The sequence below is a fragment of the Nansenia antarctica genome (genome assembly GCF_963989245.1).
Source record: "Nansenia antarctica genome assembly, chromosome: 15".
Taxonomy (NCBI): Eukaryota; Metazoa; Chordata; class Actinopteri; order Argentiniformes; family Microstomatidae; genus Nansenia; species Nansenia antarctica.
Window position 1 is genome coordinate 7,859,817 of NC_137685.1, and position 66,815 is coordinate 7,926,631.

The 66,815-nt window shown below is 46.3% G+C and overlaps 7 protein-coding genes across 7 annotated transcripts; 5 read left to right on the forward strand and 2 right to left on the reverse strand.

Moving 5' to 3' along the window:
* Positions 1-2,717: 2,717 nt before the first annotated feature.
* Positions 2,718-8,542, forward strand: LOC308170963 (deoxyribonuclease-1-like; the record flags this gene model as incomplete). The annotated part of the gene is made up of 9 exons (XM_080545817.1): positions 2,718-2,798; positions 2,924-3,012; positions 3,139-3,225; positions 4,186-4,298; positions 5,090-5,202; positions 6,272-6,429; positions 6,862-6,958; positions 7,977-8,043; positions 8,213-8,542. The coding sequence occupies 9 exons, from the start codon at positions 2,718-2,720 to the stop codon at positions 8,377-8,379; spliced, it is 972 nt and encodes a 323-aa protein (XP_080401943.1). The 3' UTR covers positions 8,380-8,542.
* Positions 8,470-10,880, reverse strand: tma7 (translation machinery associated 7 homolog). Its single transcript, XM_080545852.1, has 4 exons — positions 10,809-10,880; positions 10,138-10,193; positions 9,388-9,475; positions 8,470-8,662 (listed from the first exon to the last, which is right to left on the reverse strand). Exons 1-4 carry the CDS (start codon positions 10,822-10,824, stop codon positions 8,628-8,630), a joined length of 195 nt encoding a protein of 64 aa, XP_080401978.1. The 5' UTR covers positions 10,825-10,880; the 3' UTR covers positions 8,470-8,627.
* A 322-nt stretch (positions 10,881-11,202) lies between these two features.
* ccdc51 (coiled-coil domain containing 51) lies at positions 11,203-14,605 on the forward strand. The gene is made up of 4 exons (XM_080545847.1): positions 11,203-11,299; positions 11,780-12,165; positions 12,485-12,649; positions 13,571-14,605. Exons 2-4 carry the CDS (start codon positions 11,830-11,832, stop codon positions 14,384-14,386), a joined length of 1,317 nt encoding a protein of 438 aa, XP_080401973.1. The 5' UTR covers positions 11,203-11,299; positions 11,780-11,829; the 3' UTR covers positions 14,387-14,605.
* A 678-nt stretch (positions 14,606-15,283) lies between these two features.
* Positions 15,284-24,496, forward strand: mcm2 (minichromosome maintenance complex component 2; the record flags this gene model as incomplete). Its single annotated transcript, XM_080545818.1, has 16 exons — positions 15,284-15,289; positions 16,256-16,449; positions 16,980-17,149; positions 17,311-17,583; positions 17,760-17,979; positions 18,716-18,923; positions 19,406-19,540; positions 19,663-19,854; positions 19,977-20,070; positions 20,352-20,602; positions 21,486-21,612; positions 22,105-22,217; positions 22,586-22,828; positions 23,041-23,223; positions 23,721-23,876; positions 24,386-24,496. 16 exons carry the CDS (start codon positions 15,284-15,286, stop codon positions 24,494-24,496), a joined length of 2,676 nt encoding a protein of 891 aa, XP_080401944.1.
* A 7,387-nt stretch (positions 24,497-31,883) lies between these two features.
* podxl2 (podocalyxin-like 2) lies at positions 31,884-44,186 on the forward strand (the record flags this gene model as incomplete). The annotated part of the gene is made up of 7 exons (XM_080545819.1): positions 31,884-32,331; positions 37,801-38,546; positions 39,288-39,362; positions 42,179-42,335; positions 42,728-42,789; positions 43,258-43,437; positions 43,965-44,186. The coding sequence occupies 7 exons, from the start codon at positions 31,884-31,886 to the stop codon at positions 44,184-44,186; spliced, it is 1,890 nt and encodes a 629-aa protein (XP_080401945.1).
* Positions 44,187-47,499: 3,313 nt separating this feature from the next.
* On the reverse strand, positions 47,500-53,285 carry LOC308170966 (gamma-glutamyl hydrolase; the record flags this gene model as incomplete). The annotated part of the gene is made up of 9 exons (XM_080545820.1): positions 47,500-47,621; positions 48,348-48,485; positions 49,208-49,298; positions 49,817-49,923; positions 50,626-50,764; positions 51,195-51,279; positions 51,404-51,454; positions 52,248-52,362; positions 53,183-53,285. The coding sequence occupies 9 exons, from the start codon at positions 53,283-53,285 to the stop codon at positions 47,500-47,502; spliced, it is 951 nt and encodes a 316-aa protein (XP_080401946.1).
* Positions 53,286-54,891: 1,606 nt separating this feature from the next.
* Positions 54,892-59,320, forward strand: lsm3 (LSM3 homolog, U6 small nuclear RNA and mRNA degradation associated). The gene is made up of 4 exons (XM_080545850.1): positions 54,892-54,938; positions 55,719-55,829; positions 58,461-58,556; positions 58,669-59,320. Exons 1-4 carry the CDS (start codon positions 54,918-54,920, stop codon positions 58,747-58,749), a joined length of 309 nt encoding a protein of 102 aa, XP_080401976.1. The 5' UTR covers positions 54,892-54,917; the 3' UTR covers positions 58,750-59,320.
* The last annotated feature ends 7,495 nt before the right edge of the window (positions 59,321-66,815 follow it).

Consider the following 66,815-nt stretch of genomic DNA (forward strand, 5'->3'; position numbering starts at 1 on the left):
AACACTATCCCATCCTTTCCAGGTCTTTCATGTATTCCATGCCTGTCAATCAATAGCATACCAAATTACAACTGTCTGAAACACTGACTAACTTATAGGTGTGAAAGTGTGTCAGTGTGGAATTAATGTTTTATATCTGCCTATCAATAATTCTGTATATTCTGTATATTTTTATTGTACTGTATATACTGTTCTTATTACGTTATTTACTGTTACTTTTTGGGGGGGGACTTTTACATTTATTTAGGTTGTAACATAGTTTACATGTTCTACTTATTACAATGTGTTGTTGATGTTGGTTGATGTTGTAGACTAGAGCTTCTCTGCCTCAAACAGTTCATTACAGTGTATACTTATACACTTATATATGATGTCATGACCCATAAACTTGAACTGTGAAGTGAAAGCAGAGGGAGGTGTTGTGGTGTCCCAGGTGTGTGATCTGCCAGGAATGTGGCTTCAGCTGGGGCTGGTGTCATGTTCATGTAACTGTCCTGCTGTGGCTGCTAGCCTGCATGGGCTTGGCTCACACACAAGTTTCAGCCAATCGGTTACCAGGTGGTCTTGACGAGAGAGTGCCATGCCCCTGGTGAAGGGAGAGAGGCGCTTCACTGTTAAGAACTGTTAAGGCATCACAATAGTCTCCTGGGCAGAGTACGGAGACACACTTTGGTAAGTCAAATCAAACTGCCATTTTGGTACTACCAAAATGCACTTGTTTTATTATTATGTTATTATTGTTGGTATGGTGATGATGGAAGTGTTCACAACACACTTCAGAATATTTCAATTGTTTTAAATGTGTCTGTTTTTGCTTTACAAAACAGACTTGTAGAAGATGTTGGAAATCAGTAAATCATGATTTTTGTTCTCTTTAGAGAATGATCTCTTCTGTGAAAGAAACTTCTGAATTTACCATTATGTAAGACCTTTGGACCAGTGGAAAGTTCACTGCACAAACCAGATGTGGCGCCACTATGGAGCCTTTAAACTTGAGCGTTTCAGTGTCTGAACATGTCAGGTAATTCGCATCTGGACATGTCTAAACTTGAGAAATATTTTTATTTGTTGACTAAAAATGGATTTGCTGAAAGGTACAGCATGGGGGGGTACAAGCCATGTCCTTACAGGACACAGTTGTGCTATAGTTGTCCATGGGCTCCTGAAGACGTGAGTGGCTCCATGTGTGTGTTCCTTCCTGCATGGAATTCCTACATCTGGACTGAATTACACTTCTTAAGGCCATTAGACTACAAAGATACCAACATACCATACAGAAAGAACATATATAACCTACAGTGCTGTGAAAAAGTATTTGCCCCCTTCCCAATTTCGTGTGTTTTTGCACGTTTGTCACACTTAAATGTTTTAGATCATCAAACCAATTTTAATATTCCACAAAGATAACCTGATTAAATAGAAAATGCAGTTTTTAAATGATCATTCCATTTATTGAAGTCAAAGAGTTATTCAAAACATTTATCACCCATGTGAAAAAGTAATTGCCCCCTAAACCATTTAATAACTGGTTGGGCCACCCTTAGCGGCATCAACTGCAAGCAAATGTTTGCGATAAATTCAGCCACATTGGAGGGTAATATTAAAATTGGTTTGATGATCTGAAACATTTAAGTGTGACAAACATGCAAAAACAGACGAAATTGGGAAGGGGGCAAATACTTTTTCACAGCACTGTAGACTACAAACATACATAAACATCATGTCATCTAGACTGCAAACATACCGTACAGAAATAACATCTAATGTCCTCACTGTTGTATTACTCTAGTATTAGGTTTGTCCTCTCCAGGTTGCTGTAAACAGTAAACAGACTTATAGCTTACCAGTCCAGTTTATCCACTCCCCCCTCCCATCCCAATTAAAACGGTTTCACCTCCCTACCCCCTTATTAACATAACCATCTCAGAACAGGATTACCAGATGAGATGATTGCTATGAAGAAAGGGTGCTATGCCCCTACTGTACTCCCTTTCATCTAAGAAGACATTTAGTTGTTAGCTGTGAAATATGCTTTTGCCCACAAAACGTGCACACCAGCCACGTAGAGGTCAGAATGAGATAGTCAATGTGACATGACACATTATGTAACTGTAACTGTAACTGTTCACTTATTATATTTTATTTAATACTCACTGTAATGTCTACAATATCCTGTCTTTTGCACTATGCCACTATTTGCACTAGATGCCAAACTACATTTGGTTGTCTCAGTACATGTAATCTGACAAACAAAAGTTAAAGTTAAAGTGACAATAAAGTTGAATCTAATGTAATGTAATCTGTTAACTGCTGTACCGTTGTATCGTCATGGGGTTGTTACTGTCATTCAAACCTGCTGGGACGTTAGGGGTTAGGGTTAGGGTTATCTGTCATTCTGTTAATTGAGGGTTGTGGTTTTGGTCTGACTGGGACCACACGTTCCAAAACATTGAAGTAGATAGTTAGAGGTAACCATGGGAACACTGTGAGGTATTACCAGAGATGGCTGCTTTGTATTACAACACAACATGGAGTTGGTCCTGAGCCATGTGGTCCTAGTGGTAAAGTCTTAAAATGAACATTTGCGAGCCACTTCTGTTCCTCATTATCTTAAACGTCTGCATGCAGCTAGAGAACCACACAGAGAGCAGCCAACATTAGGATTAAAAATGTTTTGTACATGAATTGTTTCACACTCTTCTTTTTCAGCAGCAGTCATGAAGGTTGCGTCTTTCAACATCCAGAAATTTGGGGTCACTAAAATTTCAGACCTGAGCGTTCTTGCTACACTCGTTAAGGTAAATGATTGTATACATTATATGATTTTGGATCATGCTATTGACAGACCATGTTATCATAAACTACCAGAAAAACTAATACACATGGACCATTCTATTCTATTCTCTTCTCTCCATCCTTTCAGATTGTATCTCGCTATGACATCATACTGATTCTGGAGGTGGTGGATGTGAGTGGGGACTCAGTGGAAATATTCCTGGATGCTTTAAACAAGTACGGGATGTTCCTCTTACTTCAAGATTGTCTGTCATAGATTATCCGTCTGTAGTGTCTGTAGTCTGCAGTGTCTGTAGTCTGTAGTCTGTAGTGTCGTATCTCATCTGGCTCTTCTTCCTTCAGGGCCAACAAAGAGCATCACTACACTCTGAAGATCAGCTCTCGTCTGGGAAGAAATAGATACAAGGAGCAATTCATGTTTCTCTACAGGTACAATTCAAATTCCTGCTGAACATTTCCTCTGTGAGAATGATCGGATAAAATGTAACGCTGCCCAACTAGATCAGGATAAACACTATCATCACTCCACCTGAACTGCTTTTGTGTTATTTTCATTATTTCTTAAACAAGCACCCTAAACAACACAAGCACATGATAATACAGGACAAAGATGCTCAGGAACTCCATAACAATTCCGTTGACATTGTCCTGCTTTTGTGTTGCGTTTCATGTGGGCCGTTGTGTGCGTTGTGTTTTGTGTGCTGTGCGTTGTGTGTTGCGTTGTGTGTGTTGCATTGTGTGTGTTGCGTTGTGTGTTGCGTGATGTGTGTTGCATTGTGTGTGTGGTGTGTATTGCATTGTGTGTGGTGCATTGTGTGTATTGCATTGTGTGTGTTGCGTTGTGTGTTGCGGGATGTGTGTTGCATTGTGTGTGTGGTGTGTATTGCATTGTGTGTGTTGCATTGTGTGTGTTGCGTGATGTGTGTTGCATTGTGTGTGTGGTGTGTATTGCATTGTGTGTGTTGCATTGTGTGTACTGCGTTGTGTGTGTTGCGTTGTGTGTTGCATGGTGTGTGTTGTGTGGTGTGTGTTACATTGTGTGTATTGCATTGTGTGTGTTGCATTGTGTGTATTGCGTTGTGTGTATTGCATTGTGTGTGTGTTGCATTGTGTGTGTTGCATTGTGTGTGTTGCGTTGTGTGTGTTGCGTTGTGTGTGTTGCATGGTGTGTGTTGCGTGGTGTGTGTTGTATTGCGTTGTGTGTGTTGCATTGTGTGTTGCATGGTGTGTGTTGCATGTTGCGTGTTACATTGTGTGTGTTGCGTTGTGTGTTGCATGGTGTGTGTTGCGTTGTGTGTTGCGTTGTGTGTTGCGTTGTGTGTTGCGTTGTGTGTTACATTGTGTGTGTTGCGTTGTGTGTGTTGTGTGTTGTGTGGTGTGTGTTGCCAGGGACAACCTAGTGGATCTGGTGGGCTCCTACCAGTACGCAGACGACCAGGCGGGAGAGGAGGACGTGTTCGCCAGGGAACCGTACATCCTCCGCTTCAAATGTCTCAACACAGGTAAGGAGCGCTGATTCACTACACCATCTTCACATTTAACCAGGGGGTTATTCCAACAATGTCGCTAAAGGACAATCCAGGCTTATTTTGATGAGTCTCACGAGCCTGGATTTTCCTTTAGCAACGTTGATGGAATACCCCCCAGGTGGCTGGTGGAGGTAGGAACCGGAGGATGGGCTCATTGGAATACATTGTAAATAAATACACACGGTTGATAGCATTCCTCATTCTATTCCATGCATTAGAATGAGCCTGTCCTCAGATTTCTACCTCCACCAACCTCCAAAGCTAGATTTAACCGTAACCCTAAAAAGAGTGTCTAACGTCAATAAACATGAGCCTAACAGAGGATTCACACTTACTTAACGTGCATTATCAGTTGATTATTGATTACATGTACAGCAAACCTGTGACACTAGATGGTGATGCACCGTAGATGGAAATGTGTAGTCCTCTCTAACATGGTTGTAGTTTGTTGTATTTTTATGTAACTAGAATAAGTGTTTCATATTATGCCAAATGTAAAATGTTATAATGTATGATATATTTTAATGTTTGATATTTGTAATTTAAAGTATGTTTTATATGTTAAATGTTATTTGTTGTGTATGTTTTAAATGTGGACCCCACTAAAAGTAGCTCATGCCTATGGGTATAGCTAATGGGGATCCTTCCAATAAATAAACAAATAAATAAACATGAATGTGGTTTCACTGCGTCATTAGATCCAATCCCCCATAGTATGATGCTTTCATGTCTAACGCCCTGTTCGTCCTCTGGGTTGTCCTCAGTGCTGAAGGACCTGGTGCTGATCCCCGTCCACACCAAGCCAGAGGACTCAAAGAAGGAGCTGGATGAGCTCTACGACGTCTTCCTGGATGTGAAAAAGAAGTGGAAGACAGATGTAGGTGTGACCTGCTGTATAATAGACCATACACCACTGAAGAAGAATCTTCTCCTCAGTAACGATGGAATGAATCCATCTATTGAGGATTCCGATCTTAAATGCGTTGTGTCATCTCCATAGATCTTGGTGCGCAGCATACACGAATTGACAAGGAATAGATATCCAAACACGGGTCGTAATGATTACTCGATTTAATAGGTTCTGAACAGGGTACAAGCGTTAGACGACTCATTCTGAATACAGACAGACTTTTTATGTTATCTCAGATGTTACGTTTGTGAATTAGCTCACCATCCCCTGCCCATCTCTGGCGCCTACGACCCCCATCTACAACTCATCTTCCTCAATCCATTTCATGTGTTACAAAGAGCCCGTCCTCCGGTTTCTGGCTCCACCAGCCTCCCCTGGTTAAATCTAACAGCTGATATTTAAATCCACTGAAATACAGTAGGTGTGACCTACTGCTCCTAACTAGGGAGTGGACCAGGGGAGGCTAGCGGAGGTAGAAATCGGAGGACGAGCTCATTGCATGGAATGAAATGAGGAATGGTATCAATCACTTTGACTCCTTCTTGTTCTGGCTTCTGCCCGCTTCCTTCAACCCCAGTTTCCACTTTTTTATGAGGGTGCATCCTCGTCGCCATACTCGTCACTATCCTCTTCACCAAAGCCAATCATGTATACAGTAGCCTCTCGGTCCTTTCAACTGTTGTACAGTTTCCAGTTTCATGATATCTCCTGAACTCTAACCCGTTAACCTGAGAGAACAACACTGATCTAAGACCATCTGTACTCTGATTTGATTTTTATTAGGAAATGTACAAATAGCATCATTTACACATTATGACACCAAGTAATGTCCAGAGGATGGCACTTGAAAGCATTATTTAAAACACTTATTTCCAAAGTGGTCCTCGATGGAAACATAAAATGAATAAAACAAAACTTCACACAGTATAAAACATAAAATGAATAAAAACAAAACATCACACAGTATAAAACATAAAATGAATAAATATGAATACCTGCCCAGGTAACTAATGTGTTGAATGTCTCTCTGTGCTAGAACATGATGATTCTGGGGGACTTTAATGCAGACGGGTCATACGTGTCCAAGAGGAGCATGAAAGACATCCGCATTCGCAGTGACACAAACTTCCACTGGCTGATAGAAGACGACGTTGATACCACTGCAAGCAAAGGAAATGATCATACGTATGACAGGTGAATGTGATAGCCTCACTGATATGAATGGTTCACATGAGTAACTCATTTTCTATTCATAACTCATCTACATGTGAAGAGCAAATGATACATATTATGACATTGAAAATACAAGTAAATCAGCTTTTAGTTTTTGAGGGTACGTGTGTCCATCATATTGTGTAAATGATGTGTAATTGTTTGTAATGTAGTTTAATGTATTGTCATTTAATGTAATGCAATGTAATTTTAATGTAAGCAGGGCTCCCTGGTCTCAATGGGACAATATAAAAATGTATAAATAAAGGTTTATTATTATTATTATTATTATTATTATTATTATTATTATTATAACAACATTAATAATAATAATATAACATGTTTCTGAAGTGCCAAAATAATCTGATGTAGGCTATTCTATATTATATGATCTGTTCTTCTGAATCCATATAGGATTGTAATCTACGGGGATGACATGCTTGAAGCAATGGTCCCAAACTCTGCCAAACCTTTCAACTTCCAGAAAGCTTACGGACTGACTGAAGATGATGTAAGTATGGTTGTGTTTGGCAGGTTGACTACATTGCATCCTGGCTGTGCATTGCAGCAGATTGCTATATCATAATGATAGGGTTCATGATGTGTTTAACATGTCCAGCTCATCACAGCACATCAGGAGAAATGTTTGGCATCTCAAGTCCCACAATTTAATAAAGCGATCTGCTGTGTAGCAGTGTGGCTGCTATGTAGACAGCCTCAAACATCATCTAGATGTTTTACATTTTTGCATTTTTTGGCATTTAGCAGACGCCTTATTCCAAAGTGACTTACAATCAATACATTTGAATACTAAGCAAGTGAATCATCAATCCACCAGTCGTAGCAGGAAGAGTAATCCAGCTCAGGCCCGGGGCCATTGATAGAAGAAAAAACCTTCTTCTAAACCTAGGTTTGTTTTAGTTTTTTAAAATTGTATATAGACACTGGAGAAACAGAGAAACAGTACAAGGGGGGCAATAGAAGTTTTTAGGGACACAGTAGAGGGGGAAAGCGGGTGTCTTCAGGAGACGCAGTGCTGGGGGGCAGTAGATGTTTCAGGAGGAGCAGTTAAGGTGTAACCCGAAGAGAGGGGTCTTACGACGGAAGATGGGTAGTGACTGCAGTTCTGACAGCCGTGGGAAGCTCATTCCACCAGCGGGGAGCCAGTGTCGTGAAGAGACGTGATCGGGCAGCATGACTGCCATGTTGGTGTTTAAATTCAATCCGGGAAGATTAAATTATAAATATCATGGTGATGTAGCACAGGTGAATCATGTGTGACCTCTATACAAATTGCAAGCAATAGTAATGTTCCTATCTTATGTGTCTTATCTCACCAACTGACAGATTTCCGGAACACTCACCACCTAGAGTGCAGTGTGTTATGTGTTTACCTTGCAACAACTTTGGTTGGCTACAAAATTAATTATCATAATTTATGCATTTTTGGTGAATAAAGTAATTTGGGCGACTTGACTCACCCACAGCACTGAATGAGTAAATAACAATTTTTCCATGTTTTTTTTCAGGCCATCAAAGTGAGTGACCATTACCCTGTGGAGGTCGAATTGAAAAGATGGACACCGACAGACCAACGTAAGCAGCATCGTTTTAATGTTTATTCAGAATCTTCCAAACTTTTTCTCTGAAATAAAAACTGGGCAAACACTTCACACAGCATTCTCCACACACACACATATTTAAAAAAATCGTGTAATTGGCAAAAAGTTAACACAAAGTATAACAATTGACTGATCGTGATCAGGTTCTGGACGTCACGTGGACTCTGACACAGAGACGGAGGGACTGGGGGAAGAAATGGTGAGCCTGAAGAGAGGGAACCTCATCTTGGAACGAGAGAAGCTGAACATGGAGATTCAGATGCTGAAGATGAAGATGGCCAAATATGGAAACACCAACGTTGATCATTAAATCATACCTGTCTGGTTTCCTGTTTAATTGTGTAAATGGAAGATGTGTGTTTCTCAACAGAATCAAAAACATATTAGTGGAAAAAACAGCAGTAGTTACAAAACTTTATTTCAGAACATCTTTACAAGAAAAGCAAAAATAAATTTTAAATAAGTCATCTCATGTTCCACTTTAAAATGGACCCCAAAAAAAAGAGGGCAAAGGGGATAGGGAAAGGGGGATGTGGAACATGTGTTCTAATTTCCAATTCACTTCTTCCCAGACTTCTTGATACCTCCGCCAGCTGAAACGACAACAGGAAAGGGAAACAGTCAGCCTGCATAGAAGCTTCTGTTAGTAGTCTGTATAGAAGCTTCTGTTAGTAGTCTGTATAGAATAGGGATGGGAATTCATAAGATGTTATTGATACCAATTCCATTATCGATTCCTGATAAATTTTCTATGTGGCCTACACTGGTTTTCAGCCACGTTCTGCCATTGTGTGCCACAAATTATCGCTACTGCTGCTGTCGCGTCCTTGTTACAAGTTCCAGAGTTTGACGTCGTCATGACACAAGTTTTTGCAATGCTCAACTGTCTCAAAACATGCCGGCATCGATAAGAGGAATCGATAACCTCGGAAGCATACAATTCCGATGCATCGAACAATTTGGAACCGGTTCTCGATTCCCATCCCTAGTATAGAAGCTTCTGTTCTGATGACAGACAAGACTCATTTCATACCAATTATTTGGATGAAACAAATAGTGTAGTGTCACAGGGAAACCGAACACAAGCAAGTGAGTTATTGATATAATTTGGCATTGTGTTGCAAGTGTTTTTTTCCATAGCATACATTATTGTATTATGGGCTGCCGCTATGGTAAGAATATGCAGGAACACTGCGCCCTGGTGGAATTGTAATGTACCCTCCCCGCACCATGCTCCATAGCGAAGTGAATGAATGAATATTATTTAATATTCAGTGTATATGAACATGTGGGGGTGGTGGGAAGGTCTTTCTCTTACTCAGCGGCCCTTTTCCTGCAGCTTTGGTCTTCATTGCTTCCATTGCTTTCTGATCCTCCTTCTGCTTCTGTTTGAAGGCCTGGTCATCCTAGAGTTGGCAGAGCAGATGCGGAGAGATTTAGCTCAATGAATTGTAGCCAATACTTTACCCTCCTCAGCAGCTGGGGGGAAGAGGGGAGGTCACTGCAGCACAAGATGGCGACTGGAGCATGGACATAAGTAGGAGTGTCAACAGAAATGGATGTTTCAGTAGCAAGCAGCCAATTGCGCATTGCATAACGACAGTGGAACAGGTGTATTGTTTTTGCAAAAAGAGTAATACATTTTCAAATACTGTCTCAATACGACCACCTCAACAGGAATAAAAACACATTCACTCTAATCCATGGAGAGAAGCTCAAGCTAGTGCAAATCTTGTTACTGAACTGAATGCACAATCACTTTCTTAAAGAGTCATGTTTTCATCAAACGAAATGAAATTAAGTTCAAACTAGAACATTTGGTCTTCTGAAGAGGCACTCTGTGACAATTAGCCTTATCCATCACAGATGTCCCTTATTGAATAGAATGACGCAATCTATAGCCCTGATTCTCTTGTAGGGAATTGAATATTACACAATATTATTGTGAATATTACACTTTCAACGGCATAGACAACACTGTTCAATCAAGCCAGTGTAACCTACAGCAGCTATACATTCTTAATCCGTCAACACTGTTCCATTCACGTTCATCAGAATAAACACCTACATCATCCACATCCTTGTTCGCTTTCTTGGGCGCCTTCAGCGGCTTCTTCTTGCCACCTAAAGGAGACAGGACAGATGCAGTGAATTAATCTCTAACTGAAATCAATAAAATCATTTCAGGGAGCCCTGCTTACATTAAAATGACATTGCATTACATTAAATTACAATACATTAAACTACATTACAAACAATTACACATCATTTACACAATATGATGGACACACATACCCTCAAAAACTCAAAGCTGATTTGAAGCTCAAAAGCTGATTTATTTGTATTTTCAATGTCATATGTCATTTGCTCTTCACTTGTAGATAATGATATTCATGAACAAAAATACTACATAATCCAAAAGACGCTGACTCACTATCTGACGCACTTTGGTGAAATAGATGACCATGACAATTTGATTATATTTTGTTATCAATTTGGACTTCAGATGCCCCCCAGATTAGCAGAGAAATTGAATATTAGGAAACCTAATGCTGCTGGCCTGATGCATTGAGTTGAGCATGGCCACAGAGCTAAGCTAACCAGCTAACACAATGCTTGGCATATTACAGCTATGACAGCTAACCTTCAACAGTCAGATACTTTACGATTCGCTAATATTACACTTTACATTATCAATGACATATTGAGCCTTATAATATAATAATATAATCATCTCACCTTCTCTTCCAGACATGTTTGTGTTTGAGTTAGCAGCTAACGTGATAAACAGCCTGACTTCGCTCTTCTCAATCCGCGCAGTGAGGAACCCTGAACCGGAATCACAATGTGCTGTGCCCACAAACCGCCCACAAACCGCCCACGAACCGCCCATAAACCGCCCATAAACCGCCCATAAACCTAAACCGCTCACAAACCGCCCACAACCCGGTACCAGCGGAAGTGAAGATAGATGACATGCATGACAGCTGATAAGAAGAACAGTAAATGACAGTTTATTTTATTTAATTTAATAATTTTTTATTTTTTTTATTTTGAGGAACTCTGACCGGGAACTCCCCCTCTGACCTCTGACCCGGAAGCAGAACGTGTGAAGCTGTACCCGCCCACAAACCGGGTACTGGCGGAAGAGATAGGCTAGATGACATGCATGACAGCTGATAAGAAACAGCAAATGACAGTTTATTGAACAAGACTGGAGAAGAGATCAGGTAATGCCTCTACGCTTTTACTATAGTATAGTAACACAATCAAACCCAGAGATCCAGGACTAGCATGATTATCTTAGTGATCCATTGATTCATCATGCTAACCTTGACATCCCCATTTGTACTGTCAGCTATTGGTAGCTAAGGCTAGCTATCCCTATCCTCTGGTTTCATTGGTTGATAGGTTTCATGATCAGAGATGTGTTTTACCCTGTTAGCTAGTAAGGATGATAACCACAAATAGACACAGTAAAGTTAGTGTGTGATGGCATCTATAAACTATGTATGAGGCTATCTACATCAAAACATCAGCATTGACTAGGGCCACTAGGCTATAGGTCAACCATTCCATCACCCTTCAGATCACCTAGTGAATCTCTATGATAGGAGAACATGTCATGAAATCTTGAATCCTGAATATAAGAGCTAGTCGTAGAAAGATGGAGCCTGACTAAACCCATTCTTGTGTGTCCCTCCCTACAGGAGACAGCCTCGATGTCTTACACCATAACATCAACAACACTACTTCCTCAATGAGGTGCAGACTAGCTGCCCAGATCGTTCCGTGGCGCAATGGAACATGCCTCTACCGTTCCCATGCCCCCGGAGCAGTCAGAGGGGCGGTCTGTGTCACCAGGAATTACACCGCACCGCCGGCCCTTCCACCGGCCCCGGGAGGGGGTCACGAGAAGCTTGTGATCCTTAAAGAGCGCTCCCTGGCCGTGTTGCAGAAGGCCACAGACTTGGGGAGACTGTGGGGGCAGAAGTCCGTGACGACGGCCTCGGCGACGGCCAACAACTGGTGGGGTCGCTACGAGGAGTTTGTCGGCCTCAACGAAATCAAGGATGCCCAGTCGTCAGTCACAGAGGTAGTCTCGGGGTTAGGACCCCTAACACTAACACTAACCCTATGTCATCGGTCCACAAGGTAGGGCCATATGAAACAAGAGGAGGCTGGCGGAGGTTGAAATCGGAGGACGGAATGCTACCGTTCCTCATTCTATTCATTAAAATGAGCCCGTCTTCTGATTCCTACCGCCGCCAGTCCCCCCCCCCCTGCACAGCATTGAGATCCAACAGCCTCCGTTAAACCCCATTGTCCTCGTCTCTCTTCTATCCTTTTCTAGAAAACTGTAGAGAAGCCACTTTCTCTGTGTTAGAGCTGACCCTTCTCTTTTCTCTCTCCAGGCAGAGAAGTCGTTCATGGTGGCCAGGGGGATGGTCCGGGAGGCCCATATCAGCCTGGAGGCCATGCAGGTGAGGCTGAAGGAGGTGAGGGACCGTCTGGACCGGGTCTCACGGGAGGAGGCCCACTACCTGGAGCTGGCCACACAGGAACACCGCCTGCTGCAGGTGAACTGGGTCGACACACCTCAGACACACCCTGTTGGTCTCTCTTTATTTATGTAAATGGTAAATGGTAAATGGACTGCACTTATATAGCGCCTTTTTTACTCCAAAGCTGCTCCAAAGCGCTTTACAACGGCCTCTCATTCACCCATTCACACACACATTCACACACCAATGGCGGCAAGCTGCCATGCAAGGCGCTGGTGTATTCATCACTCATTTTTTCATCGTGTATTTACCTTTATTGTCACTGATTGCATGAGACAGGACATTACTGAATAGAACACCTCACACTCAACATGTAGACATGGATGGATGTAATACATGGATGGATGTAATACGGTTTACCTTTGTTTACATTTTAATCATTTAGAAGACACTGAATCGACTGTACTACAGTCATCATCAGTTAAAACCTTCCATAAGAACAAGTGCCATCGGCAGTCACAGTGCTGGAGAAAGGACGATTTTTTTCTTTTTCTTTTGGTATTCCGAGTTGTGCTAATGTAGTAGGGTGTTAGCGGGTGGAAAGGTCGGAGGAGGAGAGGAGAGGGGGATGGATAAAGAGTTTAGGCTGTTAGGGAGTGGACAGGTCTGAGGAGGTGAGGGGGAATGGATAGAGGGTGTAGGGGGTGCAGAGGTCTTTGGAGGAAGTGAGGAGAAGGGAGGGGGATGGATAGAGGGTGTAGGGCGTTAGGGAGTGGACAGGTCTGGGGAGGGGAGGGGGAATGGATAGAGGGTGTAGGGGGTGCAGAGGTCTGAGGAGGAAGCGAGGAGAGGGCAGGGGGATGGATAGAGAGTGTAGGGTGTGGTTAGGGAGTGGTCTGCGGAGGAGGAGCTAGGTCTACCCTAAAGAGACAGGTGTTTAGTCTAGTCTGAACACACCCGGTCTCGCTTCGCTAACTCTCCGTCTCCGCCCCCCAGGAGGAGCGCCGTCTGCGGACGACCTACGAGACCGCCGAGGGGGCGGAGCGTGAGAAATTCGCCCTGTTCTCCGCCGGCGTGCGCGAGAGCCACGAGAAGGAGCGCACGCGCGCCGAGCGCACCAAGAACTGGTCCGTGATCGGCTCTGTGCTGGGCGCCCTGATCGGCGTCATGGGCTCCACCTACGTCAACAGAGTCCGCCTCCAGGAGCTGAAGGTGCTGCTGCTGGAGGCCCAGAAAGGCCCGGTGAGCCTGCAGGAGGCCATCCAGGTCCAGGCCGGGATGCATCGGACCCAGCAGGAGGAGCTCAGAGGCCTTATCGACAGCCTGAGGGTGGCGCTGAAGGACGGGGTCCAGAGGCACGGAGATACCAAGTCGGTACCGGCACCGTCTCCGGTCCCGACACCGGTTCCTATCCCCCAGGTTACCACTCCTCCACCGCCAAGTGCCTCTGACGCGGTCCTGAAGGAAATCTTAGACCTGGTCCAGAGGGGTCAGGTTCTGATGGAGGGGTTTCAGCCTCAGCTGGGGGTGATTGAACAGAACATCGGGAAGGTCGAGTCGGAACTCCTGGCGGTGAAGAACCTGGTCGAGACACTTCCTGCACCGGAGAAGCCAGCAGTGGTGATATCTCAGCAGGACTCTCAGATGTTTGTCTGTGACACGGAGAGCGTCATGCGAGGACTGGACCAGACTGAGAAGAGGCTGGAGGTCCAGATAGGGAAGACCACCCTCTATAACACTGTGCTGGCCTACACCGCGTTCGCCCTCACTGTTCCCGCACTGTATATTTTCTTCAAAGGAACCGGCACTTGAATAATACATGAATAATGTTATCGGTACTAGTGAATGTAGTAGATCTATATTCTGGGTCCATGTTGAATTACAATGACACACTGACTGATTATGTTGTGATTATCTTTCATAGTTTACATACAGGGACAAATGATCCATGCACCGATGTGAATTAAATAATGTAACATTAAATGTTAACATGTTAAACATGATCTTGTATTGTTTGTAGTGTGTTTTTATTCCCATGTTCGGTTGCTTTGTTTGTTTGTTTGATAAATGACTGTATGACTGCTGTTTTCTCACTTTACTGACAGTTATGTCATATCAAATGTAGAGGAGCAAGCTGAGTCACGGAGTATACATTTCGTTGTTTGGTACCTGTACTGTAGCAATGACAATAAAGACCATTCATTCATTCATTCATTCATATAAGTGAACACGGTTTAATTTAACTGGCGATTAATTTAACACGTTCCGTTAATCAAAGCAAGTCACGGACAGACATGATTTTCCGCTGTTTATGTGACACTCACAAGTGTTGTCACAATTTTGTATATATTAAATGTATTGTATTCATTTGGTAATTATTTGTTGCAATGTTCACCTCCCGCCAATAGAGGGCGTTTATCTAACATTTACACGGTGAATAAAATCGAGTGAACCCAACAGAAGTCTCCGCCTTCTACATCGACTGACCAATCACGGTAGAGGAAGGGTTGGCCACATGACGTTTTCATTGCAGTCTCCGCCTTATGCATTAGACCAACCAATCACATACGACATTTCTGTCATACTCATTCCATATTCATGATATTTCGCGCGCTTTTCAACCACGTGGATATTTCGCGCGAAAAGTGAGTCCTGTCTGGGGAAAAAAACTCAGTTGCGGAGGAACAGCGCCAAGAAGCGACAGAAACAATGGCGGTAAGCGAATAAAGCGATCATCTGAAATATAACTCACATATTCACATTGTATCATATGTTTATGTTCTGTGCACTATAGTGCAGTGTGTCACCTATGATTTTGACTGATGTAGCTTATGTTAAAGAAGTAGAAACGAAAGTTGAACGTTTTGTTGTGGTTGTAGCTGAAACGTCAGCCATGATGTGGCATATGAAGTTAGTTTATGTGTAGTTATCCATCGTACACAACACCGATCACACTTAATAAATAGTCACACTTTCCATCCCGGGTAGTATTCAGTAAGATCTATAAGATCCTGGTCGACAAAGCATCGTGACATCTTGCTGCTCTGTTTGTGCCATGATGTTAGTTGCCCACTGACTTCCATTGTTGCTTTGCTAACTAGCTAGCTCGTATGTTATTCAGATTCAGATTCAGATAACGTTTATTGCCATTATGCTTGACACATAGGAATTTGTTTTGGCATTACAGTAGGTGCATTTAGGCTTTTTTCACATATATACATGAACAAAAACAAATACAAATGCAAAAACAGGACAACACAGGACAGAGCATTGGATAGTGCTATATATATATGTTGTCCTGTTTTTGCATTTGTATTTGTTTTTGTTCATGTATACATGTGAAAAAAGCATAAATGCACCTACTGTAATGCCAAAACAAATTCCTATATGTGTATATATAAAGTATGTATATATAAAGTGCAGTGCAGAGTTTATCAGAGGTCCAGTGCATATTCAGATTATTAGATGGCTTATCATAAGGCAACTCTTTTAAATACTTAAAACTCTTAAGCTATTAAAGTATTTCAATATCTGGGTTTGTTATGCATACTTGCATGCATTTTTGGATTGGTTTTCCACTACTGTAAGAGAAAACGAATGTCAACGTCATCGCCAACCCGTTTGTCGCCATCTTTTAACAACATTTTAACAACAAGGTTTCATCTCCTCCTTTGTTTCCAGGATTCTTCCGAGTCGAACCTGATGGTCACCAGCCCGAACCCGGGCCCCAGGCGCGGGGACATGACGTCCAGCCCCGGCCGGGACCTGCCGCCGTTCGAGGACGAGTCAGAGGGGCTGCTGGGGGACGTCACTCTGGTGGAGGAGGAGGAGGAGGACGGGGATGGAGAGGAGCTGATCGGAGACGGGATGGAGAGGTGAGGGAGAGGAGAACCACAGGGGTGCTCTGTCAACAGTGGGGGGTGTCTGTCTGCCGGTAGTCATAACAAACTTGGGTCAAATACTTGATGTATTTTGCCTGACGGGAACACTAGTAAGTAAGTAAGTAAAATGTATTTACAGAGCACCTTCCCTAGACCAAGGGTCACAAAGTGCTTTACATACATAACAAGGAAAAAGACACAATAAAACATAATACAAGAGCGAAAGCCACAGCAGGTTAAAATAGGCAAAACAAGTGAAAATAAAGTAACAGACAACAGGTCTTGTTTACCTTTCACTAGAAAAGAGGCAGCCTGAACAAGCACACCTCTTGACTCATGCGTGATATTGATGTGATCCATAAGAGAGCCTTGACTTACATGCAGCTCTTTTCATGAACATGCCTTACATAGACTGTGTTCATGGTTTCATATGTTATGTCACATTGCCTGTGTACTAATACTAATCAGAGACAACTCTCTCCCTCTCACCCTCACCCGTCTCCTCCCCCCCCCTCTCTCCACAGGGACTACCGGGTGATCCCAGAGTTGGACCGGTACGAGGAGGAGGGTCTGGACCTGGACGAGGACCTGTCTGAGCTGTCCCCCGGGGCCCGCGCCGCCGCTGAGGACGCCATGCAGCGCCGGGACAGAGAGCAGGGGCTGAGCGGTCGCCTCAGGAGGGGGTTGCTCTATGGTGAGTTAGAGGAGGAGCGGGGGGGGGCTGCTCTATGGTGCGTTAGAGGAGGGGGGCCTTAGAGGGACATTAAGGCATAAAACATATCACCAACAATAACAACAATAATACTTTATGAATGAATGTTGCATCCTCTAAACCCCTCTCCCGACGAACCGCAGACAGCGAGGACGAGGACGACGAGCGTCCCGCGGCGAGGAGGCGGCGCATGGCCGAGCGCGCGGCGGAGGGCGTGACGGGGGAGGGCGAGGACGAAGAGATGATCGAGAGCATCGAGAACCTGGAGGACATGAAGGGCCACTCGGTCAGGGAGTGGGTCGTCATGGCAGCGCCGCGCCTGGAGATCTACCACCGCTTCAAGAACTTCCTGCGGACGCACGTGGACGAGAACGGACACAACGTCTTCAAGGAGAAGATCAGCGACATGTGCAAAGGTAAACAGGAAGTCTAACTGGAAGTCTAAGGACACATGGCAAATTTCACTGTTCTGTCTTCCACCACTCTTTTATACTCTCCTCCTCTCCTCTCCTCTCCTCTGTCCTCAGACCACTTTTCTTATCGTTTCTCATCCTGTCCGCTGTATTTGACTCTGACTCTCTCGTCCAATCAGAGAACAAGGAGAGTCTGGTGGTGAACTACGAGGACCTGGCGGCCAGGGAGCACGTCCTGGCCTACTTCCTACCCGAGGCGCCCACCGAGATGCTGAAGATCTTCGACGAGGCGGCCAAGGAGGTGGTCCTCGCCATGTACCCCAAATACGACCGCATCGCCCAAAACATCTACGTGCGCATCTGCAGCCTGCCCCTGGTGGAGGAGCTGCGCTCACTCAGGTAGACGCCGGGACGAGAGGAGGAGCGTGACACCGCACGGCAGGGGAGGCTGGCGGAGGTAGAAATCGGAGGACGGGGCTCATTGTAATGCATGGGATGGAATCAGGACACATGTTTGATACCATTCCTCCTTCCGTTCCAAGCATTACAATGAGCCTGATTTCTACCTCCACCAGCCTCATTTACATTTACATTTTTGGCATTTAGCAGACGCCTTATTCCAAAGCGATTTACACTCGATACATTTGACTAAGCAAGTGAATTATCAATCCACCAGTCGTAGCAGGAAGAATAATCTAGCTCAGGCCCGGGGGGCCCATTGGCAGTCTCTGTGCTTGAAGGAAAAATCTACTTCTATCACCATCTTCTAAACCTACACTTTTTAAATTGTATTTATTATATAGACACTGGAGAAACAGAGAAACAGTACAAGGGGGGCAATAGAAGTTTTAGCGGACACAGTAAAGGGGAAAAAAAGCGGGTGTCTTCAGGAGACGCAGTGCTGGGGGGCAGTAGAAGTCTCAGGAGGAGCAGTTAAGGTGTAACCTGAAGAGATGGAGGTCTTGAGTCTCCGACAGAGGATGGGTAGTGACTCTGCAGTTCTGACAGCTGTGGGAAGCTCATTCCACCAGCGGGGAGCCAGTGTAGTGAAGAGACGTGATCGGGCAGCATGACTGCCTCCCCTGTGACCCTCCTCTCTCTGCCTGACCTGACCTGACCCCCCTCTCCCCTCCAGACAGCTGCATCTGAACCAGCTGATCCGGACCAGCGGCGTGGTGACCAGCTGCACGGGGGTTCTGCCCCAGCTGGGCATGGTCAAGTACAACTGTAACAAGTGTAACTTCATCCTGGGCCCGTTCTTCCAGTCCCAGAACCAGGAGGTGAAGCCGGGCTCCTGCCCCGAGTGCCAGTCCTTCGGACCCTTCGACATCAACATGGAGGAGGTGAGATGACCGGGGGAGGAGAGAGAGAGGGAGGGAATAGAAATGTGTTGTGGATGAAAAGGATGGAAGTTTGCCTTTTGGTAAATGCACTGCACTTATATAGCGTCTTATTCCAAAGCGCTTTACAATGGCCTCTCATTCACCCATTCACACACACTATCACACACCAATGGCGGCAAGCTACCGTGCAAGGTGCCGGCCGGTTCATTGGAAGCAATTTGGGGTTCAGTGTCTTGCCCGAGGACACCTCGACACGTGGCCAGCCGGGGATCGAACTGCCGAACCGCCGACCTTGCGATCAATAGACGCCGGCTCTACGTCCTGAGCCACAACCGCCCCAGACGCCTTCTGCGCCACCTTAAAGGAATATCGAAAAACATACATTGAACTGTAAATGTATGATGGAATCACCTTACAGGAATTGCAAAAACATCCCAATACTATAATACTATAATACTAATAATACTAAATCTACCTATCAGACGGTGTACCAGAACTACCAGCGAATCACCATCCAGGAGAGCCCCGGCAAGGTCGCCGCCGGCCGCCTCCCCCGCTCCAAAGACGCCATCCTATTGGCCGACCTGGTCGACAGCTGCAAACCGGGCGACGACATCGTACGTACCTTCCGTCCTGAAGCAGAGAAATGTTTTATATGTTCAATACGGCAAAGGAAATAGAATAGAGCAGCTACAGGTCAGAGTTCAACCGCTTACCCCCCCCCTCTCTCCTCTCACAGGAGCTCACGGGGATCTACAACAACAACTACGACGGCTCTCTGAACATGGCCAACGGCTTCCCCGTGTTCGCCACGGTCATCATGGCCAATCACATCACCCGCAGGGACAACAGCGCCTCGGTGGCCGAGCTCACGGACGAGGACGTCAAGGCCATCGTGGCGCTCAGCAAGGACGAACGCATCGGAGAGAGGGTGAGGAGGAGGGGGGTTGGGGGGCTAGGGGTTGAGATTTAGGTCTTTCATCACAATGTTTTCATCAGTTTTGCACCATATTGACCTGTCCTGTGTTCTGATTCTGATCCGGGTTCTGGCAGATCTTCGCCAGCATCGGACCCTCCATCTACGGCCACGAGGACATCAAGAGAGGCTTGGCCCTGGCGCTGTTCGGTGGCGAGCCCAAAAACCCAGGTAGGCAGAACACAGCCACCATCCTGCAGTGTAGTACCTCTTACTCACCATTGGGTGGTGCTCTTACCTCAGAAGTTAAGTTTATTTGTCATTACATTACACAATGTAACGAAACCCCCCCCCCCCCCCCCCCCCCCGGGCAGAGCAGCTGTCAACATCCCCAACTATGACATTTCAAAGATAAGAAGCTAATAAAAAAAGTTGTACAACAAATATTAAAAACAGTAATAATGATATAGACGAATCGATAATCTAGAGGCTGTCTTGTGTTCTGTCGTCAGGCGGGAAGCACAAGGTGCGCGGTGACATCAACGTGCTGCTCTGCGGCGACCCCGGCACGGCCAAGTCCCAGTTCCTGAAGTACGCCGAGAAGGTGTCCAGCCGCGCCGTGTTCACCACGGGCCAGGGGGCGTCCGCCGTGGGCCTCACCGCCTATGTCCAGCGCCACCCCTTAACCCGGGAGTGGACCCTGGAGGCCGGCGCCCTGGTTCTGGCTGACCGGGGGGTCTGTCTGATCGATGAGTTTGATAAGGTGAGGAGGGGGAGGGGGGCGGGGATGGGGCCACTGGAGATTCTTTTGCTCCACAGATAAAAATGTGTTTGTCAATGCTGAAATGAAATGATAGTTTTGGAATATTGGGGATGTTCATGTTCTTCCTGTTTCCAAACAAGTACAAGTCATTTAATCGTTCATCATCACCAACAAACCGTTTAACTTATTTAGTGTTGAGGGGGAGTAAAGTCACCCCCCGAGTGACAACATTCTAAGCCAAGCGAAACAACAAATGACGATGCTTCATTTTGTAGCCAATCAAAGTATTGTTGCTAGGTAAATACCACATAAAACACTTGGTACTCTAGGGGGTGAATGTTCCAGCATTGTCTGGCGATTAGTGAGTTAATGGTTCTCTTGACCACGGCCATTTTAATGATCGTTGCAGAGTGGAATATCCTGGTTGAATAAACACATTTTAACAGTCATGTATACAATATACAGAATACCAGATAACCAACTGCTTTAGAACGAGCTACTCCTCAACAAAGCCACAATCAAACAATATCAATTTAGCAGCAACGTCATAATAACAAAAAGCAAATAACAGTATTAACTAGACAGGTACAATTCCTGTGGAAATTGTGAAGAGTGCTTGCCCCCCCCCCCCCCCCCCCTCCGGGCCACTCCACTGCATCACCCGGCGAAGACCACGTTTCTCTAGCTCACCCAGGGGCCGAGCTAACTAGCGCTAACTTGCGCTAGTTACCTAGTGCTAGTTAGCTCGGCCCCTGCTTGCTCGTTAGCTCGGCCCCTGCACTTGCTACTGCAAGCACACTTCCATAGCTAAATGGAAGAAGACAGTAAAGATGTCACTAGCCTAGCGTGTCTGATGATAGCGCCGTCCCCCTCCTCCCTCCAGATGAACGATGCAGACAGGACCAGCATCCACGAGGCCATGGAGCAGCAGAGCATCTCCATCTCCAAGGCCGGCATCGTCACCTCCCTGCAGGCCCGCTGCACCATCATCGCCGCCTCCAACCCCATCGGTGAGGCTCGGCTGCACAGGGACACACACTTGAGACTTGACTTCAAATCAATATATATATATATATGTTACGGTACATGTGGGAATACGGTACATGTGGGAAAACTAGGGTTAGGGTTAGGTGCTACGTTGATTTGGTACATGCTGGCATGTCTAACCCTAACCCTACCCCTAACCCTAGCACCTAACCCTAACCCTAGTTTTCCCACATGTACCGTAACATATACATGCCAATAGAGAAAGAGATGGATAGAGGATGGATGAATATCATTGGCATCTCCACGGCAACACAACCATATTTAATGTGTCATACATGAGCTCAACTGACGACTTATTATACTGATTTGATATCCAAGTCCTTGGTTTGCCTCAAAACAAGAGCCAATAACCCTCTGACTTGTCTTATGCTGCTACAGACACTCACACACACACACACAGACCATACCTGTCCTTGGCTACCAGTTTAACCGCTTTCCCTCCCTGTGTTGGCCAGGCGGCCGGTACGACCCCTCCCTGACCTTCTCTGAGAACGTGGACCTGACGGAGCCCATCGTGTCTCGCTTTGACATCCTGTGTGTGGTCCGAGACACCGTGGACCCAGTCAAGGTACCCATACAGAACCCACTTCAAACAGCATTCCGTTGAGTTATTTATCTGGTTATTGAGGACAGAAGAGTGGAGGTGGATGAGAGGATGAGAAGAGTGGAGGTGGATGAGAGGATGAGAGAAGAGTGGGGGTGGATGAGAGGATGAGAGAAGAGTGGGGGAGGATGAGAGAAGAGTGGAGGTGGATGAGAGAAGAGTGGGGGTGGATGAGAGGATGAGAGAAGAGTGGAGGTGGATGAGAGGATGAGAGAAGAGTGGGGGTGGATGAGAGAAGAAAGAGGCAAGCTGAGACGGATGAAATGAAGTCAGCAGCACATTTAACTGACTGTGTTTTTGATTTGCCCCCCCCCCCCACCACCTCCCCACAGGATGAGATGCTGGCCCGCTTCGTGGTGGGGAGCCACATCAAGCACCACCCCAGCAACAGGGAGGCGGGCGCGGCCGCCATGGAGGAGGTGGTCCTGCCCAACACCTCCGACGCCCCGACCATCCCCCAGGACCTGCTCCGCAAGTACCTCATCTACTCCAAGGAGAGGGTCCGACCCAAACTCAACCAGATGGACCAGGACAAGGTGGCCCGCATCTACAGCGAACTGCGCAAGGAGTCTATGGTGGGTGAAGAGAGTGAGATGGATGGAGAGAGAGATGAATAGATAGATACTACATAGAGACGTATGTAGTTGGATCTGAGTTATGCTATTGGTTATACTTTAAACATGTCTTAGAGGTAGTCATATCCATCAGAGGTGATCATATCCATCAGTCACACATGCACTCGTGGCAGAACCAGTAGTAACTGTGTGTGTGTGTCTCCGTCTCCCAGGCAACCGGCAGCATCCCCATCACGGTGCGCCACATCGAGTCGATGATCCGCATGGCGGAGGCCCACGCCCGCATGCACCTGCGGGACTACGTGGTGGAGGACGACGTGAACATGGCCATCCGGGTGATGCTGGAGAGCTTCATCGACACGCAGAAGTTCAGCGTGATGAGGAGCATGAGGAAGGTGAGCAGACACGCCCACTGGGCTTCTGACTCGAATGCGATTGGCTGTCAGTGTTTCAGGAACAATACGTTTCAGGAACCAACAAGTAACAATCAGAACAGTCACTAACTTGCACAGAGAAGACCCACGGATGCTTGTGTAGCTCTCCCTGGTTTCCTATATCTGTGCTACAGTGATGTCTGGTCTGTACCTCTGCATAGGGAGAGCCGTCTTCTCTCCTACATGTATTCAGCGGACCAGCACAAACTCTACCCATATCACAAGCAGTTGTTGGTATGGGATGCAACAGTAATTTTGACTGAGTTGTGTGTGAGAGATCTCCCTCTCTAGTAGGACATTGGGTGGTTATGAGGTACAATATCATAATTGTTTAATTTCTGTCCTACAGAAAAAAAAACAGTCACTACCCTCTTTTATAGTCCCTACCACAACCCAAGATCTTGTCACAGGATGTTGTATGTCTCGTATAAACCCTGACCCCCCCCTCCTCCCTCCAGACATTCGCCCGGTACCTGGCGTTCCGGCGAGACAACAACGAGCTCCTGCTGTTCATCCTGAAGCAGCTGGTGGCGGAGCAGGTGACCTACCAGAGGAACCGCTACGGCGCCCAGCAGGACACCATCGAGGTCCCCGAGAAGGACCTGGTCGACAAGGTGACGCCCCCCCCCGCTCACTATGACCCTAACACAACTAGAATCTGCGTGTTTGTATTCCACTTGGCATGCTAGTGCTAACTAACCATGGCTGCCTCTCAGTAGTCCGACGAGGGATTGCAACCACTGCCCTGAACATTTTAAAATAGAAAGTGCATCGTTTTTCTTTTTAAACCACAACATTTTAGTTTTTTTATTATTATTTTTAAATGACTGGAACTTAAATAGGCACTACATTTTAGAAACACTGCTATGTCTGCCTGTTTTTATTGTATGTATTAATGTATGTGATCTATGTGTGTTTTTAATGTGGAAACTGTATTCTTGAGCTGCACCTCTGCCTGTCGAAGGAGAATTTCCGTCACTGTGTGACAGACAACAAAGCAATCTTGAATCTAGTCTTCAGTGGTGTTCCTCTGCTGTGCATCTGTTAGGAGGAACCCTTGGGGACAGAGGATGTTTGTCTCCCTGGTCCGTACTAATCTGTTCTCCATCCCTCCCTCCCCCAGGCCCGACAGATCAGCATCCACAACCTCTCCGCCTTCTACGACAGCGAGGCCTTCCGCTCCAACAAGTTCTCTCACGACGCCAAGAAGAAGCTGATCGTGCAGCAGTTCTGAAGCACTCCGCCGCTGTTCCCTCGGCTGTTCGTCTGAGGATCAGAGGAGACTTGGGGATATGTAAATAATTGTATATGTTTGCCACCTTGTTGGTAGAAAAAAGGACCAAGAGACCCCCCCCCCCTCCCCTCCCAACATGGACCCAATGGCTTCATGGGTCAATTTGTTGTTCCCGTTCAATTAAGACTTACATTTCAGTGATACATTTCATACTACTTCAACTTTTCTAGTTTCGTCCTCTTGGAAAATGTGTTTTCGTGAGGCTGAGATTTGGCTGCAGAAATGTTTTGAAGGTAAAAGATGAGTTGTGAAGTCTAGTTTCAGTCTTTCAGACTGTGAGCCTGTATTATGAGATGTTGTTGACTTGAATCCATCTGTGACGTGGAACGCTTGTGCTGTTGGTGTGTGTGTGTATGTGTGTGTGTCTCTGTTTTGTGGGAAGTTAATTCCCAGTCATGTCTGTGAGAATGTTTTGATATTAAATAAGAGATATTTGTGGAACGCTTAAGTGTCTGTACACGTGTATAACTTAAAACCTTTTCTGATCCAACGGACCCACAGGTGGATCCGAAGTGATATAAAGAGCTTACCTCGATCAATTCTCTTCATCGATATCACATTTTTTTCACAACTTTGCATGCTATACGATGCCACCATTTTTTTCCCGAGACGGTAAACACGGCCTAAGTCACTTCCAGTTTTCTCCAACTGGAGAATGTGTCATGTCCGGTTTCAACGCCGAATTTCCATACCATTGGTCGGCCAACCCAAAAAAATCCCCTCCCCCCCAAAAAATCTGATGCATGAGAAAGGTCAAAGGTCAAAGATGGTGCCAAAATATCTCCAAATGGCCTAAACATATAGGTGTCCGCCTAAACATACCTGTACTAAAACAGGTACAAAGTTGCATTTGCTCACATTACTAGCATCGACTTTGGCACAAGTACTAATAAGACCCTGGAGTACTGATTCCTAGATGATTTGGGCTTGGTTATCAGGTTTCCAAGGTGATATTCACTGTAAAAGCTGTTGTTTTTTTAGGCGGAGACTGAATTTGAGATGTTTTATAATGTTCTAGCTCTATTTACTCTGACACAGTAACATAGATTTTGATTTCTGACACTTCTACAGCCAACCCACAGGTGTTAGCTTTCATTTGATAACAATATCATTATGAAGGCCCTTGTGATTGTGGAGATATTCTATATTCACTGTGGGCATGTCATTTCGAGCAGAAAACCAGAAAAATGAGGTGGATAAGAATAGCCCATTCAGTCTTGAGCCTTCGGACAGAGTCTAGGACCCAGATCCAGTCTCACCTGCAGAGACTGCGCCAGCATCGACGTAGGAGCCTATACATTTACAACATACAAATAATACTTTCTCAACTCCAGATCTCAACAAGCGAATCTAGTCCACTAGATATTACAATCGGAAGCTTTGGAGGCGCATGTTACTGGTCCATGCCAGACAGATTAGTAGTGCGTTGTTGGGGGCAGAATGTGAGTCGGCGTATTTAAAGCCCCTCTAATTAACGGGACAATACGACATCTGGTCCTACGGGAGAGGGGGGGGGACAGACAGACTCGGTGCTCTGACATGCAGATCACAATAAACCGGTGTATCCCAAAGACGCACGGTAGATCTGCGCACCGGACAGACAGACAGACAGACAGGCGATGACTCTTGCTCTCTCCATCGGCTCATATCGATGATCAGCACCGATCGATTGAACATCATCATACATTAAGGCTGACGTTGTGATCGCTGCAGACATGACGACGGGCCTTTCTCGTGCGCTCCTGCTCGGTAAGTCTGGTTTTATTATCCCCGGGTAACGGTAACACATGATCCTAAAGCGTTGAATCGGTGTTACGTGCTGTGCTGTACGATATGCGCGTGGTTTTATTGTTTTTCCAATTCAATCTTTATGGTTATGTAATAAATCGTGAGCTTAGAATGAGAAGGTTCTATCTCCGTTTAGGGCAGTTCAGAGATATTGAGCGTCAAAGTTTTTACATTCCATGATGTTCTGTGAGATGGAACCTTTGTATTTTATTAATTACTAACTCAAAAATGTCAACATTTTAAAAATAACACCACACAGGCATTAATAAACACCTAATGGATCAGATTATGTGAAAAACTCAATCTTGACAAAAATGGAGATAGAACCTTATAATTCTAACGTCACGAAATGTGGATCTAAGACAGTCGCCGACACATCAGCGTTATTCTAACGGTGTTCTCACAGGCAGTGTGCCCAGGTTTGTGCACGTAGTGATCATGCATCATGCGGTACAGTGTTTACATGCAGCCCTACGATGGGTTATTGACTCACACAGACGCATGGGGATTGTCGTTTCGTTGCAGGGAGCCAGCATCGATCTGGGCTACTGTAAATACTGTAAATATGGACTGTTCTTTTGATTCTATGTCATTAGTCTGGCTGTGTTTACGGTCTGACTTACTGAATACTTCTTGTCTGAACTTCAAATCCTTAGTATAGATGTCATGTGTAGCCTAATTTATTATTAAACAGGTTTAATGTTTCATAAGCTACATACATTCATTTGTTCAATGTTCATGTTATTTTAATGTCACTTTTGATCATCTTGGTTGATACAGTCATATGTTGTTGTTTTGAGTGTGTGTGTGTGTGTGTGTGTGTGTGTGTGTGTGTGTGTGTGTGTGTGTGTGTGTGCGTGTGTGTAGTATATAGGCTACATCTGCAGACAACAGAGAGTATGTAATGTCAGTCGTGTGTTCAGACGTCACAGTGAGGTCTGGAGACGTCCAGGCCTTCACTGATTGTGGGGGTGAGGCTTTGGCAGGGGCTCCACACACACACACACACACACACACACACACACACACACACACACACACACACACACTGAGCCTCTCAACTCGGCTAGTGACAAAGAGCCCAGAGCTTAAAGAGCGTATTGATAGGCATCACATCGTGACAGCCTCTCTGTGAAAAGTTGACTAACCCTTAACAATTACACTGAGTATGTAGTGTGTGATGTTGAGTATGTATTGTATTGTGAGCTGCGTGAAGCTGCAGCTGACAGATAGCGTGATACAGTACATTTGCATCGGCCCCGAAAGAACAAGGCCAGCTCTTCTGTATGGAGACCACACCCCCCCCCCTCTCTCTCTCTCTCCCTAACTGCCCCCCCCCCCCCTCTCTCTCCCTACCCCCCCCCCCCGCTCTCTCCCTAACCACCCACCCTCTCCCTAACTCCCCCCTCTCTCCCTAACTCGAGTCTCTCTAAGGACAACATTCCTATGCAGTCTGCATTCTGTTGTTTCTTTATGTCTTTAGGTACACAGCGTATGAAGTGTTTTGTTGGTTGTTGAATCGCTTCCAGTTGGCTCGTCCATCCCCTCTTCTCTCCCTCTCTCTTTCTCTCTCTCTCTCCATCCCTTCTTCTCTCCCTCTCTCTTTCTCTCTCTCTCCATCCCCTCTTCTCTCCCCTGTGACTCTCTTCCCAGCGTTGTTGCTGCAAATGAGAATAGGTTCTCAGTCAAGTCAGCTAACGTGGTAAAGTAAGGGTTAAACACATCCAGAATGAAGCATTTCAGTAGACAGGCCCTATATACTGTAGATATCCTGCAGGGGTATAGATAGTCCAGCCCTATCAGCGGTGTCGTACTAACTTTGTCTTGCTAAGATATGAAGCTATCAGCCTCTACACCTGCTCTCTGTCTCCTGTGTGGTGATTGACTCTCTGCTGTAGGACCTGGGGGGATTCTTCTGCTCCTGATATCTGGACAGATACAGATCTGTCTGCTGCTTCCCCAGACTCTGGTCACCTTTTTCTTCTAGTGAGCAATGGGCACTGCAGGCAGAGAGGCAGACAGATAGACAAACAGACAGACAGGCAGAGAGAGAGGCAGGCAGACAGACAGACAGACGGGTAGAGAGGCAGGAGGACAGACAGAGAGGGAGGGAGGGAGGCAGGCAGGTAGGCAGGCAGGCAGGCAGCTAGGCAGACAGACAGACAGGTAGAGAGGCAGGAGGACAGACAGAGAGGGAGGGAGGGAGGGAGGGAGGGAGGGAGGGAGGGAGGGAGGGAGGCAGGCAGGCAGGCAGGCAGGCAGCTAGACAGACAGCAGGCAGGGAGACAGACAGGCAGGGAGACAGGCAGACTGGCAGGTAGGGACACAGGCAAGCAGGCAGGTAGGCAGGCAGGCAGGGAGACAGGCAGGTAGGTAAGTAAGTAGGTAGGTAGGTAGGCAGGCAGGCAGACAGGTAGGGAGGCAGGCAGACAGACATAGAAGCAGGCAGGGAGGGAGGGAGGGCAGGAGGCAGGCAGGCAGACAGACAGGCAGGCATACAGGCAAGCAGGCAGTCAGGTAGGTAGGCAAGCAGGCAGACAGGCAGGCATACAGGCAGGCAGCAGTCAGGTAGGTAGGCAAGCAGGCAGGCAGACAAGCAGGCAGGCACGCTGTATGGCAGGCAGGCACACTATAAATCTCACTTCCCACAGTTAATGGTGCCTTGCCTACGCAGTGCTGCAGTCAGCCTCTCTGCTGTCACCTGCATCCTGGAGACCAGGTCCGCTACAACCATCTGATCTTCAGTCGACTCCCTTATCCAATACTGGATACATGGCTGAGACTGGATGTCTGGTGGATGTTGACAGGGTAGGGTAGGGAGACTGAGTGACAGGGGGCAATCAGATGTGAGGTCCTCGGGCGATCCTTGAGTGTGTCTCGGGCAGGGCTACCTCAGTACAGGAGGCGACTCCCAACCAGCCCCGCTTTGGCAGTGTCATGTGACCTGGTGATGACTCTCTAGCTCACTCTGCCTTTGCACACATGCACACGCACACGCACACACACACACACACACGTACACGCATACGCATACGCACACGCACACACGCACACACACACACACACACAGGCAGTGCCCCTCTCTTTCGGCACTGACTCTCTCTATCTCTATCTCTATTTCTCTCTCACACACACACACACACACACACACACACACACACATAGGCACTCTGCCTCTTTCTCTCTCTCTCTCTCTCTCTCTCTCTCTCTCTCTCTCTCTCACACACACACCCAAAGAGGCACTCTGCACCTTTCTTTCTCTCAGTTCATCATATGATATGTGAAGTGAATATGGAATTTCACAACTTTCTCTCTCTGTGTGTCTCTCTCTCTCTCTCTCTCTCTCTCTCTCTCTCTCTCTCTCTCTCTCTCTCTCTCTCTCTCTCTCTCTCACACACACACACACACACACACACACACACACAGGCACACTCTCTCTCAGCAGGAGAGCAGAGAAACCCAGTCAGGATTACTGTACCCCTCCTGAGGAGAGGAGACGTGATCCTCCCCATGATGAACCACCTCCCAGGCACATCTGATCTGAAACACAGTGAGACAGGCCTCCAGCTGAGGGCTAAGGTCACCACACAACATGATGTTGTTGTTGTACCGGGGAGAGAAACAGCTGAAGCCATCAGGGTTCATCTTGTGAACATTTTTCAATGATCTGCAACCATAAAGGAAACAACCCAGTATCTTCCGTCCTTTGGTTAAACCAGACAGAATCAATCTACTGCAAAGGGAGGCTGGTGGAGGAAGACATCGGAGGACGTGCTCGACGTAATGCGTGGAAAGGAATGAGGATCACACACACTCCTCGTTCCATTCCACACATTACTGATCTACAGTAATGGGATACAATAGTATAGTAACAACTATATCCTAAGTGTTGACATCAGAGCGGAACTTACAACGAAGGAAGTTATCCACTACAGCTAACTTTGTCAGCACAAACCTGAGTAGGCCAGTCCTCCATCATACTGTAGTTACAGGTCGGGCAGGCGGCTCCTGGGCGCGTTCCAAGCCTCGCCCCGGAGTCTGAGATATGTAGGATACAGCGGCACCAGTCAGCAGATCCACCCCGGACACAGCCCTGTCGTGAGCTTAGAATGATAAGGTTCTATCTCCGTTTAGGGTAGTTCAGAGATATCGAGCGTCAAAGTGAAAAAACTTTGACGCTCGAACTTTATCGAGCGTGAAAAAACCTTTGTATTTGATTAATTTCTAACTAAAAAATGTCAACATTTTAAAAATAACATGACACAGGCATTAATAAACACCTAATGGATCAGATTATGTAAAAAAACTACATTTTGACCAAAAATGGAGATAGAACCTTATAATTCTAACGTCACGATGTGGGACAGGGGAGGCTGGCGGAGGTAGAAATCAGAGGATGTGCATCACAAAGAGCCTCCGTCTTCTGATTTCCAACTCTGCCAGCCTCCCCGTGGAGTGGAACCAGCCCACTTGTCTGTGCAGAGCAGAGCAGTAAGGGGTGGGGGGGGTGTATCGCTGGAGGATACCCAGCAGAGGGGGGTCGGTGGGGGGTGGGGGGTTAAGCCCCTGGGGATCAGTGGGTGAGAGGTAAGGGGTTAGTGGGGGTCTTCTTCAGCTTGGTTGACTCTGAACTGTAGTTAAGCTGCTGAGGAGGGGGTGGGGGGGGGGGTGGTGGCCCAGAGAGCCTGTATCAGCGGAGGAGATTTGTCTGTTTGTTCTGCTGGCCTGTGGGGCTCTTCAGCTGCTTGTTGTGATCGGAGCTCCTTGGCACGTCCACAAGGCTGGGCCTCGTCCCCCCAGCCACGGTGGGCTTTGTTGGAGAAGGCGGTGGGCAGCCAGCAGCCTCAGAACCATGCCAGAAACACTGATGTGTTGGAGTTTGAGTCAGTCAGTGTAACTGGCTGCTCGATCCCCCGAGGTCGCAGGGCGAGCTAGGCCAGCCTTATCTCCTACAGGACTCTGACTCCTACAATACTCTGTGTCTCTCCTACAAGACTGTGACTCTGCATAAAAAGCCACAGCTGTGAAGTTGTGTTTGAGGAAATAAATGTCCTCTGCTGGCCAGGCATGAGTCATGAATCATGCCTAGCTAAAGAAATTGACCAGAGATGTATCTTTGTCCAATTTGCGGCTCTAAGTCAGTGTGAACCCTGTGAACCCCCTCTGCATGTTCTGGCGGTAGGGAGCATGACACTAAGCCGGGTCGACTCCCAGCTATCTGAGGGCTTGACTGGTTGAGATGGACGACCAGACGCTGTCAGGCTCCTTATCTGTCAGGTTACCGGACCGCTGACATCACGTACACTTACGGTAACTCCGACCATCTGTCTCTCCTGTCCTCTGGTGCCCTGGGCTCGGCGCTAAGTCACATAGCTTATAGCCCACTCACAAAAATAGCCTCACACACACACACACACACACACACACACACACACACAGCATCTTACATCTTACATCTTACATGTTCTCCCTCTCAGTCACACAGCGACAGAGGAGAGATTGGGCTACATGAGGACAGCGTAACAGTGCCAGGTTGAAGATGATACCAGTCAAACCGACGGCGTGTCTGAGGTTCTCCTCTATGTGGGAGGACGTCTGGTCTCACAAGTCTTTCCTCCTCCTCTTGTGCACGCACACAGGCTCCACGCTCCTGATGCTGGCCACCTGCGACGGCTTGACCCGGGCCAGGCGAGTGCAGCAGCTGTCCGCCTCTCCCACCTCTCCTCCCTTCCCCCTGGGCCTGAAGCAGAGCCGTGACCAGGCCCTGGCCCGGGGCGTGGAGATGGACCTGGAGGAGCACCCGGAGCTGGACCCAGACAGCCCGAGGGGGGCAGGCGGGCCGGAGGCGGACTCGTCCCAGGAGTCCGGCTCTTACAGCGAGGACGCGGACGACAACAAGCCGCTGCAGACCACCCGCCTCTGGGTCGACAAGGACAACAACAATAACAACAACAACGACACTGGGTTGGACAGGGACACGCTGACAGGTAGGTGGGTGTGGTTAAACCTGACAGGTCGGTAGGTGTGGTTAAACCTGACAGGTAGGTAGGTGTGGTTAAACCTGACAGGTAGGTAGGTGTGGTTATATCTGACAGGTAGGTAGGTGTGGTTAAACCTGACAGGTAGGTGGGTGTGGTTAAACCTGACAGGTAGGTAGGTGTGGTTAAACCTGACAGGTAGGTGGGTGTGGTTATATCTGACAGGTAGGTGGGTGTGGTTATATCTGACAGGTAGGTAGGTGTGGTTAAACCTGACAGGTAGGTAGGTGTGGTTAAACCTGACAGGTAGGTAGGTGTGGTTAAACCTGACAGAACAGGATAGGACAGTGTTAGGGCTTTCACACCGCCAAGGAACCCTTCTGGTTCGCATTCCCGAAACCTAGTCTGGAAAGTAAAAGCGTACTGAAACACTTGTTTCCAACGTGGTCCTCGTTGGTAGAGAAGAACATCAAAGACAAGAACATACAAAAACAATACACTAAGAAACATACAAAGAGCATACAATACACAAGAACTTGCAAGATACAATCAGAATACAGTTGGTCATTCTTTACACAAAAGTGCTGCGTATCAGTGTGTTTGTGTATGGGTACGTGTGTGTCTATGTGTGTGCGTGTAAGTGTGTAAGGTGACTTGACTGCTCAGGTAAGCTGGTGCTGTCCCATTTATGACCCTGAACAAGTTTCAGCTTGAGCTGTTAAACGCGCTGTTCTACTGGAAACATGTTGACTGCTCTAAATTCCGGTACCCCAATATGGGTTCTGGAGGGAGCGTTCAACATGTAACGGATTATGTTATTTTGCATTACCTTTAACTTGTGTTTTAGCTTGGCTGACAGACCACTAAACCAGGCTGAACATGCGTAGTCGACATGACACTGTATGAGTGCAGACACAAGCAACCTTTTGATTATTCTGTTATACTCCCTAGTTTTCCGGTACAGAAACGTTAGCTTGTTAGCTCTCTTTGCAAGAACTCTTTCTGCAATTAAGACACCTGATTAGATAGATACGTAGATTAGATAGATTGGTCCGGTGTTAATCCGAGATAAGTAACACTTATCTGGACTCAATGACATCTCCTGCACAAGTTACTCTGATTCTATCAACCTTTTTTAGTTTTGATTTGACCCAAATAAAATAGATTCGGTTTTACCAAGATGTAATAACAGTTTATTGTCAATGAACCACTCCCTTACCAATGCAAGTTCCCAGCTTAAGGCTTCTATCCCCTTCTATCCCCTTTGGGTCCTTCCCTGACACCAGGAGAACTGAATCATCTGCATATAGCAAACGTTTGCACCCTACAACTGCCAGCATGTCCTGCTGTCCTCTGGTTTGCATAGGAATCAATGACAGACTGTATGGATCAGGTTGTCATTACAAATTGAGCGGTTGATTTCTATGCAAATCAGAGACCCTATAAAAACAAAGATATTAATTCCAAAATGACATGAACTATTGTTCTTGCATTAAGATGGACTCAATTCAACTTATTGAGTCATTTGTGGATGACATTTTTGCATTTTAGCATATTTTAAGTGTGTCATAACAAGAGGTCTGAATACTTCTTGTATTTCAATTTTAATACATTTACTGAAATTTCTAAAAACATGTTTTCACTCTGTGGTATTGTGTGTGGATTTATGGCAATTCTTTTAATTTAATCAATTGAAAATTGTCTATAACACAACAAAATGGGGGAAAAGTGAAGCGGTCTGAATACTTTCTGAATACTTTCCGAACACACTGTATATACACACACACACACACACACACACACACACACACACACACACACACACACACACATAAATAAATAAAGATACACACACAGTATAACACTCACTAGCTGCTGCCAATATGGTCCCCTGATGCCAATACTGAATAATGTCCAGTTGGCTTGTTGATAAGAGTTAGTTCTACTGAGAGAGAACCATTATGGGATGCTATTTTGCTCTCTATAGTTGCCATGGATAAGAGACAGCACGTCATGTGGTGCAGGTTGCTGAAATGTCTAAAATGGCAGCGTTGTACAGTGGATCCAGACGCTCATGTTCCAGTGTTTAAATGTTATTTTTAGCCTAGAACAGAAACCAACCAATGCCCATAGCACGTCTATGTGGCTTCATTATTCTATGAGTACTACTATATGATAGGCGCTATTATTATATTACAGAGTATTGTTATACACTGTCTCCAGACACATGCTAGGGGAGGCTGGTGGAGGTAGAAATCGAAGGACAGGCTCATTGTAATGCATGGAATGTATTGAGGAATGGATGGTTAGATACTGTATGTGTTTAATAGATAATAGATATGTGTTTGATACCATTCCTCATTCCGTTCCAAGCATTACAATGAGCCCGTCCTCCGATTCCTACCTCCACCAGCCTCCCCATGCTCTACACGCATACTGTAAAAGCTAATGTTATTTTTAGGCAGGCTGAGTAGCGCTGTGAGGTGAGCTGGACTGGGCTGTGGCCACTGCAGCATCCTGCGTGGATCCGTGTCCCCGGCCCGTCTGGTTCCTGCATTATGCAGGCGGGACCAGGGGATATCTTACAGCGCAGAGGCGTGGGGACCAATGGGACGCCACGCTGGATGTTTCTGAAGGAGTCAGCTTACTTTGAGACTGGAGCCAAACCAGCACTTTTATCTCAGATAGGGAGGGAGGGGGGGCAGGGGGGGGGGAGTCAGAGAGAGAGAGAGAGAGAGAGAGAGAGAGAGAGAGAGAGAGAGAGAGAGAGAGAGAGAGAGAGACAGAGAGAGAGTGAGAGAGAGAGAGAGACAGAGAGTGAGAGAGACAGAGAGAGAGTGAGAGAGAGTGAGAGAGACAGAGTGAGAGAGAGAGAGAGAGAGAGAGACAGAGAGAGAGTGAGAGAGAGAGAGACAGAGAGTGAGAGAGACAGAGAGAGAGTGAGAGAGACAGAGTGAGAGACAGAGTGAGAGAGAGAGTGACAGAGACAGAGAGAGTGAGAGAGAGTGAGAGAGACAGAGAGAGAGAGAGAGAGAGAGAGACAGAGAGAGAGAGAGAGAGAGAGAGTGAGAGAGACAGAGAGAGAGTGAGAGAGACAGAGTGAGAGAGAGAGTGAGAGAGACAGAGTGAGAGAGAGAGTGACAGAGACAGAGAGAGAGTGAGAGAGAGTGAGAGAGACAGAGAGAGAGAGAGAGAGTGAGAGAGAGAGTGAGAGAGAGAGACAGAGAGTGAGAGAGAGAGAGAGACAGAGAGAGAGAGAGAGAGAGAGAGAGAGAGTATTGTGATGCTAGTAGGAGTGTTGTTATTCAGTGTCAGCTCAGCTGTCCTCATTTATAATGTCCAGTGTTAGTTTCCTGGCAGAGGCAACCAGATTCAGATTAAACATTTCGTGCTTACATTTGTGGTGAAATGACAGGAAAGGATTTTTTCTGGCATGCCTTCCAAATTATTTGTTGGCATGGAGGTGGCGTCTAATGGTAGTTCTGGGGACATGGTGACCCCAAGATTCTAATCTCCTTTGTAAGTCTCCAACAGTGATCAAATGTTCTTGCCTCTCTTACCATCCTCCTCACTGTGCGTGGGGGCAAAATAAACATTGTTCCTCTTCCAGGCAAGTTTGTAACAGTTCCAGTTGCTTTGAACTTTTAAAATGTTGCCCTAACGGTAGATATATTTACAGGTCAGTAGATATTTGTATATATAGCCATTCCCTGACTTATGAAGCTCAGCACGTTTTTTCCTCATTTGATTTGTGTGCTCTCTTATCTTTACCATTTTGATGTATGAATAAGGGAATATGGCCTCTGTGTCACCTCATATTTACCCCCCAGTGAAACAGGAAGTAATGGATTACTGCTTGAAAGTTCCTAACAGCCCCAGATAGGCCTGACATAACAACCATGTCACAATTTAACTGCTAGGGTCCTAACAAAAAACGAAGAAGTTTGAACACATTACACCAATCCTGAGATCTCTACACTGGCTACCAGACTCTCAGAGAACTTCATTCAAAGTACTCCTAATTGCATACAAATCACACAATGGTCTTGGACCAAAATACATATCAGATCTCCTCCCACCCTATATTCCAGAGAGGCCCCTAAGGTCAGCTGAGACTAATCAGCTAATCATTTCAAGTGAAAACAAAACACGGTGCAGCAGCTTTCAGTCACTCTGCCGCATGCTCCTGGAACAAACTCCCTGAAGAAATCAAACAGGCCCAAACCCTAAAAATATTTAAATCTAAGCTAAAAACCTTCATGTTTTGCAGCAGTTATGATTAAACACTAACACTTCTATCTATGTATTTTATCCATTAACTACACCGTATTGGGCAGGATAGCTGTTGAATATAGATGCAGTATCTGCAATCTCGCGCCGTATCAGGAAGGATGGAGGTTGAATACAGATGCAGTATTAATCAAAACATATCAAGGTCGGAGCTGACATCTTGAAATATTCATACGTGCAGCCACTACAGTATGATAATCTGCAACCTTAATAATTAATAATGGCTAATTTACCAAAAGGTTACATTTTATACAGTATATGCGTGTGTGCATGCGTGTGTGCGTGTGTGTGACTGGCCTCTACAAAGTGGGGTTGAATACTACTAGTCTTAACAGCACAAGGCCTGACTGACTGGTGTTGCTGTTGTTCCTTCTTCTAGCATCATAACTGCCAGTGGCCCCTGGTCCTAGCAGAGACTAGCCCCTGGTCCTAGCAGAGACTAGCCCCTGGTCCTAGCAGAGATGACCATTTCTTGCGATGACTGATGGATAGATGATTCACTTAGACACACATATATATATATAAAATATATATATTTTAACACCAGAAGCCCTGTGTCATTACTGACCAAAGTATAAACAGTGTAACCACTGATTTCGACCAGTATCCTGCAGAACATAATGCACTGCTTTTGTTTAGTCAGGACTTACAAATCAGCAGAAAAACCTTGTAGTTTGAACAGTACCTTCGTTAGATAGTAAGTAAGTAAGTACAATTTATTTATAGAGCACCTTTCGCAGACCAAGGATCACAAAGTGCTTTACATAACAAGGAAAAAAAACACAATAAAACATAATACAAGAGCGAAAGCCACAGCAGGTTAAAACAGGCAAAACAAGTGAAAATAAAAACAAGTAACAGACAACAGGTGTACAACAGCATCAGCAAGACACAGAAAGACAAGCCCCTGGGGCTATCCAAAAGCCTGTCTAAACAAAACAGTCTTTAGCTGTTTTTTAAAAGCCTTGACTGAGCCAGCCAGATAGAATACTGATACCAATATTGTGGACATCCAGAGAAGCGCTTCGGGTCGTTGTGAATGATTACAAGTGATCGATCAGTCTTCTAAGCATTTATTTATTCCTCAGAAGCTACAGCATCCACATAATTCAGTTTCCTCTTCTGATGCATATCCAGACAGTGTCTCACGTTGGTTTCTAAGGGGAGTTTGGTATGTTTCTCTCTCAGACTACAGTCCCATCCAGCCCCAGACCTCCGCCTCTCCCATGGAGGAGCCCTCTGAGGCCAACCGCTCCTCCTCCGCCTCTCTCTTCACCGCCGAGGTGGACGCCCTGGAGCGGGAGCTGTGGGAGATGGAGGGAGCGTCGGGGGGCTACGCCCTCCCTTCCACGGCCGCCCCGCCCCTGACCCCCACCGCGGCCACCACAGACTCTCTCTACGGCCTCGTTCAACACCCGGGACGGGCCTCCACCTCTGACCCCGCGTACCCGGTCGAGGCGGAGGAGGAGGAAGAGGAGGAGGAGGGTCACACACACCCTGACGATTTCACCCAGAGTCCCACGGCGCCAGAGGCGGGCGCGGTCCCCAGCGTCGGGCCCCTCCAGCCGGACCGCTCCCGTGCGGACGTGGGCGATGAAGATCTGTCGTTCGAGGACGAGGAAGACGAGGAGGAGGTGGTGGAGTCAGAATCCGACGGGGAAGACGGGATACGGGTGGAGGAGGAGGGGGAGGAAGAGGGGGAGGGGGACATGGACCGGGCTGTGGTGCACCACCACCACACCCCCCTGACCACGGTCCCCTCCCCGTCCCCCGCCCCGGACCCCACCGTAGGCTTCACGGAGGACACCTGGGACCGTCTGGACGCGGACGACCTGCTCACCCAGGGGGGGGAGGCGGAGGTCCAGCATGGGGGCGCCGAGATGCTTTCTGAGGCAGAGCTCCATGGGCTGCACCTGTCCGGGGAGGTCCAGCAGGTACTGAGGCTGGGGGAGGTAGAACACCAGGGGAGGCTGGTGGAGTTAGAACACCAGGGGAGGCTGGGGGAGGTAGAACACCAGGGGAGGCTGGGGGAGGTAGAACACTAGGAGAGGCTGGTGGAGGTAGAACACCAGGGGAGGCTGGTGGAGGTAGAACACCAGGGGAGGCTAGTGGAGGTAGAACACCAGGGGAGGCTGGTGGAGGTAGAACACCAGGGGAGGCTGGGGGAGGTAGAACACCAGGGGAGGCTGGGGGAGGTAGAACACCAGGGGAGGCTGGGGGAGGTAGAACACCAGGGGAGGCTGGGGGAGGTAGAACACCTGGGGAGGCTGGTGGAGGTGGACATCGGAGGACAGGCTCATTGTAATGCAACGGAATATGGAATGGTATCAATGAAAAACAATCCTAACTTACATGTTTGATTCCGTTTCATTCATAACAATGAGCCCGTCCTCCGATTTCTACCTCCTCCAAGGTAGTATTACTGCTCCCAATTCTTTCATTATTTCAGTTGTATGGTTGGTTACAGATTCCTTTAATCGTATGATGTATGAGTCTATTTAGGATACTGGTTTTCAGCATACATACTTAAGCTGACTTCCAAATAGACCTTGTTACTGTCCACCAGGCTCCCCTGTAATAGTGGATCTAAGCAATACTCTAATACTAATATGAGTAGAAGACTAATGTAGCTGATACTGTTGCTAACGTTACCGTCCTGTCCCTCCGTTGACCAGGTGATCTGCGTGGACTGGAGCGACCTGGCCGGGAAGGGTTACGTCATCCTCAACATGTCAGAGAACCTGGACTGTGTGAGTACGAGCGACCCACGCGCGACACTTAAAGCTGCTCTCCGTAAGGCGGATTTGGCGAGCCCACCGCTGGGTTTACAAAATGTGTTTACGGGGAGAGCAGCTTTACACCGTTTGACTCAGCAGGAATGGTGTGTGATGCACTCCTCTGATTAGGCATGGATGAGACGAAACAGGCTTGTTCGGTTGAATTAATGAATGAATGAATGAATGAATGAATGAATGAATGAACGAATGAACGAATGAATGAATGAATGAATGAATGAATGAATGAAGGAATGAACGAACGAATGAATGAATGAATGAATGAATGAATGAATCTTTATTTCGAACATGATTTAAAATAATAATAATAAATAACAAATAACTAATATGTAGAGTACAGTCCTATCAATTGTTCGAAAAGGAGTAGGAAGAAGCCTAGGCTTATCCTGTCCTCCTCCTGCTGCGAGTTTTGATAAAGGTATCGTTTGGTAGGGCAGTACATTTACATTTACATTTTGGGCATTTAGCAGACGCCTTATCCCAAAGCAACTTACAATCGATACATTTGACTAAGCAAGTGAATCATCAATCCACCAGTCGTATCAGGAAGAGTAATCTAGCTCAGACCAGGGGCCTAAAAGGCAAGGTTTATTTATTTATTTATTTATTTATTTTTATATAGACATTGGAGAACAGAGAGACAGTACAAGGGGGGCAGTAGAAGTCATAGGCAACAGAGTAAAGGGGAAAGCGGGTGTCTCAGGAGACGCAGTGCTGGGGGGTGGTGGATGTCTCAGGAGGAGCAGTTAAGGTGTAACCTGAAGAGATGGGTCTTCAGTCTCCGACGGAAGATGGGTAGTGACTCTGCAGAAATTCAGCCGAGCTCAGAACTTTGCGTCTTTTACTCTAGCATGGTGTCGCCGGAAGCCCCAGAAGATATCCATTTGAATCTAGGACTTGTCTTAACATCTGAATCTAGGACAGTGGCCCTGTGGACAATTGTTATCAGCAGACAGCTTAATCACTCCTCTTCCTCTTCCCTCCTTCCACTCCTCTCTCATCTCTCTCTCTTTCTCCCTCTCCCCTCTCCCTCCCCTCCTTCAGTCTCTGTCTGGCAGCCCTGCAGACAGCCATGCCCCAGATAGCCAATCAGACAGCTGTGCCCCAGCTCGTCAATCAGACAGCCCTCCAACTAGCTAGCCAATCAGACAGCCAATCAGACAACTGTGTCCTAGCTAAAGACAGTCAATCGAACAACTGTGTCCTAGCTAACTAACCAAACAGACAGCACTCAGTTGTGTCCCTGTGTGACATGGTTTAATCACAACACCCTAAAATGCCCCCCCCCACAACCCCTGAGAGTCCTCCGTCGCCAAGGAAACAGCACAAAGCCGTGGCAATTATCCTCAATGTGACCTTTTCTGTTGTCACGCCAACAGCTGTGGAGTAATCACACGTCTCCAGCCAGCCAGGGAGAGACTGTTCTAGTTCCTCCGACATAATGTTGCTTACTGTTCGAGGCTGAGTGAACAGATTACTGGCAACGTTCTTTATTTATTTAACCCAAAAAAAACAATCCCATACAGGCAGTGTTGTTGTGTTGTGTTTCCTCTCCTTCCTCTGCTCTAAGATGAATGTGCTGTGGGTTTATGAAAACTAGTTGAGGGGAAATTGATGTCGCATGCAGGCTGATTTGGATGATGTGACTACGGACTATACATATTAATATGAATTGCGGGAACCCACTTAACCCGGAGCTGTTCACCCATCGGGACCAGGGGTACTCCTGTTGCAGGTGGCCAGCGCGAGGGGTGGGGGGGGGCGGTCCTGGGGAGGAAGCAGTCGTTTCCATTGTATTAACAGGTTTACATGAGACAATGGTATGGGCTTACGTCTCCCGGGCCTCCTTACTTTAGAATGTACTTCCCCCTCCCGGGCCGGTGCCATTTGGCTAAAAACGTACATTCATCGGTGGGGATCAATACCACAACCCACTCACCGGGCTGGAAGAGGCGTACCTGGGCGCCTCTGTTATAGACCCGGGCCTGGGCTCGCTGGGCTTGTTCCATGCGCTTCCGCACTAGGGGCCAGATCCTCCCCATTCTCTCTCTCATTTGCTCGACGTGGTCGATGATGGTTCGGTGGGGGGAGGGTTGGCTCTCCCAGGCCTCCCGGGCGATGTCCAGTAGCCCCCTCGGCCGGTGTCCGTAGAGCAGCTGGAAGGGGGAGAAGCCCATGGAGGACTGGGGTACCTCTCGGACGGCAAAGAGAACGTGGGGTCGCACAGAGTCACCCCGAGTGTGGGGTAGTCGGCAGCTTCCCTGCTGGGCAGATCCTGGCGGGCCCGTTGTGCCGTCCCTGTGAGGAAGGGGGCTAGGATGTGAAACCCATCGGTCAGGTGGCCACTCTTGGCACTCTGCGGTTCTCTGGAATACCTGGATGTAGGCTTGGACGTCGTCTCCAGGCCCCAGCTTGGTCAGCCAGCGGGTTGGCGCTGGCTCAGGTCGGCTGGGTGCCAGGCGGACAGAGAGGTGGGACATGGCGTCCTGGAGCTTCACCAGGCTCTGGGCCTGCTGGGTCTGGGCATGGATAAGGAGGGAGACGGGGTCGGTCATCCCCTTGGCAGGAGAGGGTTGTAGAAAAAACTTCTCTACCCTGGTGTGTGTGACTGTTCTGACTGACTGTTGCTCTACCCTGGTGTGTTCTAAATGACTGTTCTCTTCCCCGGTGTGTTGTGACTGTTTTGACTCACTGTTTCTCTGCCCTGGTGTGTTGTGACTGTTTTGACTCGCTGTTCCTCTGCCCTGATGTGTTGACTGACCGTCCTGCAGGATGAGTTCCGGGTGGAGAGCGGGGACCGTCTGCTGGAGCTGCTGGAGCAGGCCTTCTCCAGGAAGATGAACAGTCCCCAGGGGTCCTGGCTCGTCTCCCTCAGCAAGCCCACCCGACACGACCGCCAGCTGCTCATGACCCTGGCCAGCGAACATGGTAGGACCCTGACCCTGACTCTGACCCTGCCACTGACACTGACCCTAACTCTGACCCTGACCCTGACCCTGACTCTGACCCTGACCCTAACTCTGACCCTAACCCTAGCCCTGACCCTAACCTTAACTCTGACCCTGATCCTAACTCTGACCCTAAATCTGACCCTAACTCTGACCCTAACCCTAACTCTGACCCTAACTCTGACCTTGACCCTAACCCTAACTCTGACCCTAACCCTAGCCCTAACTCTGACCCTAGCCCTGACCTTGACCCCCCCGTTACCACCAACACAAACCACCAACACGCCTGTGTTTAGACTTAAGAAAATAAATTAGAAAAATAGAGCCCATAGTTGTTTAATTGTATTTGGTGTATTCTGTTTCATCTTCTAGGAGTGATCGCCACCAAGGACCTGCTGACCATGCTGGGGGAGATAAGGAGAGGCTTACACGAGGTGGGTTTTCCTCCGCAGAATTTTTAACCATTTATGGACTTCAAACGGTTATAGTGTGTCCTGTGTGTTTGTGTGTGAGTCCTGTGTGTGGTTGTGTTTGTGTGTGTGTTTATGTGTGTGTGTCCTATACGTGGTTGTGTGTGTCCTATACGTGGTAGTGTTTGTGTGGTTCCCAGGTAGACATGAACTCAGCTCTGAAAGCTCGGTCCCACGAACATGTGATGTCTTTGCTCTTCATTGGTGGGTTTAGCTGTCCGTCAACTGACGCCTGTCAGTCACCTGACTCCGCTTAGAGTGCCTTGTCTGAACCTCCGGAGACCTCAATCCTGCAAGAACCTGATTGGCGGTGTGAGTGTGTGGTGTCCGGACCAGGGTCCAGAACTAGTGTCATCTATCGGGGTCTGTTTGAGTGGTTGTGTGTGTGTGTGTGTGTGTGTGTGTGTGTGTGTGTGTGTGTGTCGCCCGCAGGTTGGAGTCCAGAACTACACCAGCGCCACCAGCTGTCACGCCCGGCCCAGCCAGCACCGGAGCGACTACGGGAAGCTGTTCGTGGTCCTGGTGATCATCGGTTCCGTGTGCATGGTCATCATCACCTCGGGCCTGGTCTACATCTGCTGGCAGAAGCGCCTGCCCAAGATGAAGACCATGGTGAGCAGCACAGCTTCGTTAGGACCCTGGGAGAGACGTGGGGGGCTGCAGCTCACTAGGCTGAAGTGGCTTCCTCTCCTGGTCTCCTCTCCTGGTCTCCTCTCCCTGTCTCCTCTCCTGGTCTCCTCTCCTGGTCTCCTCTCCCTGTCTCCTCTCCAGGTCTCCTCTCCTGGTCTCCTCTCCTTGTCTCCTTTCTTCATTAGGTGGAAGCCTAGAGATGCATGTTTGTTCTTCCACCTGTTTTCAGTGTAGATGAAGGAGAGGTGACAAGGAGAGTTGACAAGGAAAGGAAGCTACTTTAGTCTGTCTGTCTGTCTGTCTGTCTGTCTGTGTGTCTGGATGTATCCAACTGGTACATTTTATGATCACTATAGTATTGTATGATGAAGTATAGTGTGTGATCATAGTCATAGTACTGCTGTTGCTTACATACAGCAGCTTAACTACACACACACACACACACACACTTGTTCTCATCATTCCATCCCCTCAGGCACCCTAATCTCTGCTGTTCTCTCCTCTCTCAGACGCGTGGGGAAGAGCTCCATTTTGTGGAGAACGGCTGCCATGACAACCCCACCCTGGACGTGATGGGCGACGGCCCGTCGTCGGAAATGCAGGAGAAGAACCACAACACCAACGGGCTGGCGGTGCCGCCCGGCGGGGAGGGGGGGAGCAGCTGGAAGGTCCTGGTCAACAAGTCTGGCCAGGAGGAGGGGGACAGCATGGAGGAGGACACACACCTCTGATGTGGAGAGGAACAGGGGATGAGAACGGAGGAGAGGAACAGTCAGAGGAGGAGGAGGAGGAGGAGGAGGAGGGGGAGACAAAGACTCATGACAAAGCAGCGTGTGTGTGGAGGCGGCGGAGGTGGAGGCGGAGGCACGCATACACACCGTCATCGTCTGGCGTAACGGTAACCCATTACATGTCAGAATAAACGCTTGTCTCAGCTAGCTAGAGAGGTTGTATGACCGTAAGGCTTGAATGTTGTGAGGATTATGGACGATGGGACTTGATACTTTGCTTTCCCGTTTTTGGCAATCGAGCATGGTTCATCACCGCAGCAGTAGTTTCTAACATGAACTCTCCTGAATGTTAAAACATGGAATCAGAGAAACGGAAAGGAACACGTGGATATGCCTGTCTTAAGCTTCCTGATACAGATATTCCGTTTATTGAAGTTAGAATCTTGTATTTATCCTGTTAGTTGAATGCCTGTGTGCTTTTCTTTGTTAGTGAGGGTTGGAATGGCTATCTCTCTCTGATCAGCCCTCACGTACAGTTGTATTACAGTATGTATCTTAAGCAGCGCAAAAACAACGCTTTGGGCTGTTTGAAATTCAAGCCAACAGTAAATATGAATGTCATTTGAAAGTTGCGCTGCTCTTATAGGCTCCTGCTCTGAGGCAAATTAAACCGTGTCGTCGATATTCTGTGAACATGTATACCTTATAATACCATGGGTGAACTCGTTTGACTGACAGTGTTACGTACCACGGCATCAAAATGGTCGCTTTTTTTGATCGCACAGCCTTTTGTATCAGAGGGCTGCAGGCAGGCGTGCTGGCTGCCCTTACCTTCAGTGTCACTGTGCTTGTTGTAATCGCTTACTCAGTTGTCATCGCTCAAACCGTTCTGTGTGGAAAAACAGCATCCCAACGATAGAACATTTAACATGGAGTGACGCTCCTTGTAGCCTATATCCTCCTCCTGGTGGATTTGACACAACGTGACAAGCAAACAGCTACAGTATGACGTCCCCCCATACAGGCTGAGTTCAGGGGAGGCTGGTGGAGGTAGAAATCGGAGGACAGGCTCATTGTAATGCATGGAACAAAATGAGGAACGGTATCTGTGTTTGATATCGTTCCTAATTCCGTTTCATGCATTACAATGAGCCTGTACCGGATTTTTGCCTCCACTAGCCTCCCCTGGTGTTCCTGCTTAGACTAATCCTATGCTGTTAGACCCATGTAGGTAGGGGAGTGTAGGGCACACTTCAGGGTGGAGAATTGGGACGCTGTCTGTGTGTGTGGGAGCTCAGTGTCCTGTCCTTGGCCTGGTGAGATCCACTGTCACAGTGTATAACTGTCACCCCAGATCAGCTGCTTTAGTACAGTCACATACAGCCCTCTAGCGAACTGTCACCCAAAGGTTTACATAACGGATATTTATTTAATAATATTAAGACGTTTACATGGTATTATATATTGCAATGTTTTTTTATAACTGATCTTTATTTATTATTTTGTGTTAAAATTATGTTGGGTGATTTTCTTTCTGTGTCCATCAACTTGTGCTTACTGTTTTGTTATCTGTGTAATGTAAGATAATGGAAAATAAATGTTTGCGAAATGTGTTAGTGTGTCCCTTTCCATGTTTGTATCATATGTGACATAGTCACATGGTGAAAGGGGTAACAAGTTGGCAGCTGATTTCATGTTCAGACTTTTATTTTGAACAATTTAAATACACTGAACAAAAATATAAACGCAACACTTTTTTTTGCTCCAATGTTTCACAAGTTGAAATCAAATACCTAAGACTTTTTCTATGTACACAAAAGGGATCTCTCAAATTGTGTTCTCAAATTTGTTTAAATCTGTGTTAGTCAGCACTTCTCTGCCGAGATAATCCATCCACCTGACAGGTGTGGCATATCCAGATGCTGATTAGACAGCACGATTATTGCACAGATGTGCCTTAGGCTGGTCACAATAAAAGGCCACTCTAAAATGTGCAGTTTTATCACACAGCACAATGCCACAGATGTCGCAAGTTTTGAGGGAGCGTGCAATTGGCATGCTGACTCCAGGAATGTCCACCAGAGAGCTGTTGCCGGTGAATTGAATGTTCATTTCTCTCCCATAAGCCTGTTCCAAAGTCGTTTCCAATTATCGGAAAACGCCTTTAGAGACGGCTTATGGTAGAGAAATTAACATTCAATTCACCAACCGCTCTGGTGGACGTTCCTGCCAATTGCACGCTCCCTCAAAACTTGCGACATCTGTGGCATTGTGCTGTGTGTTCCCCCATTCACCAGACTGTGTCACATAAGGTTTTCTGTGGCTCAGTTGGTAACAACGCAGAGGTTGTGGGCTTGATTCCCACTGGGACCATATATACTGAAAAATGTATGCACTCACTGTAATGTAAGTCACTTTGGATAAAAGTGTCAGCTAAACGACATATCATATCTATCATGAGGCATGCAGAACGGACAGTGTTGCAATAGCGCCATCTAGTGTATAGGAAGAAAAGTGGTCATCAAAGCAATGGCTCTAGGATTATTATTGTGGTAAGATCCACTTTACAGTAACAGGCACATACAGCAGGGGAGGCTGGCGGAGTTGGAAATCGGAGGACGGCCTCATTGTAAGGCATAGAATGGGTTTTGTTTGATACCAACAATAAGCCTGATTTCTACCTTCACCAGCCTCCCCTGCTGTGTATACAAAGGCCTGTAGGCAGCTTTGGCTAGCTGGCCCTCAGACCACTGACAGTACTACTGAACCAGACACACTGGTCTGTTCGCTGTGTTTATTGGCCATACATCTGTACACAACGGATGAGCAAACTGTTAAACATATGATCCTACAATCACATATGTTAGCAACAAAAAAAAAAGAAGAAATGTCTTCTACAATCCGTTGTGAAAGCACTAAAATGTGCAATCAATGCATTTCATACAGTAGATTAATACTGAGTCGATTTGCGTACAGTACATATGCAGCATCACCTACACCACAGCATGACGGACAACTGACATTCTACAATTGTGACTTTGTGTCTTTCCCCATGAAAAAACACTGCGTCGTAATATACAATCTATGTTGTTGTCAACACCATCCAAATTGAAATAAAAACATTAACACACTCAAGACCTCAAGGATTTTGAAATCACAATAAAAGAAGCATAAAATGCATACAATCATATCATCATAAATCAAATAACTTACAACAACCGCAAGAACTCACACTGATACACAGTTGTACAGCGACAATCAGAGTCATGTGTTTTTAAAATTGGCAAAGAGACACACATATCAATCAGTAAATCTAATCAAAGTAATAACTTTGCATAAATACACTATCGATCCCTCTGAAGACGGGGGAGTGGTTGTAGATCAGCGCCTTCTCCTCCTCGCCGGCGCTGGCGAACGTGTGACGGCTCTTCATGGCTACAGAACAAGAGGGGGTGGGGGGTCAGACAACACTGAACACATCTAACAGATGTCTTGCAGCACACCTATTTTAAAGTTGCCAGGCAAGCTGTAGTTGATGGAGCTGAGGCTCTGACTCCCATAGAAACAGAATGAGTAGAACAGACGAGGGAAAAACACCAGGAGACAGACTTTACCCTAGCACCTAGCGCCATCTTCCCCTTTTTTAACAAAACCAACAGTACGACCAACGTGGAACGTTGATTTGGGTGGGCCGCATCTGTTCTACTCATCCTACTTCTACGGTGACCCCTCTCTGTGCTGTGGTCACTACCCATCTTCCGTCGTAGACTGAAGACCCATCTCTTCGGGTTACACCTTAACTGCTCCTCCTGAGACATCTACTGCCCCCCAGCACTGCGTCTCCCGAAGACACCCGCTTTCCCCCTCTACTGTGTCCCTAAAAACTTCTATTGCCCCCCTTGTACTGTTTCGCCAGTGTCTAAATATAAAAAACAAAACAAAAAAACCTAGGTTTAGAACAAGGTGATAGAAGAAGGTTTTTCCTTCTATCAATGGCCCCGGGCCTGAGCTGGATTACTCTTCCTGCTACGACTGGTGGATTGATGATTCACTTGCTTAGTCAAATGTATTGATTGTAAGTCGCTTTTGGAATAAGGCGTCTGCTAAATGCCAAAAATGTAAATGTAAATGCAAATGTAAATGTAAATGGTCAGTGGTCACCTTCAGAGACGAAGAAGAGCGCTGAGTAGAAGGAGGCGCGGACGGCGGACGCGGAGTGGACCATGCCTGGCTTGTTGATCCACTCAAACGGACTCTTCTCTGGGTGCCACTGGACGGCGTAGAAGGGGTAGCGGTAGGCTAACCCAGGGAGAGGACAGGAAGGGAGGTTAGGACTTAGTGTTTCTCAACCCTCTCCTCAGGGCGCCCCAGCCACACCACATATTTGATCTGTTCCACCACCAGCTCACCTGATTCAACTAATCAAGTACAAAGCAATTATGGTTTGTACTTGATTAGTTGAATCAGGTGTGCTGGTGGTGGAACAGATCAAATGTGTGGAGCGGCTGGAGCGCCCCGAGGAGAGGGTTGAGAAACACTGACTTAGAGGACCGGTGTCACAGACAAGGCCTAGTCCTAGACTAAAAAGCATCTTAAATGGAGATTTTACATTGAATGTGTGATTTAGTCCAGGACTAGGCTTAAGTCTTGTCTGTGAAACTGGCCCATACAGTAATACTAGTGTGTGATCAGACCCAACACACTGAGAATACAATGTCTTTAAAATATTTCCTCCTCTGTGTGTCATGACGATACCAAGAGTCAGTAGATGTACGGTAGTCCTCTTGAGAGGGTGACACAAACCTGTAGGGATTTCGTACCAGGCAACAGTTCATATTCATATCCTGTAAACCTTGTGTGTGATAAACAAGATTTGGATGACCAGATCTCAGTACAGTGTGTACAATGAATGGATGCAATATGTGACTGCCAAACCCATCTTGTGACCAAATTCCTCTCGGCCATACTCACAGTTCCAACAGTTGGAAATAGAATTACAGTGTATTTATTTTTACACGTACCCTCCATGGTTGAGATGAAGTCTTTCCTGCCGTCCGTGTTGGTGGAGAGAACCCTGTAGAACCGCTTCAGCTTGGCGTTCCGGCTGTAGTTCTGGGGAGGGATGATGACATCATCGGTCATCATGACTCAGGGATAACAGATTTCACAAGGGTTCAAATTAAACAAAGTGAAAATGTTGCTATGACGACTTTTATCTCATTCTACAGGGAAAGAGCAGTGACCAAAAAGTCGTTTAGAACAACCTATTTTCCTGTATCGTGACGTTAGAATTATAAGGTTCTATCTCAATTTTGGTCAAAATTGTGTTTTTTACATAATCTGATCCATTAGGTGTTTATTAATGCCTGTGTGGTGTTATTTTTAAAATGTTGACATTTTTGAGTTAGTAATTAATAAAATACAAAGGTTCCATCTCACAAAACATAATGGAATGTAAAAACGTTGACGCTCAATATCTCTGAACTACCCTAAACAGAGATAGAACCTTATTATTCTAAGCTCACGGTATATCATTATTCTCTCTTTCTCTTCCATAATACAGCCAGCCACTAAACGAATGCACACTTAGGCCCGTGTGTGTTCAGACAGATGTCCCAGTCAGCCCGTACCTGCAGCGACAGGCTCCAGCTGTGGAAGTTGGAGGTGATGTTGTCCACAGAGAGGGAGTGCAGGAGGTCCCTGGGGAACCCCCTGAACAGACGGCTGCTCGTGGCACCTGAGGGAGGGAGGGAGGGAGGGGGAAGGTCAGCACCGTAACACGCACTGTGCAGAGGAGGGGGTTGGAATCACACTATCAAACAAACATGATCGAATGACAAGGCTAGTCTCATGACCAGGCTACAGGAGGTCACATGACCAGGGTGCAGGAGGTCACATGACCAGGCTACAGGGCGTCACATGACCAGGCTACAGGAGGTCACATGACCAGGGTGCAGGAGGTCACATGACCAGGCTACAGGGGTCACATGACCAGGCTACAGGAGGTCACATGACCAGGCTACAGGAGGTCACATGACAAAGTCACAGGAGGTCACATGACCAGGCTACAGGAAGTTACATGACCAGGCTACAGGAGGTCACATGACCAGGCTACAGGAGGTCACATGACCAGGCTGCAGGAGGTCACATGACCAGGGTGCAGGAGGTCACATGACCAGGATACAGGAGGTCACATGACAAAGCCACAGGAGGTCACATGACCAGGCTACAGGGGGTCACGTGACCAGGGTGCAGGAGGTCACATGACAAAGCCACAGGAGGTCACATGACCAGGCTACAGGGGGTCACATGACCAGGCTACAGGAAGTCACATGACCAGGCTACAGGAGGTCACATGACCAGGGTGCAGGAGGTCACATGACCAGGGTACAGGAGGTCACATGACCAGGCTGTGTGAGGCGTGTGTGAGGAGTGTGACCTGGCGTGAAGGAGAGAGGGAGGGCCACCGCCTTGGTGTCCGTCAGGGTCAGGAGGTTCTTGTTGCTGGTCAGGACGGTCATCTGCTGGAAGCCCTGGCAGGTGCCCCACACAGGGAAGTAGTCTGCCGCGTCGTTGGCCTGCAGAGAGGAGGGAGCGATCACAGTGTGTCACAAGTTCATCTGAACATGTTACTGACAAGTGTGCCTGTCCTCAATTTAGAGCAGTGGTTCTCAAACCTCTCCTCGGGGACCACCAGCCGTTCCACATATTTGATCTGTTCCACCACCAGCACACCTGATTCAACTAATCAAGTGCAAAGCAATTATGGTTTTGCTTTGAATCATTAGTGTGAACACTCTTGGCGATCATTAGGTGGAGGCGCCACATAAGCCTTTGGGGTTTTCTTGCCTCCTCCTGCACTGTTTATTTATTGTGTTCTCTGTCAACAGTGTACCTCCTAAATGTGTGCGAAATAAACAAACAAACAAACAAACAATATTGAGGTGTAGCGAGGTATATTGAGGTGTAGTGAGGTATATTGAGGTGTAGTGAGGTATGGTGAAGTACCTTGACTGCCAGGTCATAGAAGATCTTTGCCACTCTGCTGAACTGGGAGGTCTGCAGGTCCACGTCCCCTCCTGGGAGGAGGAGCCTGAAACAAGCAGACCAATCACAACATAGTCTCCACCAATCACAACATAGTCTCCACCAATCACATGTCAGCCACATAGGGGACATAAAGACGGGGAGGTCATCATTTTACTAAATTCACATACCCGTTTATTGAGTGAAATATCTTGACGTATTCTTCATCTGTGCGGTTTATCCTGGTAATAAAAAGAGAGATTGAAAAGAGAGTCGCAACGACTCTATGGTGTTCTGGGTGGGTATAGTATTAGATGGTATGGTGTTAGATGGTATGGTGGTCTATGGGTATGGTGTTAGATCAGTGGTCTTCAACCAGGGGTCAGCGACCCCTAGGGGGTCCGCAGAGGTACTGCAGGGGGTCCGCCAATTTTTGTCATAATTCACAATTATTCACCAAATTGACAATTGTTCACCAAAATAATTTGTGAGAATTAAAAAATATAACAAAAATGATATTGAGTAAAGTACAAGCATTAATAGGCAATAATACACTACTTTTGACAAAAACTATTTACATAACGTTAGCTAAAAAAACAACAACACCTGTCTAGCAAGCTAGGTGTTGGTTAAAATGGTGCAGTTCGGTCTTTGTTGTGAAATTAACGTTAATCAATAACGGGAAATTATATATTTTTATCAATCATAAACACATATAGGCTAATAACCCAGCATATAAATAATAAGGTGGAATAAAAGGTGAATTAAGTAAATATAAAAGTTATTATAGGCCTTAAAATGTGACACATTAAAAAAATATATATACATATGGGGGTCCCTGTTCTGTTTCTCGCGTCCAAGGGGTCCTTGGGCTGAACAATTCGTAATTGTAAGTCGCTTTGGATAAAAGCGTCTGCTAAATGGCAAAATTAATTTTAATTAAATAATTATAAAGGTTGAAGACCCCTGTGTTAGATGGTATGGTGTTAGATGGGTATGGTGTTCTATGGGTCTGGTGTTTCTGGGGGTCCGTACCTGACAGGAATGACCCTGGCCCCGGCCCCTTCCAGAAACTTCACGTAGGAAGCAGCGATGTAGGAGGAACCCTGAGCATGGGGGTCCCCTACAATGTTCTCCTGAGCTAGGACCCCTGAGGTGGGTTAGGGTTAACACACACACACACACACCTGAGTTAACACACCCACACACCTGGGTTAACACACACATTTGAGTAAACACACACACACCTCAGTAAACACTCACACCTAAGTAAACACACACAAATACATGACGGTCATGTTATGTGTCACACTCGCCGACCAAATATTAGGACTGGAGAGAAGGAGAGAGAATACGTATTCCCAAGTTATTGTTCTTGGGGACTTTAATAAGACCAACTTAACTCACGAACTCCCCAAATATAAACAGTTAATCAAATGCCCAACCAGGGAAGAGAATACTATGTATCATTGTTGTTAGACAAATTAACTTATTAAGTCGTTGTGGATAAAAGCGTCTGCTTAAATGACTGACAATGTAAATATAGAACCTTCTGTGTCAAATTCATCAAAGTGGAATCCAAGTGTCAATCAGATATTGCCCCCTCCCCATTTGTAGTTTTCAGTCAGATCATTTTGTGTTACATGATACTGTTGAATAACATCAACACTATCATTCTAGAGCTTATCTCAACATGCAGTGTGTGAGTGTGATTCAGCATAGATAGTAGTCCATATACTCTAGCTATTAGGGGAGGACGGGGTTGGTCGTCACATTTTTTACTGTTATTTGAATCCCTCACAAACGGTATCCTTTATAGATTCCATTTAGCTATTGACAATGCTCTACATTCTGCACTACGACTTGTCGTGTGGATGCAGATCAGTGATTTCCAAACACAGATCTAGGTGGTGTATAATTCTAGAACTGAACGTCATCTGGTGGTGTATTATAATTCTAGAACGTCTTACCGATGATGGGTCTGTAATTCAGATGAGGAGGACTACCGGCCACCGGTATTGTCTCGCAAATGCAAGCGGTGAGCACCGCAAAGACAGCCACCGGAGAACACATTCACCTCGGGTACCGCTCCAAGCATGCAGAGAAGGGAAAGGAAGGGACAGATTCAAAGGCGCTCCTGCAAGATGCGCCTCGGTGATGAATTAAAGGCAGGGAGTGATGATGTGAGGTATATGTTGTCCCCGGCTCGCCGTAGATCGCTACTGGTGTGGCTTTTTGAAAATGCGCATCAATTTTTGTCACTCAAGTGCGCAAACGTAAAGAACACAAAGATCAGACAACCACAGGGTCGTGACACATGTCGCGCCTACCCGAGCAGGAGTATTTATACCTCTGAGGTGGAACCCAGGTCGGTTTTACATGTAAATACAACACTGTGACTGTTCACTGTGACTGTTCCGAATGATTCATGAACAGTCACCGTTGATGGGCTATGGGCTATTATTTTCTTCCTTTATTGATAAACCATACATGTACATTGAGTATGGTAGGCTACATCTGCACACATCATCTAAGACAGCTTAGTGTTGCATCAGAACACTGAACAATAGACATAAGACATGTTCATACATGTTTATCTTCAGGGGAAAAAGTGCAATAGAAATGTGCAATATATATTAAAAAATATATAAATATATAAATGTATTTATTTATTATGTATATAATAAATGCCTATTTATATATATTTTACAGTATTATTATAGTATTATAACGCCACTGACCTCATGTCTTTTCGCTTGATTTATAGTTGTTTTTATTTTCTTAAGATTGCTGTCTTTATTTGCACTTGACACCACGGACCTCATTGTCTCTTAGCTTGTTTTATAGCATTTTCGCTTTTTAATTGTCTAGTGTGTAATATTTGTGACATGTTATATGTGTATATGTTTGTGAATATGTTTTCTGTTTTTGCACCTTCAGAAGAACCACTACAATTTCATTGTATAGGCAACTGTACAAGGACAATAAAGTCTATTCTATCTATTCTATCTATTATGTCAGGCCTACACACAGGTAATAAGAAATTGAGGGGGGGGGAAATAAAAAAATCAGGGACACGTCAATTTCTAAATCACTTGTTATTGCAACAATAAACGAATGGAAACAAAGTAAATGTGGTCAAATGTCTTATGGATACAGAGAAAAAGAGGTTACTCTCTTTGACACAGTACAGGGACAGGGTTAGGGTTAGGGTTAGGCCCACAGTAAGGTTAGGGTTAGGCCCTAACCTTAACCCTGTATCCACATCAGCAAGTTGACCCCATTTACTGTGTTTCACATGTGTGAAGAGTTAAAGGTTTCCATAACATTATCATCGCTATTATATATTATATATTATATATAAATAATATATACAGTATATATATTTTAAGTAAGTAAATAATAATAATATTATTATTAAGTAATATAATATATATATATATATTATATATTATATATATATATATATATATTCTATTATATCACTACTAGTCACACAATGAATGACCGCAGTTGCACCAGAGTTGCGCTCTCTTGAATAAGTGCGTTTAAATATCTGCGGTGTTCCAGGACGCTTAGATCGCCCCCTGCTTGTAGACAACGAAAGGAAACGCAGCCGATAAACGAGGCGACCTGGAACACGGCCACGGGTCTCTCTCTCTGCTCTGAAACAAACGAAATGAATTCTGGGTTATTGAGCTAAACATGGCGGATGAAGTGGAGCAGGTTAGTGTGGACATGAATGAATGATTGTGTTTTATTGACATTCAACAATTCAAAAGCAATGTGTCTAAATGGGTGAATCGATGCATATGCTTGGATTTGACTGTGTGCTTTACTGATCTGCACGCAGGGCTAGCTAGCTAAGCTACCAGGAACATGTGGGACATGTTAGACATCACTAGCTAACGAATTTAGCATATTTAGCATCTTTGCTTAGCCACGAAACATGTTTCTATGGCTACCCTAAGTCCATTTTCAGCCCAGCAACTGGTGTGTGTTTCACATTCAATTATCTACCAGTTTGGTTTACCTAACTTGTATTATAAGTTAGCTAAGATATCTATCTATCTAGCTGCTATGGAAACTTACCCTTAGATGTCGAATTCACAACGTTTAGCTTACGTTTGTTGATGATGGCTGTCGATGGCCTCCTGACTGGACAGTGGGATAACAGTGGTGATTTGTATAACATGGGGCCCCCCTTCCTATGGCTAACCCCATAGAGAGGTCGCTTTGTGAGTAAACACTAATGACATGTCCCCCCCTAAAGCTACGAGTTGGCCCAGGTGGGTGGGTGTCCCCCCCCCCCTCCCAAGCAAATGCCTGCTGATCATCATTCAATGTATGTGGGTGGGTCCATAGCACCAGTAGTATACGATGGAGAGGTTAGATATCCTCTGGAATCAATCGTAGGCAATGAAGCTTCACTGTTCTCCCTTACTCAGATCAGTGAAAGAGGACTCTATCTGTCTAACCACTTGTTTCTGTTGCTTTTGATTGCAGCAACAGACCACCAACACTGTGGAGGAGCCGCTGGACCTCATCAGACTCAGTCTAGACGAGAGGATATACGTGAAGATGAGGAACGACAGAGAACTCCGGGGCAGATTGCACGTAGGTTTCTGACTTCATCTTCCACGTCATTGTTGGTTGTGTGCTCTTAACGTTGGATGACTGCTCATCGCTGGAGAGATGAGACCAAACAGTCACCCGCCCCCTGTGCCATTGTAGTCCGTCTCTGGACTACAACTGCACAGGGGATTCTGTATCTGGTAGGGGTGTAACGGTTTACAAACAGTTCGGTTCGGTGCATTTTCGGTATAGCAGGGTAAAAATTATCACAAAACATAAACAGTGGTTTACTAAACAAACAGTGGGTCTTTCTTAAATAAAACAAGGTCTGTCAATACTGCTGCAACCAGCTGCAACCTACTAATAAAAAAGTACAATTTACTGAAAAGTAAATCAAAAATAAATATTCTCTCAAATAAATAGAAAATATAATAAAATGAACATCCGTTAAGGTGCAGCATTTCGAAAAGTAACTACTTGAACTGTACTGTATTCACAATGACAATCTCTCTGTGCGCATGCTTACTTGCTGAGGCTGCGTTCGTAAATACGCACTGGAAATCTGATCAGCACTCATGAAAGGTCTCTAGTCCAATCAAATTACTTGGTCTAGGACGTTGAACCCAGTGTGCGCTCCGGCTCTCTCAGAGCAAATTTACGCTGAGATTACTTTAAAAAAATAATAATCTCATGCAGTACAATGCTGAAAAATGAAAATTTTCGGGACGAATATGTGAACCGTTACACCCCTAGTATCTGGCCACCATAGAACATTCTAATTAGGGATGCACGATATTATCGGCACCGATATTTATCGGCCCGATAATGGGAAATTAATGTTATTAAATATTTATCGGTTTTATTAAATTTTAGCCGATATAGAGCCGATAATATGAAGCCGGAAATATTTCTGGTTCCGGTTGACGTGCTCATGCTGCTGCGCCTGCGTACAACCACGCAGTGTATAGACGAGAGCGAAACATGACTTCCCCGGTGTGGACATTCTTCACAGTTTCTGAGGCAGATAGTGTGTTTGCAATTTGCAATACATGTTCGACAAAAGTTCGGAGAGGAGGGCAAAGGTCTACGAGTTACAACACAACGAATCTCATAAGTCACCTTAAGATTCACCATTGCAAGCACGCTGTATGGAAGGAATATGATTTTGGCATTGAATACAGCGATGAGGGAACGAAAACAGTTAACAGAAACGCGTGTCGCAGAAATGCTTCACGCGTGTCGTATATGCACATAATATGCGCACAATGCATATATGGGCTACACCACTCGCATACGAGAGCCCAGCCCTTTTCAGTTGCTTTATTAAGCATACTAGTGTAGCCTACTATGTGCCTTGTGTCATTCTGTTTATCTGCAGACTAAGCAGCCATTTAGCACTAGTTTCTGTAAAAGTTCTGTAAAACTTTTGGTTCTTTAAAAGTCTTTATTTTTGTATTGACTGATGCACTTTATTTATTTATTTTTTGATATTTTATTTATGCATTTTCAATTTACAGGGATAGACAAGATGCACTTTATTTTTGACACTTTTTTGATCTAATTACTCTTAGTTTTAGTTTAGTTTATTAGTTTATTATATCGAGGACAATCCTAATACATGAACCATATAAAATATAGTAAAAAAGGCAGCGTTAGCCTAGTCGGCTAATTTTCAGCTGAAGTCCCCGGCCAGTTGCAACATGGCATCCTGAAAAGTAACGTCATTAGTTAAAATAAAACATTTAAAAATTCTAAGAACACGTGGCTGAGACAAGGTACCCCAACATCACACTTGACAAAAAACACACGTAAGCAAGCTGAGGTGATTGAAGGGGCTACAACAAACACCACATACACACTTATGGGGGCAGCGACATTTCAAGCACATAGAAGCCACAGGACAATTACAGGCCACACAACATTAAGCACTTACAAACAGTTAAACAGTTAAACATTAAACAAAACAAAACATACAAAAAAAAGGCATTATGGGTGAGCCTTTTTTGTTTTCATAAAAGGAGGCCAGATCTTGGCTAAAAAAAGCATTGTGCACTGTCTATAACAGATTCTGTTTGTTAGAGGAAATAATAAATGAACATTTGAAGAGTCAGAAGTGTTCTCTTTGTTGTGTTAACAATAGTGATGTAAGTTAGATTTGGTGAGATCACTATGGAACATTAAATCATCAATCTTTGCTCACTACATAGCCTTTCTTACCTTCAGGTGTGCATGAACTACAGGTTATCAACTGTGAAATTATATCTGTTCTCATATCGGTTATCATATCGGTTATCGGCCACGAGAAGCGGGTAAACATCGGTATCGGTATCGGTTGGAAAAAAATGCATATCGTGCATCCCTAATTCTAATGTCAGTTGAGTTTTTGGATGTTGTAGTCTTTTACTGGACTACAACTGCACAGAGAGTTCTGTATCTGGCCACCATAGAAATAGGACATTCCAATGTCAGTTGAGTTGTTGGTTGTTAATAAAGCTGTAAACTAAAATTTCCAAATGGTACACCAGCAAGGATGGCTGCCACAACCCCCACCATGCGATGTTGATTTGAATGGGCATGATGTCCATCCTACTCCTCCTCCTCATCTGTCCAGCAGAAACAGTGGACTGGTGTGCAGTAGGGGTTTGTGTTAAGTGGAGTTTTTTCTGTGTTCAGGCGTACGACCAGCATCTGAACATGATCCTAGGAGATGTGGAGGAGACGGTGACCACAGTGGAGATTGACGAGGAGACGTATGAAGAAATCTACAAGGTATTGGACAGAGGCTTCGTTACTTTGTTCAAATAACTATTGTCAGCATGAAGAAAACCCTCGCCTTTATGCTTTGAAATGTGAAATTAAGTTTTGTGTGTGTGTTTTTCAGTCAACGAAGAGGAACATTCCCATGTTGTTTGTGCGAGGGGACGGGGTGGTCCTAGTAGCCCCTCCCCTGAGGGTCGGCTAGCCAACGTCTCCTGTCCTCCAAGTTGCCCTGAAGAAGAAGAAGAAAAGTACTTGTTACCAATGGTCTTTTTGTTGTCGTATTGCAGATGAAAAGAATTATTTGGTTGTTAACATTTTTTAAGTTTTTGACAAATGGTTTTAAGTCAATACCGAATATCATTTGACCCTTTTATTTTAGTTGACCGCCTTGGAAATTATTTTAGTAAGTTTCTGTTCCCCCCCACACAGTGTGAAATAAACTGGGTCATCTTGTGATTCTTTGATCTGATTCTCAGATGAATGTTGTATATGAAGTTAAACGTCCATTTAACACAACTTGAGAGTGGCTTCTCTCTGTACTACGTTTAACAACCTGTGTTGAACAGTACCCTGCGTTCGGTCAGAAAGTTATGTCTACTTTTATATTTTTGTAATGAATATTTCAACTGGACTGAGACAGCGAATCATGTCCTCAGATGTGTCACAGTACCCTGCTCACTCTTGTTGTTTTTGTTTGGTTCGGTTCTTCACTCGTATTAAAAAGCTGTGTCGCAAAACCATTTGAATAAAGAGGAGTCTAGGGTATTACTGTACATGAAGTTTGGCCTTTTTTCTCTTCCCGGATAACCTTTTAAAACGTTTTTGTTTTTGTTTTAAATGTTTTACTAACCAAACATTAATTTACGAGCCTTGTAACACCATACAAGGAGTTGATAGATCTCTAGTCTTATCTGATCTAGGCTTCATCCACAAACTATCATACCTTATTATCAAGAAATATCTACTGACCATGAGCCTCGCAAAACCATATAAGGAGTTTATAGATGTCATACCTCACCGGGACACACGTCTGCTAACAAACAGCCTTGTATAACCATACAAGGAGTTAAGCGTTAGAATTAGGACTGAATTATGTGTGTATACTAATTCCTAACGATGAGTGCAAACTACCACACCACCACTAGATGGCACTGTCATCCCATCTTCGATAGTAGCGTCTTTCACCAGCAGGGGGCAGACTCTACCATTGAGACATTAGGTTGTGGTCTTTGATCTCACTTACCGCAGCATCATGGTGTTATTTCTATGTATTGATTTTCCTAGATCAATGCATTTATAGTATGGATTCTGTCACCTTAAAATCCAGCCGGTCGACTTAACAGCCTGATTAAATAGTGTTTGTGTGTTCTGTTCAACACGGATTGTGATCTTTGGTCGATATTTAATGCCAACTGGCCAACTGTGCTTCACTAGAAATACATATTTACAGTATATCACGTGGGAACAATGTCAGAAAATAGACATAGGCCCTATTTGTGTCCTCTTGACAGTTTGTTCTTGAGAATAGAACGGTAAGAATCTTCTAGCCAGTGGTCTCCATTCTTCCCACACACTATAAATACCCCAGTGGCTTATGACCAAATATAGCTGAGATTGGGCTGGGGCCAGAGTTCATCCAGTGGTGAGGCATGTGAACATCCTTGGGAGAAACCCCAAGAAAGCAGCGTTTTTTCCGTCTCTGCCAGTTTGGGGAGACGAGCCGTGCCTCTGTTGACCCATGGAGCCGGTTTTTATATCGGGCTGCATTCCGTGATGTGACCCTCCTGGACTTCTGAGTGGGTCCAGTACAGTTTGGATGTATTTGTTATTCAAGAAACAGTTTTAGGAAAAAAAAATGTTATCTGAATAAATGTTTCTCTGATTTGGTCTTGTATGGGATTTATAGATAATAAATAATAAGTCTATCGCAGAATAATTGGCTCTATGATGAGGCGCTAGGCCGACAGTTAATACTTCGCTGAGGAATCCGAATGAGACCTCTGAATGCACTGGAACAGTCTGAATCAATTTGTTACGCATAAACTATGAAAGAATATGAAATGGTGGATTTTGCCTCGTAAGCAATTTATAGATTGTGTGCTGTAGTCTATCACAGAATAATTGCTTCACTGTTGAAACTTCCAGCCCATGTGGCCTGCATGCAGAATGACTGCTCTGTTCTCCCAAGTCCTGCTGATAGAGTTAGAATTACCATGACTGGTGGAGGTAGAACAGCCCCCCCTGGTGTTCTACCTCCCCCAGCCTCCCCTGGTGTTCTACCTCCCCCAGCCTCCCCTGGTGTTCTACCTCCCCCAGCCTCCCCTGGTGTTCTACCTCCCCCAGCCTCCCCTGGTGTTCTACCTCCCCCAGCCTCCCCTGGTGTTCTACCTCCCCCAGCCTCCCCTGGTGTTCTACCTCCCCCAGCCTCCCCTGGTGTTCTACCTCCCCCAGCCTCCCCTGGTGTTCTATCTCCTCCAGCCTCCCCTGGAGTTCTACCTCCACCAGCCTCCCGTGGTGTTCTACCTCCACCAGCCTCCCCTGGTGTTCTACCTCCCCCAGCCTCTCCTGGTGTTCTACCTCCCCCAGCCTCCCCTGGTGTTCTACCTCCCCCAGCCTCCCCTGGTGTTCTACCTCCACCAGCCTCCCCTGTCCGTGTCCATATTCCTGTGAACTAGGACAGAGGCACGTGCGTGCAGACTTTTTTCCCCCCCTTTTTTTCCACGATCCCTCCCCTTTGTGGGTGTGTCACTTTTCATATTGCAAATATGTTCTTAAGCCTCGTACAGATTACATAAGCGGCAGCAGGGAGCCGCATGGGCCAGGCCATGTGAGAGAGAGAGAGAGGAGTGGAGGGTAATTCAGCCGAACAAACTTAAAACGCTCCAGCAGCAGGAATGGCCTTGGGTGTCTGGGACTTCTCATAGGCTTAGGTTTTCCCCCGTCTGATTTATGGCAGGAGCCATGATTTATACACCCCTGTGTTTCGGTTTCACATCCTCCCGGCGTTAACCCCTCGTTGGCCCACCTAGGCTTACAGTAGGCAGTGTGCTACGGTACAGTAAACGTGAGAGGTCACGTCCGACAGGGGCCTTCTGGGATTCCAGACGGGTCTAGACACCGTGGAGGCGTCGGGACAGGGGTGTTTGGTCAGGTAATGTCCCCCAGGGGAGGCTGGTGGAGGGAGGAGGCCTCATTGTAATGTATGGAATGGAATGAGCCGGAAGGAGGGAGGCAGGTCAACAGATGTCCTGCGCTCCTCTACGGTGGTCTTGCTTCTACAGCGCTGTGTGCCGTGAAACCTCGTCATCGCAGGCTGTTAGTGAGGGGGGCGGGGGTCACTTCATATCCAATACCGTCTCCATCTCATTTAGATTTTTACTGCCACAGTATAACTTTTTGGATCGTGTAGGAGTGACAGCGAATATTTTCACCCTCAGCACAAAAAATGTAGTTCATGGGAATACTGTACATATGAATTTATGTATGAGAGAGTACGTTGGTTTGGAGTTTGATGAGAGCCAGTGTGCGTATGTGTGGGATGAGAATGATCTCGTTAATCTATTCTGGAGGAGTACAATACAAGAAGGCTGTGTGCCTTCAGGGGAGGCGGGTGGAGGTCGAAATCGGAGGACGAGCTCGGTTTAATACATTTCATTCCATGCATTACACTGAGCCCATCCTCCGACTTCTAACCTCCATGTGTTTGATACCATTCCCTCATTTCATTCTATGCATTACAATAGCCCGTCCTCCACTTTCTACCTCCACCAGCCTCCCCTGGTGTGTCTTCATGGTGGTTGGCCTAGGCGTGACAGTAGACAGGCCTGGTGTTTACTTCCTGGTTGAGGAGATCAGAGTCTTTCCAGGAATTGTGGTCAGAAGCTCAAGCCTCCCACAATCCCTTTAAGTAGCAAGAAGCTGCCTGGCTGACACAAATAGATGGAGGGATTTTAGATGACATCAGGAGCCAGTAGACTACTCAGACTGTTTCAGGGGAGGCTGGGGGAGGTAGAACACCAGGGGGGGCTGGGGGAGGTAGAACACCAGGGGAGGCTGATGGAGGTAGAACACCAGGGGAGGCTGATGGAGGTAGAACACCAGGGGAGGCTGGGGGAGGTAGAACACCAGGGGAGGCTGGTGGAGGTAGAACACCAGGGGAGGCTGATGGAGGTAGAACACCAGGGGAGGCTGATGGAGGTAGAACACCAGGGGAGGCTGATGGAGGTAGAACACCAGGGGAGGCTGGGGGAGGTAGAACGCCAGGGGAGGCTGGTGGAGGTAGAACACCAGGGGAGGCTGGTGGAGGTAGAACACCAGGGGAGGCTGGTGGAGGTAGAACACCAGGGGAGGCTGGGGGAGGTAGAACACCAGAGGAGGCTGGGGGAGGTAGAACACCAGGGGAGGCTGGTGGAGGTAGAACACCAGGGGAGGCTGGGGGAGGTAGAACACCAGGGGAGGCTGGTGGAGGTAGAACACCAGGGGAGGCTGGGGGAGGTAGAACACCAGGGGAGGCTGGGGGATGTAGAACACCATGGGAGGCTGGGGGAGGTAGAACACCAGGGGAGGCTGGGGGAGGTAGAACACTCAGGGGAGGCTGGTGGAGGTAGAACACCAGGGGAGGCTGGTGGAGATAGAACACCAGAGGAGGCTGGTGGAGGTAGAACACCAGGGGAGGCTGGGGGAGGTAGAACACCAGGGGAGGCTGGGGGAGGTAGAACACCAGGGGAGGCTAGTAGAGGTAGAACATCAGGGGAGGCTAGTAGAGGTAGAACATCAGGGGAGGATGGTGCTCATAGGAATGCATGGATTGGAATGAGGAATGGTTTCAAATCGGAGTCTGTCCTCTGATTTCTACCTCCCCTGGACTGTTTGCTATGTTTTTCTGCAGAGACATGAAGGCAGATGTACAGTGTGTACATTTACATGTAACCACTCATAAATGCATGGACGCATGTTAAAGAATCCACGAGATCAAAATGATAGTTTTATGTTCGTAATGTTGCAGTGTTTGTTTACGATTCCATTTACTGGGGGATATTTTACATAATATGCTTCCATGCTGGGCTCTGATGAGGTAAGACAGTTGAACTGACCTCATCAGGCATTTATACGTTTTATTATTCTTCAAGAATCAATGGCTGTAGATCATTCATTTAAAAGTAATTAAAATGTATAAATCCCAGATCGCCCCTTTAACAGCACACTGCCCAAACTGACAGACAGCGTTTGAGTAATTGTTGGCCCCGATCCCACGTACTGAACTGTAACATCAGTACAGTATATGAATCACCGGCAGGAACAGTCCCCCACCGGCCCTCTCCTGAGGCATTTCGGGCAGGAGCCACAACGCCTCTGACAGGAGAAAAGCTGGAAGCCTCGTCACATCTGTGAACTGAATACCGACATCACCGCCTGACTCATCACTTTGTGATTACTGTACCTGCAACATACATACACACACACACACACACACACACACACGTGTCCTTACGAAACACTGTTCTGTGACAGACCTGTTTAGACAACATCCTCCCCAGATCTCATTATTCTCTTCTGTTCATCAGGCGACCTTTGACCCGATGAGCCGTGACACATTTTGTCCTCTCCATCAACCAAAGGCTTTAATGGAGACTGTTTAATCCCCTGCAGATGAGGACTGATGTGATGTGTGATGTGTGATGTGGAGGAGGTCCCTGTTCGGCAGCAGATTCGGTTCCAGTGTTCCAGTGTGTGAGGCGTTTAATATGTTATGTAAAAGAGAGAGTCTGGAGATGGTTAGCCCTCCGGATCTCAGCCACAGGAATTTCTTGTAAAACTGTTTATTTACTTGTAAAATGTGGAATCAAATAGTTGGGATGTTCATTAACTAAATGGCTGTGGTGTTTTTCAGCAGCTTGCGGTGGTTTTATGTAATTGTGTTTATACTGCTTGTCTTATCAACAACATGCTTTAATTGATTAAACTGTTGGAGATGTTGAAGATGAATATTCACCTTATTGGTGACTGAGGGACCAACCTAGCAGACAGGAGGGGGAGAGAGGGCGCGTGTTGGGTTAGCTCACGGTAGCATGTTTGAATGTTTCATTTGAATACGTAAAAAAAAAACGTTGATGCACAACAACAACAACAATACTCGGGTCGTTCCAAAAGTCTAATTGTAGATATTTAGGATATTTAGGATAATACCCCAAAGGAATTTACTACAGTATGATCGCTCTATTATTTGAAAACAGGTCGCTCCCACAGCGTTACTGACGCCAACTGCCGACATACTGTACCTCAAATGCCAACGTGTTCTGTGTCCATAACGTCCCCACCAGGGTGGGCTGGGGGAGGTAGAACACCAGGGGAGGCTAGTGGAGGTAGAACACCAGGGGAGGCTGGTGGAGATAGAACACCAGGGTGGGCTGGGGGAGGTAGAACACCAGGGTGGGCTGGGGGAGGTAGAACACCAGAGGAGGCTGGTGGAGGTAGAACACCAGGGGAGGCTGGTGGAGATAGAACACCAGGGGAGGCTGGTGGAGGTAGAACACCAGGGGAGGCTGGTGGAGGTAGAACACCAGGGGAGGCTGGTGGAGGTAGAACACCAGAGGAGGCTGGTAGAGGTAGAACACCAGGGGAGGCTGGTGGAGGTAGAACACCAGAGGAGGTTGGTGGAGGTAGAACACCAGGGGAGGCTGGTGGAGGTAGAACACCAGGGGAGGCTGGGGGAGGTAGAACACCAGGGGAGGCTAGTGAAGGTAGAACACCAGGGGAGGCTAGTGAAGGTAGAACACCAGGGGAGGCTAGTGGAGGTCAAAATCGGAGGACGGGCTCATTGTAATACATGGAACGGAATCAGGAATCCTGTCCACACACCCCCTCCTCTCCCGACTTCCTGTCCGCTAGCCCTAACTCATCGACGACAGATGAGAACGTTTATGTGTAATTGCCTCCCAAACAGGAACAGAGTTCTCATCCATTTTAATGTGTTTTGTTTTTTTGTTTTTTTGAGGTCCTTCCGATGTTTTTCTGTTTCGTAAAGCGTGCGTTTGTCGGTCCTGATGTAACCAGCGGGTCACGCTGGGCGGAACGTGTTTCGCTACATACGTGCTGCCCTGGGAGAAGGTCACGCGTGTGGTGAAATGTCACCGATGTGATGTGTTCTTTTTCCCTTTTCCTGTTTTTTCCCCCCCTCCTCATCTAAATATAAACTGCCTATGTGGATCAGACACACCTAAAGGGCATCTCTGCTGCACATGCCTCTACTGAGCCGCTCTGTCCTACCTGACTCCCCCCCGGGTGAGGCTGGCGGAGGTAGAAATCGGAGGATTTCGGTCTCATTGGAATGCACGGAACGCGTGTTCCGTTGATATCGTTCTTTATACAACAGTTAGTTCCGACCAAGTAATTTGATTGGACGAGAGGCATTCCATGAGTTCTGATATACAGTATAACAGCACTGGGACTTTTAACTATATGTATCACTCCGCCGCGCAGATGTTCTACTAAATGACCGTTAATTAGACTACGTGTTTGTGTTCAAGTTACTAGGCAACCGTCCATTTGAAGTTCAGTTATTTTTATGATTAAATAAACAAACAAATCATAATCTGTTGTCGCTTATTACTGTTAACTAATAAATCACGCTGTAGAACTCTTGTATAAAAGCAATATCACACTCGAGGCCTGCGGCCTCGTACCTACGACCGAATCACAGCCGTGCTGATATTCAGTATAACACACTCCCTCTCGTGTGATATTGCTTAATTATTCCGTCCCATGCGTTACGATGAGCCTGTCCTCCGATTTCTACCTCCGCCAGCCTCCCCTGTCTGTGTGTTCTGGAGCAGGCTGGCTAACACTGTGTCACTGTCACACACCCAGTACGGAGCCTGTGTGATCTTGTGTTGCTGTGTTGATGGATCACAACATGGTTCTCAATCAGCGGATGTCAACAGCGCAGATGACTGGAGCACGATGACAGTGGTGTCACTGCTGCTGCTGCAGCAGACTGGCTGTTACCCAGGCACCTGTGCCTTTTACCAGGAGTGTGTGTGTGTGTGTGTGTGTGTGTGTGTGTGTGTGTGTGTGTGTGTGTGTGTGTGTGTGTGCTTGCGTGTGTGTGTCTTGCATAACCTCCAGGACAGCTGCACATTTTTAAAGATCACAGGAGCTGATGATTACAACAGCGGAGCTGAGGCAGACAGGAGAATAGATGGTGGGAGATATACATCTGAGATCAAACATGACTCTGCGTGCACACAGACACGCACACACACACACACG

Bases quoted from the DNA above. Each gene is read 5' to 3' on its own strand.
- tma7 (XM_080545852.1), bottom strand. The intron at 9,476-10,137 runs GTAGGTGTTTAT...TGCCAACTCTAG, and splicing joins CGAACAAGGATGTGGATGAT to GATGACCAGGCCTTCAAACA. The intron at 8,663-9,387 runs GTAAGAGAAAGA...TTGTCGTTTCAG, and splicing joins TGCAGGAAAAGGGCCGCTGA to CTGGCGGAGGTATCAAGAAG.
- lsm3 (XM_080545850.1), top strand. From the start codon at position 54,918: ATGGCGGATGAAGTGGAGCAG. The intron at 54,939-55,718 runs GTTAGTGTGGAC...TTTTGATTGCAG, and splicing joins TGGCGGATGAAGTGGAGCAG to CAACAGACCACCAACACTGT. The intron at 58,557-58,668 runs GTATTGGACAGA...TGTGTTTTTCAG, and splicing joins CGTATGAAGAAATCTACAAG to TCAACGAAGAGGAACATTCC.
- ccdc51 (XM_080545847.1), top strand. From the start codon at position 11,830: ATGAGGTGCAGACTAGCTGCCCAGATCGTTCCGTGGCGCAATGGAACA. The intron at 12,166-12,484 runs GTAGTCTCGGGG...TTCTCTCTCCAG, and splicing joins CCCAGTCGTCAGTCACAGAG to GCAGAGAAGTCGTTCATGGT. The intron at 12,650-13,570 runs GTGAACTGGGTC...TCCGCCCCCCAG, and splicing joins AGGAACACCGCCTGCTGCAG to GAGGAGCGCCGTCTGCGGAC.